This window comes from Candida pseudojiufengensis (assembly GCF_024610245.1).
Source record: "Candida pseudojiufengensis strain CBS 10847 chromosome Unknown scaffold18, whole genome shotgun sequence".
Classification (NCBI taxonomy): Eukaryota; Fungi; Ascomycota; class Pichiomycetes; order Serinales; family Debaryomycetaceae; genus Lodderomyces; species Lodderomyces pseudojiufengensis.
Window position 1 is genome coordinate 10,702 of NW_026261532.1, and position 71,239 is coordinate 81,940.

The following is a 71,239-nucleotide window of genomic DNA, read 5'->3' on the forward strand; positions in this document are numbered from 1 at the left end:
TTATGATAATGGTTGAATTGAATATTAATTTAAAAAAGAATAAAAGAAAAAAGTGAAGTAAAAAATTGTTGAAATTGATTAAATTTGTTTATATTTATATTAAACTTGTTTATATTAAATTTGTTGATATTAAATAATTTAATTTAATTTTTAAGACGCGTTTTAAAATTTAAAGTGTGGTTTATAACTCATTGTAATTATTATTAGTAATTTATAGTTTTATGATATGTTATACTTTCAAACATTGTAGTAGATATACTCTAAAGTTATGATGAAATTGCAACTCCAATTTTACAAATGTTAAATCTTTAATGATTTAATTTATAATCTTAGACTCTAATAAAAAAAATATTATGAGATATTTAAAATGTACTTAGAAAAAAGAAAAACTAATAACAATAAATAGATACATCAATCATAAATAACAACAACTCAACCAATTGTCCACGAGAGATTTATCAATAATATACTCCTTAGATTGGAATAAGATTTGAAACTGATCAAATGTAAGAACTTAAAAGTTTGAAGGAAAATGCATTGCAAAATGAAAAAAAAAAAAATATTATCAACAACTCATTGAAGGAAAATTCATGAATAATCTCGACAAACAAATTTAAATACTCACAAATAAATGTTATCAACAACANAATAAGATTTGAAACTGATCAAATGTAAGAACTTAAAAGTTTGAAGGAAAATGCAATGCAAAATGAAAAAAAAATAAATATTATCAACAACTCATTGAAGGAAAATTCATGAATATTCTCGACAAACAAATTTAAATACTCACAAATAAATGTTATCAACAACAGACTAGAGGAAAATTCAAGATTAAATTAGATCAATAGTTGCCTTTAAATTGATTCAAGTGATAAAAAAAGGAAAAATTGTTTCATCAGTTCGATTAATGGAAAATATAATTATCGAAACGTTGCTTTTATGAATTGAGCTTTACGTTCCTTTTCCATAAGTAAGTGAGTTAATAAATTGTCTGTGAGCTTAGTACCAGGAACTTTACTTGACCTTCCAGATATATTCTTCTCGTAATTCGTCAAAGTTTCAACACTTGTAGCCATTGCATATTTACATATGCTTTCTATGCATTTTAATCTTTTAATGCAAACCGATTCCAGATAGTACCAGGTTGCACCAAATCGAGTGAAGAACAACGAAAACACAGCTGCAATTAACGAATCTGATCTTTCAACGAATCTTCTAACCAATTTTGCAATTGAATTTACTTTCTTTTCATCTGATGGATCCATAATGTCATCAACAAGAGCCAAATCAGTAGTATATTTTTCATTATCAATCAACTTTAAGTCTTTTGCAACATAAACAATACATAAAAGTCTCCCAAATGAATGAGCTAATGAAGAAACACATGAAGGACTCTGTTCCCTAATAAATTGTGTGGTTTTCTCGACCCCATGGAGTGTAGTAGTGGTCAAAATACTTCGAAAATCATTTGATGTTACTGCTTCTTTGTATAGTATCAAATAAACCATTTTACCAATCTTAATTATTTCAGCATCGTCTGCATCTTTCAACATTTGAATGTCTTCATCATCATACTCTATATTACCATATTGTCTATTTAATATAGTATTGTTTCGAGTCAACTGTGGATCCTCAGAAGGTTCGGGAAATGTAAACATCTCTTCTCCCAAATCTGTAGACATAGTGATTGAGTCGTTTAGTTGTATAGCCTGATAAAAATATGTATGCGATAGACTTTGCGAAAAAACCAATATGAAATTTAAGTGTAAACACAACTCAAGATTTTTTTGATTGACAGAATTAGAACAAAAAATTTTACTTTAATGAAATAACTACAACATCACAATCACATTCTAACCAAATAGGATCAATCAAAAGTATATGGAATGATTTGAGTTCAGCAATCAACACAATCTCAGGTTCTCATTGAAGACAACAATTTTTGTCATTCTCACTTAATTTTACAACAGATCTTAGAAGTTTACATAGGATACAAAAATTCATATATTCCACTAAAATAATCTACTAGATTCCACCTATACATTTTCAAACAACAATTCCATCATCGATTTCTTCTTTAGTAATTTCTAATTCATGAATTTATTGAAATCAATTTAAAAGTGGATAATTCAATATGATACTACGAGATACAACATCTACAACAACTGAAGGTTTCAAGCAATAGCATGTCTTACAATATAACATTAACGAATCTTGAATAACAATTTTAAAAATTTAAAATTTAGCAAAAATCAATATCATTAATATGACTTTAATTACATAGTTTCCAATAAATTATACTACATTGAATCGAATCTACATTTTATTCGTGGATTCAAATTTTAAAATTTCACTCTTCAAATAAGAATCTTATAAATTCACAATGTAGACACTAAAAACACAACATAAACTCTTCAAACACTAATAAACACCTCTAAGACAATGTGAATACAACTAAATTGTTGCTATACAGGTGTCTCAAAGGTACTAAGATGGCACTGTACTTATTAAATTGAATACTAAGTAAAAACTTCTACTTGACCTGATTTTGATAAAAATGTGCCTCATTTTATTAATTTTGCATCATAATTACCCTAAATTTGGAAAATACATCTATACAAAAACTTGAATTTTTTCATCAAATGTTTACAAAATATATTCAAGAGTAGCCAAAAGGTCGAGTTGCAATTAAAGAGTATCCAAGAGGTTTTCAACTGGACATCAATATAAAATAGTCAACTCTGATAATATAAGCTCACAATCGAATCATTCACTAATAAAGTGTTAGACCATATTAATCTATTAACAAGCCAGTACTTTGCTAACTTCAATTCAACAATCTTCATATTACTATCCCAATGGTATCAAATCTAAACTCAACTGAATTGATATCCTACACAGATGATGATAAAGTAGATGATGATAAAGTGGATAATGACAAAGTAGATGACTACAATTACGATTCATTATTTTTGTGTAATTCTCATCTACCAAATTATCACCAATTTTACCAACCATAAACTAATTAAAGGACAATCAAAATTCAAAATTCATTATAAACCAACCACACTTTAAATTTCTGAGAAAATAAAAAGAATTTATTCTCAGAATTCTGAGCTTCTTGGTTTTAAATTAATATATTAATTAACAACAGTTTAGTGAACTTGTATATAGGATGAAAGTACTAATACTGATTGAATAATAATATGTAATGTAAAAAGGTAGTCGTTCGGAATTAACAAGGTTGTAATGATAACCTGTGACTATTATTATGAACTTAAGAATGAGTTAAATATAAAATATTCAAACACTATTCAAAGTATATTTATTAAGTAGATTGATTGATTAGTATACATAAACTATATAAATTATTTGTTCCCTTTGGATTATTATAAAATTTAGTGACCAAGCACTACTTGTCTCATTTCCAAATGTTATGACATAATAACAATTCAAAATCTAAAAGTTCTCGCTCAAATCCGAATCTCATTGGTAGCATACTCTCAAAAACGAAATTCAAAATTCAAATTCAAAATTGAAAGTTCTCGCTGAAATTAAGTCTTTTTTTCAATTGCTACCAGATACACCCATAGTTAACTCTTAACTATGTAGAACCAAACAGCAGCTCTGGAGTCACAACCAACTCTCTTTTGAACAAACTAGCTATATAGGAAGATGCTCCTTGGCTTGCTGAACACACTGGACTTTTCAAAATTCCAAATATCGCAAAATTGCGGCGTTCTGACAAAACCGCAAAAACGAAAATAATCTGAGATTTGCTACGGTCAAAACGAATTGTTACACAAAATTTAGTATGGGAATTTTGTATGGTAAAAACGAAATTTTTTTATAGTGTAAATGTGCATCGTCCACGCTACATCTCTACCTCAATATTATATTCGTCTCTCAAAATACATTTCTAAGTAAACTACATCTCAACCGCAATACTAAACTCTTACATTTCGAAGTAAACTAAATCTCCCAAAATCAACAACTCTTTCTTAATACATCACCTTAAAACCTCCAAATCAAATCCAAAATTTCAAGAAGCTTAAGTACTTTCAAAATCACAGTCAACACCTTCAGAAATAAATCAACAAAAAACACCTCATTAACTCAACTCCTTTCTCGCCCTAAAATTCTATCACCTTAAAAATTCACTAAGACAAAACAAGAAAGACGACGATTTCAAGTACCTTAAGAGTCAATACACAACACTTTCAAAATCAGCCTTTAACACCAACAGTAAACACTTACGTACCTAATCTAACACTTACGTACCTAAACGCTTACGTACCTAAACGCTTACGTACCTAGTCCAACACTAACAGTAAACACTTACGTACCTAATCTAATAGTAGGTCGACCTAAAACGGGGTCGCCTTAAAGAACTCGAAAAAACGAAAATTCTCGACCTCTTTTCTCGCCCCAAAAAACTACAACTTTCTTTAAGTCCATCATCATAAATCAAGTCCAGAACTAAAGCACTTAACCAACCTCCTAAGTCAACTATCAACATCAACAAGATTAACTATCGAGATCAACTATCAAAGTCAACAATCAAGTCAACCTATCAAAGTCAACTATCGAAATCAACTAAGAAAGTAAGCTATCAAACCAAGTCAACTACCAGAATAAACTATAAAAGTAAACTCTTAAACTCAACTATCAAAATCATCAAAAAGAGTAGTCTAACACAAATAAACTATCCATCGAGTTAACTACTAAAATCAACTAAGAAAGTAAACCACAAACAAAAGTCGACTAAGTAGGTAAACTATCAGACAAAGTCAACTATTATTTTCAACAAGACTAACTATTAAAGTCAACCAAGAAAATCTACTATCAATCAAATCTAACTAGTAGAGTCAACTAGTAAAGTTAACTAAAACTCCAACTATCAAAATAAATTAATAAAGTCAACTATCAAAACTAAGAAAGTAAACTATTAAAATCAACAACAGTCTACTAAAATCAACTAACAAACTAAACTATTAAACTCATTAAAATCAACTACAAAGTCAATAGTCTTACAAATCTCGACAAAAAACCTTTCTCCTTAGTAGTAAGATTACAATAACAAATCTTAAAGATAAATAACCTCTAAGAGAAGGTACACCAGTTATACTATTTTTATTTTCAACTTCATAGATTCGATAAAAAAATAATTTACGAAAATCTCGTATATATCGTATAAGTAACTATTATATAGTAATATACTAGCATATACTAATATATCAACATTACTATACTTTTTTCATCAAAACAAACAAATATATATATTAACCTCTTACTATTAGATCATATATACACTCTATAATAGATTCTATTTTTTTTTAATCAGTAAAACTATAATTTTTAACACTTTATTATTAATCTTTCTACTAATAATTTTAGTAGAATTACTTAGTATACTTTTTATTTTCATTTAAATATATCACCAAATACTATTAATTTAAGTAAAATATAAAAAACTACTAATAATCGTAATTCCACAACTTAAAGTTATTTAGATCACTATTATCAATCATAATAATCAATATAAGTAGTTACTTTAATAGTTCCAGTACCTCTTTCAACTGTATCTATTTTTTTTTTTTTCTTTCAATCAATTTATTAAGTTATTTACCTATACATATATAAACCTACAAAATAAACGCATATAATTCAGCTGGGTTTTGAGGAAACCATTTATGGTCCAAGAACAAAAATGGTGAAAACCTCAAAGTTTTAAGTAATGTTTAGTTTTTAGTTAATTATACAATCACCATTTAACTGGGTAATTGTAGTTAAAATTGTTTATCCATCTCTGTAAAAATTGAAAATTGATTATTTTTTCTGGTTCTTGTCGTCGTTTCTATTACTTTACTTAAACCTCCTTAACTACTTATTTAATAAATTCAAATTTAATATACAGTACTCTCGCTTTCAACAGAAAAAATAAAGTCTAAACTTAATATACAGGTCAACTATCAAAGTCAACTCAAGTCAATTAATTATTAAAGTAAGGTACCAAATTCAACTAACGAAATCAACTAGAGTCAACTAAGGACTACTACTAAAGTCATTCAACAAAGTCAACGTAACTATCAAAACCAACAAAAAAATTAAACTAAAGTCTACCATTAAATAGAACTACCAAGGTAAACCATCAAAATAAAATATCAGACTCAACTAATTAAGACAACTATCAAGGTCAACTAAGAAAGTAAACTATCAAAGTAAGCTCGACTAATAAAGTCAACTGGGAAATTAAACTATCAAGACTATTAAGAGCAAGTAACAAAGATAATTTACGTCAACTATCAAAATCGACTATCAAGATCCACTGTAAAGTAAAGTACCAAAGTATCAACAATTACCAGACTAAACTATCAAAGTCAACTAAAAAAGTTAACTTAGTCACACTTTTAAAGTCAACGAGATCTACTATCAAAGTCAACTATCAAGTTACTAATAAAATAAACTACCAAAGTCGACTAAGAAAGTATTCTATCAGAGTCAACTATCAAATTCAATAAGACCAACTATCAAAGTTAACAAAAAGTCAACTAACAAAGTAAAGTCAACAAAAGTTACTTATCAAAGTCGCCTGTCAAAGTCACGTACCAAAGTCTACTATCAAAACCAGCTATAGTCAACTATCAAGGTCAACGAGTAAAGTCAACTAAGAAGTCAACTATTAAGTTCAATAAACTTAACTTTCAAAGGAGGGCAATTATTAAAGTCAGCCATCAAGGTCACTTATCAAAATAAACTATCAAAAGTAAATTATCAAGGCAAACTATTAAAGTAAACTGTCACCTATCAAACAAAGTCAATCATCAACGTCAACTAAAGTCATTCAACAAAGTCAACGTTAAAGTTATCTATCAAAGCACATTATCCCAATCAACTAAGAAATTAAACTATTAAAGTCAACTTAAGACAACGATCAGACTTAACTAATAAAGTCTAGCAAGGTCAACTAGAGTTACCCACCAAAGAACTATCAACGTAAACCACCAAAGTAAAGTATCAAGTTCAACTATCAAATTCGAGTCTACTAAGAAAGTAAACTATCAAAGTCATCCCAAAGTCATACCGACAAAGTATACTAACAAATTAAACTCAGAAATTATATTATCAAATTCAACTATCAAGTCGACTAATAAAGTCTACTACCGAAGCCATCTTTCAAACAAGGTCGACTAGGAAGTCAACTATCAAAGTCAACAAAATTAAACCAACTAATTAGGCTACCAAAATCAGCACTTAAAGTCAACAATTAAAGTCAATCGACCAACTCAACTATCAAACGAAGTTTCACCTATTTAAATCAACTACCAAGTTCAACAAAAGTAAACTAAAGTAAACCATCGACGTAAACCAATAAAGTCAATTAGCAGAGTCAACTATCAGCAGAAGTCAACTATTAAGGTCAACCATCAAGGTAAACTATTAAAGAAAACTATTAAAATCAACTTTCGGATCAAACTAAATAGGTAATCTATCAACTAGGTAAGTAACTATTAACAACTAACAAGGTTAACGTAAGTTAACCAACAAAGTCAATTAATAGAGTAAAGTATCAAACAAGGTAACTTCTCAGAGTCAACTGACACAATCAACTACCAAAGTCAACTATCAAAGTCAATAGTCTTACTCATCGCAACAGAAAGTCAGTCCTTAACTAGAAGATTTACGTTTAAAAAACAGAATAAGTAGTCTCAGAGAAGGTATATCTACACGATTATCTCTAATTTAACCCCAATCAAGTAATTTCAAATTCGTTACACAAGTATCCCGTTCTCCTCAAACTTTTACATCAAATTTTACTTTCCTTATTAATTAATAAAATTAATATAATAAATTCGTTTAATTTTATTATAACAGCCTTTTACTAACTCAACTACACAACAAAATAAAATACTTTTCAGGTGATTTAACCTTTAACCTAGTTCTCACTCTCGTTCAAAAACATCTAATTCTAACCTACTTCACATTAAGAAGTACATTTTCATTCAAAATCAGCAATTATCGAGAATGAAAATGTAGCAATTATCGAAAGAACAACTTTCTTCAACTTTTATTTTTTCAAAAAATTTTTACCTAATTACTTGTCAATCAAATACTTTCAAGTCATTAACCTTCAAAATCAGGTAGTCTTTCTCGGCATTACACAATCAACTCTACTTTCCTAACTAGTAATTAATACTCAAGTGCTTTTTAATAATCATTAGAGTAGTTTTAGTAAACGTTTATTTCAACACTTTTTTCCTTATTCATCTTAACAACAAAAAACTGTTCAGGTGACTCAACTTTTACGAGCCTAATCTTCATTCTCCGACAGAAACTCTTAGTTCCAACCTACTTTTTACTAGTAAAAAGTTTTAAAGTAATCTCAAGAATCGGTATAATTCATTTTCAAAATTATCGAGAGAATTACTATCATCAACTTTTCTTCAACAATCTTTTCATCATTCAACTTAACAATTAAATACTTCTCAAGTTACCTAACCTTTAATTTAGTCCTCACCCTCTCTCAAGAACTTCTAATAATAATTTAATTTTCATTAATAAGTTCCCTTTCAATTATCCTATCAATTATAAAGAGAATAACTTTCATCAAGTTCTATATCTATAAACCTAATAACTCCACAATCAAATTGTTCCTCATCTTATACCTCAAAATCATGTATTCATTTCATTTTTAGACACACATTCAATTCATTTTTACTTACTAATAACATTATCTGAAACATTCTTAATAATATTTAAGGTAGCTAATAACTCTAATAAACTAAAATTTTTACCTTATTCAACTAAGCACTATAGTCTACAAGTAATTTTACCTTTATCAACGTATCCATTCTTTATCATAAACTACTAATTCTAACCTATATCGATAAACAATTATTCATTAAATTACTTTTAATAGATATCAAAAGGTAAGACTCATTATTTTTTATTTTCAATTAATTTTTAGACAAATTACTAACAAATTAAGTAAAATATCAAAAGAAAAAAAAAAGGTAATTAACGACTAAAAGTAACTCTAACATCCTCCAAGACACCTAGTAAACAAAAAACGAAAATATTACAGTACTCTCCTCTACTCAAATACCTTAGTCTCTTCCTTATTTAACAATGAATTTTAGGTCTCAGAGTCGAATAGTTTTTATTGTACAGGACTAAATCCAAACGACAGTAATACGTCTTTTTTCTTCTTTTACTAAACTTAACAACCCAACCACAATACAAACAACTCTATCTACTTAAAAATACTCTCCAGGACTTACGAACTTATAAGTTTATAGTTATTAACTAACTCGATATATAATTCAATAACTAAAGTATTAACAAAGTCAATTACTAAATTAATGATAAACAACTAATTTTTGTAACAGTCTCTATGAACAAAATTAAAAAACATACTATACATAATTAAGTTCCACTTTAAAACACCAGGTTCCATCACTATATTTCGTAGCTGTTTTCATAACTATTTTCAACTAATTTCATAATTATTTAAAATGCCATTTAATAACTATTTTCATGACTATTTTTATAATCATCTCCAATTCACATAACTCATTCTTTAACTTAATAAGTCCTGTTCCATGAAAAATTTCATTGCCAGCTGCTTTAATAATTAAATTTATAATTGACTACATAAGTAATTCCATCACAATTTACATAGGTAATACCTGAACTAAACAAAGACTGTTTCATAAAGAATTTCACAACTATTTACATCCTTACTTACATAAACATATACTTGACTAATTTCATAATAAAGTTTTATAATTAGATACAAAAAGTGTAGATCCATAACCAACTTTGAAAAAGTGTCTTTTCATAATCTAATGTAACATAGTGTAATTATAATTATGTATACTAGATTGTTAATGATGTTTCCATAACTAGATTGGGTGACCAAATTCAAAAACTATTTCCATAACCAAGCTTGAAAGTAATGAAGTGAGTCTGATTCAAGGGCTCAATCGGTGTGGAGTAGATCTGGGTTGGCCTTTTGACTATAATAGATTTTTTGGGTTTAATTACGAGCGTCAGCTAATAGAATAAAAGTCGCGCAAAATTATTCATGAGCGTCTGCTAGAATCAAAAGTCTTTTATGAAAACAACGTCGTGAGAAAAATTATATCAAAAGACTTGGTATTTAATCAAGAGGAAAAGACTTTGACTTCCAAATCAAGTTAAGTAGAAACATAAGTGAGTCTTTTTACCAAAGATTGATGAATTTGAAAACCATCTATCACAATTTCTATCCCTTTTAAAATCTCCCATATTAGCTTCTAGTCCGATAATTGTTGATATTTAGTGAGTATATGAAAATTATTGAGATTTGAAAATATTAAAGTATTCATACAAACAAAAATTAAAGGTATAGATCCCAAATTGAAAGAGTTATTTCCCACGAATGATCACTCTGAATTTTTTGTTGGTAGATAGATTTTATTATTTTACATCGTTTCGTAATCCTACTAAGTCACTTACACAAAAACGTTGTTTTGGAACATGATGAGATTTGGTGAACAAATTTTTCAGTATCCATTCCTAAAGTTTTTCAAAAGTTTTTCACAAGGACAAAATAAATTCATGAAGTTCAAAAAGATAAAATTCTAGCCACAAGGTTGCACCAACAATTTAAATATTTTCAAAAAATGGAGAAACCAATACATTTTTCAATTGAAGTTTTGTAATTGATATTTCAACAAATTAATCATCACATGGATCCAATTATACTCCAAGTTTGATGACATTAGACAAAAAAGTTATACAAATATATTCGCATTTACCACAACAATAACCTATGGAGAATTGGTCGTCATGTTACAAATGGGCCAAGAGTGATGAGTCCATAAAGACATTCTGAATGACTTTAACGAAAATTTACCGTCATTTCAACATACAATTTTTATCGTAATATCATAAGGAGAGAAATGATCAAAAATAAACGTATTTAACATCTCACTAATGAGAAAGTTCACTCTGTACCTTAAACTGAACTCAGTGCATATAGGAATAGAAAAAGGGTGCTAGCTAAGGAAGTATTCAAATATTTAAAAAATATACGGTCTTGAACCTTGTTACAATGCTCATTTAAATCAAACATAAAAAAGAACAAAGCATTTTTTAAATTTTAAGTATGTCTTTCTTATGTAAATTTCATTTATTTAACAATTTCAAATGTAAAGACTGAATTTCATTTTTCGAAATAATCTGTAAAACTAACCAAGAAAAACTAGGAATTGACACAATCAGTGCATGAGGAAGTACTTGTGGACATATAAAAGACGGTCTAAAGAACGATACTGTAAGAATTAAACCAAACTACGAATCTAATAAACGTATATCTTATTAAAATATTCTAGACTATTATATATTTATTTACAGATAAATTTTGAATAATTTACTTCCTAAAATTAATGTTTAAGTCACCTGTGTTATCTGAACTCTAGTGTTCTAATTAGTTCCACACATTTTGAGTGGTACTACCAATCGTTATCAAGAGATTTAACGATCCTTGATTTCAATTTAAGGTTTATAATGTTTATAGTTCTTTCCAATCAATTACTTATTATATTTACATATATCTATATATTACTATTATTATCATTAAGATAAAGTACTATATATACACAATATCATAGAAGGGTGAAAAAGACCGGTATTGGAAATTAATATTCGTTATTTAAATAATAAACTATTAGTCACACCTTTCAAATTAAAATTACCCTTTTTAAACAATAAATTAGCTGATAGTTATATAAATTTGCCTTTACAAGCAGTTTTAAATAACCAACAACAACATTTTAATTTACTTTTTTAACAATGACGCTCCTATACTATGTGAAATATTGGTTGTAAGGTGAATTGGTTTGTACTGGTAGGTAAGTTGAAAAATTCATTAGGTAAACTGATTTTGGGAGGTTATTTAGTAATCAACGAAAAGTCATTTCTTGATTTGGAGAGGTTAAATAATTATGGTTTGTCTGTATTTTGATTGATGCATAATCTTGACTTTATATAATTGCGGCTGCAAAATCTTGCAAAATCTTGCTTTGAAACATAACAAAATTACATAAAACAAGAAAAAAAATAAATTATAGGAAATCAGAAATAATACATCACTATTTGTCAAATTACAAAAATTGAAACACATTCAGAACATTACAAGCAATGAATTCTATTTTTGATTTTCAGTTATCAAACGAGGATACAAATGAATTTGTTCAATATGTTAATCGATTCGGTGGAGAATCAAGGATTAGCTTTTCTGGTAACAAATGGGAGATAAAATCTTTACCCCAAAGCCAAGAAGGCAAACAAGTTTCAGAGATATTAAACATTTTTAATTCAATGCAATGTCCACAAGTTTTTGTCAATAATGATAAAGTGATCACGGTCAATAAGCACATGGTAGATGGCATGATTAATTTCTTACCAAACAATATTCATGGCAACGGAAAAATAGAAAACATTATTTTTTTGTATAAATTGTTTTATATTAGCTGGTTTTTTAAATTCCCCACTATTTTTTATACATATCCAGGTGTATCACTAATGTCAAGTCCAGCCATTAAAACATATAAGATAAAAAAACTCAATAGATTTGTTTTCAAACGTCAAATTATTAGAAACAAAACTATCTTCGAATGGACAAAAAAGTTCACATTGGACAAAAATCATATCAATGATAAAAAATTAGTTGTATTAGATGATGAAGATACATTCAATACTAAAAAAGGGTTAAATACATACATCGTAAACAAATTGCATTATTTGGCACATATAATGCAATTCAAGGTGAACCAAGAACCTGAAACATTTTTGTCAGGAAACTTAGTAAAACCTGATATATATATTTCTGGTAACTACAAATGTACAATACAAGTGAAAAGAAAATTAATAAAATTCGCAATGGAGAGCAAAAATCATGGAAGTTCCAGCCAAAGCCATTACTTGACATTCCAAAGCTTCACAGAAGCGTTGGCTAGTGGGTTATCTAAGTCAATAGCAATAGATGCTGAAAGGATTTGCCTTTTTGAGTTCTCAATTGTGAAAGATAAGTTTGAAGACAAATTTGTGCAAGTTGACTACCAAATATTTGACTATTCGAATAAATTCAACTTATTCTCGTTATTGGCATTGCTTTTGGAAGAGCATTTTAAAAGGGATGCCTGTAAAGTTAGTGAAGAAGACAAGGCAGATATGCTTTTCGCGTTGAGACAAAGATAATTTTTAGCTATCAAAGTCAGATTTGGATTTCTCTGAAATGTTTAATAAAACTCTCTGTATTTTAATTGAATGTACCTTTGTTCTTTAAATTCGTTATTTTGTGAGTTCAATTTTTCAACTTTAGACACTCGTATTAATTATTTCGATAAGTGATAGCTAAGACCTTAGATCTACTTACTTATCATGAAGTGTTTAGACGAGTAAACTTTGATATATATTATGATTGGTAGGTGGAACTATACTAAAACTTCTTCATGTTTCAAATAAACGTTATTTAAGTGCCTGTATAGATGTCTGTATAGGATTTGAATTTGAAGTAAAGTGTCATTTTGGTCGATGTGCAATGTAATTTCAAAATTCTCCCACATCACAATTGAGTCTATATGAACTAAATGAAATCACAAAAGTTGGAATTTTATTGCAACTAGTAAAAATAGACATGGGAGCTATTTTGTAAACCAGTATGACAAGGCTCTAGTATTTATTTTTGTCTCCAAGTGATCATTTCATGAAGCTACAAGTTACTTCATTTGAAATGTGAAAACATATGACACCAACAGTAATCTACCTCCTAAAGGGTCGTATTAATGAACTAAAAGATGCGTCAAATTCTTATACCTGTGATTTAGTAGAGTAAAAGACTCTTTTTGAGTTTTATTTTTGAACCTGAATAAATTTCTTGAATTGTCGAACTGTGTTCCGATAATGTTGGCAGCATCGTTAGCAACAAACCTACCACTTAACAATAAATGCACCAGGCTTCAGATTATTCAATAGTTGCTGCTTTTTGTATTTCAACTCTTACAACATTAATTTTGTAGGTTGTTTTGATGTTTAAATCGAAGCTAAAAAAAGCGCAAATGGATGAAAAACGCTCCAACAATTTCATTTATGCATCAAATAGTTTAATAACCAAGATTTGCTTCGACATCAAGGTCAAATAGCCAACCAGAAAGGTAAATATTCAAATCGTCCATATCATGTCCAATGATACCACTAAGAATGATCCAATTACTAACAAATCAAATGACAAAGATAGCAAGGATGAAAGACAAAGAAAAAGATTAGAACAATTAAATGCTTGGAGACAGAAAAAGCAACAAGATGAGACAAAAACTGAAGAAGATACAAATGATGATGACGAAAATCAAAGAAAGAGAAGAGAAAGATTGTTAGCTTGGAGGAAGAAGAAACAAGAACAACAAAACTCGGGAAATATTACATCCTCATCACCAACGAATTCAGATAAAAGTCCAATAATTAATACGTCAATAACAAAAATCATCAAACCAAAGTCGCATAGAAAGATTCCACGAGCGAGACCAGAATTTGAAGATGATGATCAACCAAGATTAAAGAAAAAACCTAATTTTGAAGCACCAAAATTTCAAAATATTAAAAAGCTCAAAGAATCATCGCAAGATCTAGATGAATTAGATTCTTTTATTGATTTGTTGGAAAATGAAAATGGAGGAGTATCAAATTTGATTGACAAAGAAGAAGGTGATATTTTTTCAGAGACGGAAGATGCAATTGAAGAAGATAAAGATATACAAAGTATTATTGATTCAAAATTAGCTAAACTTGGAAATATCAAAACTTTGAAAGAAATTGATCATTCTAAAATAAATTATAATAAATTTGAAAAGAATTTTTATCAAGTACCTTTTGAGATTTCTAATAAGTCGGATGAAGAATTAGCATTACTGAGATTAGATTTGGATAACATTAGAGTTAAAGGTTCTAATATTCCAGCTCCTTTCACCAATTGGTCTCAACTTATTTTGCCAGCAACAATGACGAGTGTCATAAACGATTTAAACTTTACAAAACCGTCATCTATCCAATCTCAAGCAATCCCAATTGTTCTTTCAGGTCGGGATTTGATTGCAATTGCTAAAACAGGATCTGGAAAAACATTATCATATGTTATACCGATGATGAGACATATATTTGATGTCAGTGAAGGCCCCACAGCACTTATTTTGTGTCCAACTAGAGAGCTAGCGTTGCAAATTGAAAAAGAAGTGTCAAATTTTTCCAAAAAAATGAACAAAAAAGTAGTTTGTTGTTATGGTGGTTCTAAAATCGAAACTCAAATTAGTGAATTAAAAAAAGGTGTTGATATTATCGTTGCTACTCCAGGAAGAATGATAGATTTATTAGCAGCAAATGGTGGTAGAGTAGTTTCATTAAAAAGTACAACATTTGTGGTTTTGGATGAAGCTGATAGAATGTTTGATCTTGGCTTTGAACCGCAAATTAATAAAATTTTATCTCAAATACGACCTGATAAACAAATTGTATTATTTTCAGCTACATTTCCTAAAAAATTGGAACATTTAGCTAAAGAAATATTGAAGGATCCTATTGAAGTAATAGTTGGAGGAATTGGTGTTGTGGCTAGTGAAATTGAGCAGAAAATTGTGTTATTCGAAGAGGACAATGATAATCGAAACGAGAAATTATATGAGATTTTATCCACTGTCGATGATAAAGCCAATGATAAAGTTCTCATCTTTGTTGAAAAACAATCAGAAGTAGATAAATTAGTTTCGAATTTATTGATGAAAAAATTTCCTTGCGTTTCAATTCATGGTGGTAAAGATCAATTGGATAGAAAATACGCTATCAAAGAATTTTCCTCTCCTACTAGTGGCGTCAACATTTTAATAGCAACATCGATAGCTGCTAGAGGATTGGATGTTAAAAATTTATCCTTAGTAATTAATTACGATCCACCAAGTCATTTAGAAGATTATGTTCATCGGGTTGGTAGAACAGGGAGAGCTGGTGCTAAAGGTGAAGCAATTACATTTGTATTCAAACTGCAGGAGAAAGAAATAAACATCTTGGTTAAAGCATTAAAGTCCAGCTCGAAAGAAATACCTTCGGAATTATTAGATATATCAGAAAATTTTTTTAAGAGGGTTAAAGATGGAGGAATTAAAACTGGTTTTGGATTTGGTGGAAAAGGATTGGATAATTTGCAACAAGTAAGGGACCAAAAAATAAAAATGGAAAAGAGAATGTATGAACATGTGGAAGATGAGAAAGTTAATTCAACAAGTAAACAGCAATCTCCAACACCAATAAGTATGAGTTTACCAACATTTGAAATAATCGAAGGAAATTCTCCAGAAACATCAGGTCCAGATAAGTGTAAATTTCATAGCAGAATCACTATCAATGATTTACCACAATCTGTTAGATGGGGCATAGTTCAAAGAGAAAGTTTAACAAAAATTATTGAAGAAAGTAGAACTTCAATTACCACTAGAGGTAAATTCTACCCTTCAGGTCAACAACAAAAACCTAATGATGAACCAAAATTATATTTATTAGTAGAAGGTTTGACTAAACAATCTGTTGAGGATGCCAATACTATTATCAAGGAAAAGATGATACAAGGTATTGAATCGCTTCGAAATAATGATAATGGTAACACTGGTAAATATTCTGTTATATAGGTTTTGGAATTTGATGCAGCTTTAAAATTTTTTTTTTCCCCACATATTTTACTCTCTAATTGATAAACATTTGATTCCACGGTACAAAACTTTCATCAACTTTTCTTTCATCACAATTCACAACAGACCAGCCAACAATGCCATTCGATGCTAAAAGTTATGAAAAGTATGAATTTTACTCAGTAACTGAAATAGAAGAAGGATTTATTCATGTACAATACAACAATCCAAAAACTTTAAACGCATTTACTGATAGAAATTGGTTAGATTATGGAGAAATATTTACTAGATTAGATCAAGAAGATAATGTAACTTTAATATTGGTTTCATCAGGAGTTCCAAAATCATTTTCTTCAGGTTTAAATTTGAAGGCAGCAACCGCAATGATGAGTAAAAATGCTGATAAACCAGAAAAAGAGCAAGTTGCGGAATTACATAAACATATTCGTGATTTTCAATATAACATATCAGCACCAGCAAGAATCAGTACTCCAACCATTGGTATACTTAATGGTATTAATTATGGTTTAGCATTAGACATGTCAAGTTGTTATAGTATTAGAATTGCAGTTGAAGGTGCTCGTTTCTCAATTGCTGAAGTTAATATAGGTATTGCTGCTGATATTGGTTCGTTACAAAGATTACCAAGATTGATTAACAATAAATCAAAATTGATGGAACATGCATTATTAGGTGATGTTTGGGGACCACAAGAAGCTTTAGATTTAGGATTTGTTAGCACTGTTGTAAAATCCATTGATGAAGGTATAGAATTAGCTAAAGATATTGGTGAAAGAATTGTTTCTACACCTGCTTGGGCAATTAAAGGTACTAAAAAGCATATCCAAGATATATTAAACGGTACAACACATGAACAAGGTTTAAAGGATATTGCCGAATATAACTCAGTTAATATTACTCGTTCAAAAATGAAATTATAAATTAGACTTTTGTATATTTCTAAACACGAGTTTTTAACGCTCTAATTTAAAATCACTTCTATATGCTATTGAAATCCTTTCCATTCTTCTTCCTCGTCCTCCTCAACTTCGTCATCATTTTTATCATAAGCTTCATCATTAGAATCTTCATCATCACTCTCCACAACCGCCCAATCTACCAATCTTTCATCATCCAAAACATCTTCTTTACATTTTTCTCTCAACGTCTTTAATTTTGCATCTTTATTCAAATTTGCAAAAGGTTGTATCAATTTTAATACTGGTATCTCGTCAACTATTTCAACCTTTTGACTTATTAAATTTTGATATTTTTCTAGATAATCTGATGCACTTTTATCTAATTCTTCCTCTTCCAACTCTTCAAACATTATTAATTCCAATTCATCCAAATATATGTCACATAAATGATAAGGTAATGCCAACGGCACATTAGACTCTCCACTTAAAATAGTTTCTTCCATCATACTCACCCATTGTTCTACCAAATTTGACTCCCACTCTTGTTGTTTTAAGTATTTAAAATTGTGCCTCAATATTCGCCTTATGAGTAAATAATACTTATCAATTCTCCATTGATCTATACTTGGCCACTCTTTTATTATTATTAAATTAAATGCTTTAGCAAATAGTATAAATGATTCATTTGATTTTACACTGTTGGAATATAATTGGCCTAAATTCTCAGCCAATCTCTCTTGAGCTTTTGCTCTATCACAAAACCACATCGAATAGTATAATCCTTTCCATAGTTTTTCCATGTCTAGTAATGTCAATGAGTTTGATTTAGATGATGTTTTTGAATGTAAGTATCTTTTGAGAGATTCCAACGCAGAATCTCTCGTCGCTTTATCGTTAGACGCCAACTTTTTAACAAAGTTTGAGGTCAGTGACATGTTGGCTCTCTCGCAATGTAGTTATTTATGATAGTGATTAGTTTGTATGGAATTTTTCAATATTTAGATGTCTCAATAGAGATGAGAGACTCACCATTTTGTGTTCGCATACAAATTGATCAGTCGCGACAGAGAAACGAGACATGTATTACGTTAGATCAACATTAGGTCTATTCGTTGTATGATAATACCGAATCTTGTCCATTTCATCAGTAAATGTATGAGTTTTATGTTTAATAAAAACTTCCTATTTATCTAATATACACAATTGTGGTAGAATTCAATCTATTGAAAAAATCAACTTTCATCCAACATGCTAACAAAAACAACCCCATATTAACCTTCAATGCAATCATTCCTACTTGATCACTCTTAATTCCACCTTATACAATCAAATATCTAATTGGAATATGAACTAATTTTACAGCATAACCAACAACTCCCATCATTACAAAACCTACACCAACTGCTTTAATAATTTTGAAATATTCTTTTTGATCTGGTTTTTGACATTTCTTGACGAAAGCTGATCCGTCTTTAAAAAATTCCACTGGTACTTCTGTAATCTTTTCAATACCTTCTGATGCCATTGTGAATTGTTGTGATTAATTGAGCTTTAACAAGTCGTTGTACTATCTATCTATTTGGTCGATTATCTATTTCATTTTTTTTTTTTCTTTCAATTTACGTGGTCTACTTACGAATTTTGGACGTATTAACACGCAATTTTCTAATATCTAGTTCATTCATTCATTAAATCTATTTAAAAGGTTACATTAATTCTAAAAGTGATTCATTATCATCATCATTAGCTAAATCATTCATGAATTTTTCTCTCTTTCCTTCTAAAATTTTTCTATACTTGTTAAGTCTTTCTTTTCTAACCCAAGTTTTTAAATTATGTTTCATTGATTTGTCAATACTATATTTTTCAATTAGTGGGAATATTTGTCCTATATAAGTATTCTCTCCTTTCAAGTCTATAAGATATTTCATAGCTTCCAAATATAATACTTCTATAGCTAATTCTTTATCATTAGTTGGTACAAACCCCATTCCTGATCTTTTTGTAAATGAATCCCCATCCACATGATGTCTCTCATATTCAAATAATAATCTATTCAAATAATCAAATATCCTCAGTTCATCATTTTGTTCTTTTAATATATCCAAATATACTTTATATATAAAACTTGAATAACTTATTGGGGGATCTTTTTGAATTATTTTCCAGATTTGATCAAATGTATTATATCTTTCATTTCTTAATTTTTCAATAAATTGTAAATAACCTTCATAATCAAAATTAACATCATTTTTAGCATCTTCTAATTTTATATCATTACCTCTTGAATAATTACTTTTATTTAAAAAAAATCTTAAAGCTTTTTCTTCTTCAAACATTGTTGAAATATCTGCCCATTTAAAAACTTGTTCCCAAAATACTTTTTTACCACTATCAGATTCGATTATTTCATCATAAACTGTTTGAAAATTATTAATATATTTAATACCCAGAAAAAAATCACCATTAAATGCCAATGATGCAAATAATGCGGTCAAAAATTTAAGATCAGGATACAAATGATGATTCGTATTTAATTTGTTCTCTTCAGCAACCAAATTTCCTTCACTATTAATACCCCAAATACTTTCAACATATTTTTTTAATACGTCTATTTGTCCTTTATATGCTAAATGATGAATAACAATAGAATGCATTTCTAAATCAAAATCTTCAATTTGATCTTGTAAATATTTTATTGATAATTCCATTGAAGGTTCAAATCTACCTCTTAAAATATATTTATAATAATTTGATAAATCTGAACCTTTTAAAGTCCATATTCTATTATCTCCATATCCATCAATTTTAAATGCTAATTTCCACATTTCTGGTGTCATTAAATCTTGCCAATTTTCATTATACATTCTAAATAATCTAAACCACCTTGATGCTAGATCTAGTTTTAAATTACTTAATTCTAATTCCATTAAATTTGTGAAATCTTTGGTAGTTAACCTATATCCTGTCAAACATTGACTATTGTATATATCATTTCTCTTTTCTTTTCCATATAGACTTTCCCTTTTATTTGAATATATGATATTTTTATAAATATTTCTTACTTGTTTTGTCAATTGACTATTCATATGAAATCCAGATTTATTTAATTTATCAGAAAGTCTTAATGATCTAGCGGATTTGTTGATTGGTACACTAGTGTATTGAGTAATTACTTCATTTTTATTTTCATGTATTATAAGATTCAAATATTCTGAAATCAAGTCCCGACCTAATGTTTCTATCATTCCATTTAAATCATTAGCAGACCAAGTTTCAAGTAATTGACTTAATTTATTGATATTTTTTTGTTCTGCTAATATTATTAGTTGATGCTTGATTTGTTTTTCTTTTGTATCTCGTATATTCGAAGCAAACACTGAGCTTAATCTATAAGAATCAATAAGGTTTTTGGAAGGTAGATTCGATAGTATTTCATTTATAGTTGATGAATTTGACTGTATAATCGAATTTGATTTTGAGTTTACATTGGTAGTTGTAGTTGTGGCTGTAGTAGGTTCATTTAATGGTATGCTATAAGTTGTATATGATCTTTGACAATTCTGTATCAACCGCCTCTTCGCGACTCCATTCTTTATTATGTTTTGCATCAATGCATGAGTAAGATAACTGGAAAGTTTTGAAACAATATTTGGTCTGAAAAATTTTAAATTTTTTTTTTTTTTGGAAGGTCTGATAAAGCGCGCGATTTGTAATTTTATCTTTTTCATCTTACTGACATTAACTAACTTATTACATTCAAGAACCAAAGATGACATGTCTGAATCTACCGAAAAGGAATTGAATCCATATATTCCAAAATTTATTATATCCAAACCATGGTACAGTGAAGACAAACTAAAAAAAGATGGTGACGAAGAAAAATCCGAGGACTATTTATCTCATCAAAGAAAAACTTTAGAAGTAATTGATCATAGTATACCTAAAGTTGGAGATGGTATAAATGATGAATTTGAAGGAAATGTACGTACCAATAAAGAAAGTGACGAAAACTACGACTCAAAAAGAGATAGATGGTATGGTTACTCAAATGAACAATGGCTTGAACTGATTAAAAATTGGAATGAAAAAAATAATAAAACTTCAAAACTTTCAAAACATATTGATAATGATGATTCAGATGATTCAGAATATGAATTAGAATTAAAAGAATTAGGTTTAGAAAAATCAGATATTTTAAAAAATGTAAAAGAAGATCCAATGGAAAAAATGTTAAGAGATAGACAAGATATACCAGCATATATTCATAATATTAATTCAAGAACCTCCAATAAGATAAGAATTGAATATGATCCAAAATCAAGATTAGCAAAAGATCCAACAAAGGGAATTTTAAATGATAAAAATCAATTTATTAAAAAAATTGAAGGAGAATCAAAAAATTTAAAAATTTTACAAAATTTTGCATGGGAATTAGATCAAAAAGATTTAGAAATTAAAAAATTAAAACAAATTGAAGAATTAAAAGAACGTGAATATTCATATGGTGATGAAGAAATTAAAGAAGACAAAATTGGAAGTGATTTAAATTTAAGTCTTGAAGCAAGTCCAACTTTAATGATGTTAAAAGCTAATCAAGAAAAACAAAAAGCAAAAGAAAAATTAATTGCTAAAAGAAAAGCTATATTGGATAAGTACACTGATTCAAAAGAAAATGATATTAAGAGACAGAAAAAAGAAGATTGATTGGTTCATTTCGATTCATAATCAATTTGATTCTTCTCTATTTAATGTTTCAAAACCCAAAGTTTCCAATTTTTCAATCTAACAAATTGATTATCATCTACTAATTCCAAATTCTCAATTTCATTAATAACTTCAATAATTAAATTATTATATTTACCATTTGATGATAAAATTAATAATCTTTTAAATTTTAATAAATTTGAAATTTCAATTTTACCATCTTTTAAATCAATTAATGATCTAAGATAAGTATCTTTACATAAATTTTCAGTTGAAAAATAATATTCTATTTGTTTTTTTATTGTTGATTTTTTTATTGCTAATTTTTGTTGTTTTGTTGTAATTTGTTTTTGTTTTTGTTGTTGTTCAGATACTTGATTCATATTTTGTTTATTAATTATGTTTTGAGGAATAGGAGTTAATGGAATTTGCTGGAAATTAGGTAAATTACAATAAATCATATGTTGTTGAAATATAGGTGGAGATTGTGGTGAGAAAGGTGATATATTAGTTGATGATGGAATTAAAAAAGGTGATGGTAAAGGACTAGTTGCAAATGGAATTGGTTGTGGTAATGATGTTGATGAATCTTTTTTGAAATTATAATCATTAATAAATGGAGTAAAAGGTTGAGGAGTTGTAATTGGAGGAGTATTAAACCAAATATGATGCAGTTTATTATTTTGATGATGATTCATATGATGAAATAATTTTTTATTTATTAAATGATTAAATTCAGTTGCAGTATCATTTTTCATCATTTCATTTGATTTGGGGAAAATTGGTTTTTTAATTTTTAAATTTTTACCAACACTTATAAGCATATCCTTTTTATTTTTATTTTCATTCGGTTGAGATTTTGATTGTGAATGGTTTTGACTACTTGTAGTTGGAGGAGTTGTAACTAAAGTTATTGAACCATTTGAATCATTCTGATCTTGTATATAACTTGATGAATTTGATGTTGTTAAAATTGGTATTGAATTTTGTTGATAATCATTATAATTATTTGAAATCTCATTATTTGCAGCATAATTTTGATTAGCATCTCTACTATTGTGTTCTCTATTTAATTCTTTTTGATCTTCAATTAATGTATTCAATTCCCATGCATTAATCTGTGGAGGAGGTGCTGGAGTTAATCTTTTCAATCCTGACATTGTTTATTTGTTTATGGTTGCAACTTTAGAATTTACAATGAATTTTGGTTGTAAATAAAAATTTAGAAATTTACACAATTTAAATTTTTGGTTGTAAAAAAAATGTTACACACAAAGTAAAGTAAAACATATCGAAAAATTAATATTAATTGTACAATGATACAACCAAATCAATAGAACTATAGCTTATGATTAACGGTTCATGGTTATCTCAATCAATCTACCGTCATATACAATCAGAAATCCAAAGTCCAAATGTTCATTATACCCCATAAATATAAGGAATTTTTTGCAGCAAATTTAATAGTAGTGTGACTTTAAGGAATATATCAAAAGATTCATTTCTCACCTTCTCAGATTTACAAATCAGATGGTTGGTAAAAGCTGAACAGGAGTAATAGCTAATTGAAACAGTACAAGTATTTACAAACTAGATATGTGAAGTACTTGATTCAAAAAAAAAAAATGATAGAGGGTATTAAAAATACAGCCTATTTTGACTTGAAACAATCTACTAAAATTTTTTAAACATCTTGTGATTCTAAAATTTGGGACATGAAACACAATCAGTTTTGAAATTATAAAATTAGAAGATTTGATAAGTGAAATTTTAATACTTCATCGATCATATATTTTAGACATTAACATTGGGTCATAATCGTAGCATGTTGAATGCAACACTTGTATAAAGACCACACGAGTTTGAAAGTAAGAAAGACACGAATTGAAATAAAAAAGGGGGGCAACCCACATGGTACCTAAATACATAATAAATTGATTTTCACTTTATCTCATAATTTTTAGTCACACGATTGTTAAAATAATAATATATCAATTATTTAAGAAATATTACATTAATAACATATTAAGCTTGAGATTAAAGTTAACATTACAAAGCCAATCCACGTTTTCTTACACACATGAGATCTATTAATATTATTGAAATATCATAACTATATAAATCACTACTTTCTATAGCTCATTAATATAATAGTAGTGTGCTTAAAAAGAGACAATTTTATTTTTTTGACTACGTGGGGCTACTTTATTCAAATCCTTTGCTCACAGATGGAACGATCGAGGCTGGATTTGATCAAACTGTAAGGTATTTTGTATTGTTTTGAGTTTGAAATCGAATAATGCTATCCTGACTTCGAATTAGTACTTAGTAGTTAACTGTGCTGTCCTGTTTGACTTTCTTTAAAAAATGGAATTCTTTCTTGAACTTAATTTTGTGTGACAACGTGGCGTACTTCCATGATTTTAAGTTTTCTATTATATATTAGTTTTGTGTAATAATAATAATTATATCATAAAATATATTTAAAGATCAAAAGATTATTAAAAAAAAGGAAAAATGAACTTCATTAGGAACAACGACCATTGAAGTATCAATTTTTGACAGCAAACGATATCATCAACTTTGGTAATATCAAAGTATCACCGTTCTAGTCTTGACAATCAAGTTACTACAGTACAATAAATTTTTTTTTGTGAGAAACGTTTTTGAAACACAACATTGAAATTTTGCAACTTATAAATTAATCAATCATCAACATCAACAAAATAAAGATCATGAGTTTTCCATCACCTCCAGTTCTTAAAACTACTATAATACAATTGAATAAAGAATTAGATCCAGAAGATAATAATAATAATTATGAAATTTTAACAAATAATTATAATAATAATGATAATAATGGAAATAACCTAAGAAATGTGAATGATTTAACACCAACTTCACCTAATTTAGAAGGTCAATTACCTAATAAGAAAAAAAGAAGAAGATCTACTGCGAATATAGATTCAGAAGAATTAGCTAAAAGAAAAAATGAAACAAAACAATTACATTCAATAATTGAAAAAAGAAGAAGGATTAAAATTAATAGAGAATTTGAAGCTTTAAAATATATAATACCAGCTTGTAGGAATTGTAATAATAATACTACCAACACCTCAGGTTCAACAAGTCCATCATCAAAAAAGAATGGATCATCATCAAATAGTAATAGTAGTAATAATGGAAGTAAAATAGATGGAATGTATAAATTAACAATCTTAAAAAGTTCAGTTGAATATATATTATATTTACATCATATTATACAAAAGCAACATGAATTAATAACAAAAAACCCTGCACTACTGTCAGAAGCTCAAGAATTTGATATTGATTTTGCTAAAGTTCCACTTGATGTAAATCAATATAGAAATATAGATGTTGATTTTAATTTTAAAGATTTAATAAATGAAACAATTGGGTCTGAACAACATCAAACTCAACCTCAATCTCAACTACCACAAGCAAAACCAAAATTAAGACAAAACAAACGTCATCAATCACATCAAATTATAGAAGAAGAAGATGAAGAAAATGATGAAGAATTCGATAGTGAGAAACAAAATAGTGAAGAAGATGAATTATCAAATAATCTTAGTAGTAGATCATCAAGTATAGCACCATCAACCAAAATATCTTCTTCAGATCAGCAACAACAACAATTAAACTTTCCTTCAATTCAAAAACCATCATTACCTACTCCAGAATTTACACCAGATATGGCACCTATATTATCAATGCTTAATAAATATTCAACAACTACAGCTCAAGAAATGAGAAATAGAAAATTATCAAATCCTATATCACCTCAAACTTTTGTTTTAAAATCAGCAAATCCTTCACCTTTTACTCAACCTTTAAAATCAACTTTAACATCACCATCAATGAGAGGTTATATTAACCTGAATTCAACAAGCAGCAATAATAATAATAAATTTTCATTACCTGATCCAGCCATTACTCCATCAAATGATATACCACGAGACAATAATAGTACTAAAATATTTCGAAATAAATTATTTATATCATCTTCAATAGATAAAAGAAATGATATTGAAAATAATAATGAAGATGAAAATGAAGATGGTGAAGGGGATTCAAAATTATCAGATCAATATGCTTCAAAGACATTATTAGCTTTAAGAAAATCAAGTATAGATAGTTTATTAAATTGAGAAAATTGTATAGGTTAAGTGTAGTAATTAATTTATTTTGTATTTCTTCATTAATTTATCATTATATTAAATTATTATCATTTAAATATTCCATATATTCATCAATTTTACTTGGCCAAGAAGCCATTTCATCATAATTTTTAAAATTTAAAGGATCATTAAATAAAATTTCAATTAAAAAATTATAAAACATTGACCAAGTATCAAAAGTTATAATTTTTCTTTTATTACTATCATAATTTTTTAAAAATTCAAACCATTGATTTATTCTTTCTTGAATTTTTGACTTGTTTAAATCTAATTGTTCAACTGAATAAGATTCTATAAGTAATGGTAATAATAATTTCCAATATTCTATAGCTAATTCAATATTTAAAACTTTTTGATTTTCTGATTCAATTAAAAATTTAAAAGTAAAATCATATAATTTTTTAAAATTCAAAATTTCTTCTTCCCCTTCATTATCTTCTATACTTGTATAGTTTCCTCTATTATATAATATATCTTCATAAAATTCATTCAAGAAAGTTTTCATTTGAGATATACTATTAATTTTATAGTGCTGCCATATATTTAAAAATTCATCTCTTTTAAATACACCAGTCTTGGGAGATTTTAATAAAAATGCTAAAAATAAAGATTTTGGATCATCTGGATCAATTTTTAAATCTTCTAAATAATTTAATGTACCATCAATATCTATTTGTTCTGGATTTGAAGGATCTTTATATTTTTCATATATCTTGATTAATTTTGGATCAATCAGTTTTGATTTTTTACCGTTGGTTTTTGAATTATTATTTCCATGTTTATCATAATATGCATCTACTGCATTCGCTAAATTATAATTCGATGCTTCTAAATATCTTGAAGCTGTGGATGTTGATGTTGATGTTAAATCACAAAATTGATTCTTTAATTGTGTTTTGTTCACCTTTGAGAGTTAGTATTTGGAACTTATCATTTCTTGATTTCATAAAGACACATACCATTCCACTTTTCTATACTGTTGAAGGTCCAGTTTTAAGTCGGGACCTCGTGATATTGATGTGTGTTGTAAAAGATTTAGTGAACTTGAAACAAAAAGGTTCTTGTTATCTGTAATTAATTTTTGTGCGTGTTTATTATTAACTTCACAATTGTTGCAAAATTGTAAAGGATTAGATGTACAAGTTGTAATTCTTTACCGCGTCGTTTATAATCATATATTGCTATGACTCTAAACATTTCGATTCATATACTATGCTCTAAATAAATATCGATCGCATCTCATCCTATTTGCCTATTCAATCCTTCTTAGCTACGTGATTTTTCTTACTTGAAGTTGCAAGAAGCAAATTCTTCATCACATGAACAAAGGACGAATAAAATTTATTTAGCTCCAATTGTTCTATTTGATCTCAGTATCATTTAACAAGTCTTAAAGCATAATTTGTATTGTTGACTTGGAAGCTTTAATCAATTGTGTCAAAAAAATCTCTTTCGCGAAACACCAAAAAAATTAACATTTCTGGAAAGGTAAATATAAAATTAATTTACAACCATTATCAATAGATCTATCATTTTAAAATTCATCAGACAAACATAGATTATGTGGATATGAATGATGAATTTCAAAACGTATCAATCAATTCAATCAAGAATATAATTGATTTCCCAACATTAGATGATTTATCAACATCACCATCAGAAATAGATAATGATATTCAAATACTATTAGATTGGATTCAACCAATAATACCTGAAAATATCATAAAAAATTCTCAAACTATAACTAAAGTACCTCATCACCATCATAGATTACTACGATCTAGAAAAAATCAACATCACGATGAAACTATAGAATCAAGATTTTTATTACCAAAATATTCTGAACCATCAAATAGAATTAAATTAGCTATAAAAAGTTGTTTTAAAAATGAAATTGATCAATTTAAATTTATTGATATTTATATTAATTCTTTTAGTAAAAAAATAAGAGAAATACCAGAATCTACTTTATCAGGATTATCATTCACTGAATATATGGATTTAATAAAACTAATTTTACATCATTGTGAATATCATATTGATCATTTTAATTTCACAAATCAAGTTAAAAATGTATTTTATAATAAATTTTATTCAAATTTTACTTCATTCTTATTTGAAAATACTAATTTCAATAACCAATTAACAAAATTTTTTGAAGATTCATTTTTACATAAACGTACTTTTTCAGATCCTCATTCATCAACAATTCAAACTATAACATTAAATATAATTGATGTTATTTCAACATTAGTTAAAATCAATTTATCAAATAAATTAAATGAAATTATTATTCAATTATCAATTATAAAAATTAAAAATTATACTTTACAAATTTCTTCAGGAGTTTGGGATAAACCATTATTAAATTTAATTGATTCATTTATTCAAAATGAAATATATCCTAATTTTTCAATATTTGTTACTTATACTACATCTTCAAATTTAACAGATTCAATGAATAATATTTATTATTATGAATTAATGAAAATAGCTCATAATGAATTAATATCTCAAAGAATTAAAGAAATTTATTCTTTAGTTATAACTTACCCCAATAGTGAAATAGCATTGAATGAATTATATAATTGTTTACTGAGAAACAGAATAGAAACTCATCAAGATGATCGAATAGATATGTCATCAATATCAATCTTATCAATGGTTGATGAATATTCATCTCATTCTCAAGCAATGAATAGAAGTAAATTAGTTGAAAGTTTTATTAAAAATTGTAAAGAAAATTTACTTCATGCTGGAGCAAATACAATTGATGTAATCCTTGCATATACTAAAACAATTAAATCATTTTTATTAATTGATCCAAGAGGTGTTCTATTAGATAAAGTAGTAAGACCAATACGTGAATATTTAAAATTGAGAGATGATATTATAGTAAAATTAGTTCATGGTTTATTAGATACTTCAGAATCAAATCCATTAAAAGAATTACCAAAAGAATTAAGTAATCCAAATAAACAACCAAATTCAACAAATCATATAAAAGATGTAATGGAAGATTCAATGGATTTAAATTGGACTCCAGATCCAATTGATGCATTACCTGATTTTAAAAAGGATAAAATTAATGATATTATAGAATCAATATTATCAATATTTGAATCAAAAGAAATATTTATTGAAGAATTTACAAAATTATTTGGTGATCAAATAATAAAATCCAAAAATTTTAATGTTGAAGAAATTGAAACAAAATTAAATTTATTAAAATTAAGATTTGGTAAAAATAATTTTAATATTTTGGATATAATGTTAAAAGATATTCATACAAGTTCAAATTTACATAATGAATTTCGTGATAAATCTAATCAAATTGTTGTTCTATCACATTTATATTGGAATACAATTTTAGATAATATAAATGAAGATTTAAATTTTAATTTACCTCCAAATATTGAAAAGATCTTCAAGAAGTATCAAACAAAATATTCAAAATTAAAACAAGGTAGAACTTTAAAATTAATTCCAAGTTTAGGTAAAGTTAAAATTGAATTAAAATTTAAAAAAGATAAAAAAATATTTGAAGTAAGTCCTGATAAAGCTTCAATAATTTATTTATTTAATGATACAAATAAAGAATTATCAGTTGATTATATAGCTGAAACTTTGAAAATGCCAAATTATTTAGTTACTGATGGGTTATCGTTTTGGGAAAAAGAAGGTGTACTATTTGCTCTAACAAAAACATTATATATGGTCAATGAAGAAGAAGAAGAAGAAAATTACGCTGTATAAAGTAAAGAAAAAAGCTTCATAATCATATATAATACAAGTCATGAATATACATTAACGAACTTACTCAAACTTCTCTCGTCATTATTTCTTATCTGATTTTTGATTCCATCGTCTAGCAGCTTTTATTTCATCAGACATATACCCAGGTACTTTTATACCCCAATTATTTTCAAGATTTAATTGAACATCTTTTATATCAATTTTATCTAATTTTCGATGTTTTGCTAAATTACATGAAAATTCCATTACATTTTTAACAAATTCATCAGCTAAATCTAAAAAAATTTCTTCAACATCATTATCAACAGCTGTTTTGGAATCTCCTTGATCAATTGATATATTTGTAATTAATTCATTTAATTTACGTTTTGTTAATACTCTATTATCATTATCTGGTATATTTGTTGGTGTTTTTGTAGAATCTTGAAAATAATTTAATGAATTTACTAGGTTTGTAGTTGAATTCAGATTTATTGGATTATTAAGTAATGGTCGTTTAATTGTTGGGTTTGCAATATTTAAAACAGGTGGTTGAGATTGAGTAGGAGTTGATAATTTTACCGAACTTGCAACTCTTGAGACAGTAGGTGTTTTAACATTGGATGTTGTAGTTGCAGTTGGAGTGAATATGGTTGATGTAGAATTAGGAACCCGTGGTTTTGTTGTTGGAATGACTGCTGGTACCGGAGAAGCAGATTTTTTATTTATATTTGATGAATTTGTAAAGTTGGGAGTACTTACTGAAGGTGTATCCGTTTTTGCAGGAGTACTTACCGTGTTTGTCTGGGGTTTTATAGCTGGATTAGATGTACTGTTATTAGCATTTGTTTGATTTGAAGATGCAGGTGGTTGATTCGATACTGATGGTTGAGAAACGTTTGCAGCAACAGGTTTTGGAGTTGTAACATTTACAGGAGTTGAATTAGCAGACAACCTTCCAGATTCAACAAGTACAGATCTCATATACATTGCACCTCTATGATATTGTTGTAAAGAACTTCTACTTTCAGCTATTTGTTTATCAATTGTTTGTTTTCTAATTGGATCTGTTTCTTTTTCTCTTGCACTAGTTAAAGATTGAACTTTATCTACTAATTCTTTTAATACAGTTTTCACTCTTTGATATTTTTCTATAGTTACTTTTTGATCGTTTGGGTTTGAGTTTGGTTTTTGAGGAATTGGTGACTGAATTTGAGGAGTTTGAATAGGCTGCGTTTGGTTAGGTTGAGTTTGTGATTGTGGTTGTAATGGTGTCTGTTGTGTTGCTTGAGATGGATTTTGCGTGGAAGGTTGTATATACGAAGGTTGAGTCTGTGTATTTGATGATTGAACTTGTTGTTGTGGAATTATAGATGGTGCTTGAGAAAGACTTGATGAGGAAGGCGGTACAGGGGTTTGTGACTGCGAGTTCAAATTGGAATTAGGTAATTGATTTATTTGATTATTGACTATTGAAGATGCTGAATTTGGTTGATTTCCATTACTTGGAGTTGGATTATTTTCTGATTGAGATACACTGTTAGACCTTGAAGGTTGTTGTTGTTGTTGCTGCTGCTGCTGTTGTTGTTCATTTTGTTTCTTTTCTTGAAATGCAACCAAAACTCTTTTAATCTTTTCAACAACTGCAAGGTGTTCTCTTTGTTTGATAGGATCTGATTCTGTTTTACTTGCTTCTAATTCTTCTTTTAATTTTTTCATCAATGCTTTTATTCTTTGTGGATTGAGTTCTACTTCAGGAGTCGGCGTATTAGCCTTAACTTCTTGTGATTGGCTCGAGCCCTCCATTTGTTACTTAGTAGATGGTATGATGATCTAAGAACTTGATTCTTGGTTTATGTTCTCTTGCATTATTTAATATTTCTATGTTTCGTTTTTTTAAATTCCACGGTAGTGCAATTATCAACTTTCTTACGATTTGCTTTTGAATTCTGGAGTAATTGTAACTAGTATCAGTACCAACTAATTTATCACTCTTCCATGATTCTATACATGGACCGATTTTGACAAAGAGATATGGTTAAAGGCAATAGATATGGACGAAATATTAACTAAAGATTATACATTTACAACTCAAATTCAAAGTAGAGTATAAAGCCATTCCAACTACTTCGTTCCTAAATGAAAAAAAAGATCAAAATTTTGATACAGTAACGAAAGCAAGACTATGAGTTCGTGGTGATTTATAAAACTTGAAATTAAAGATGGTGATTCTAAGGTAAAAAAGATAGCAGAAGTATTCAAGTAAAAACAATGACACATATGCAGAAGAAACGAATAGTATCAAAAGATCTGGTCTTCAAGGGACTGCTAAGTCGAAGAAAATTCTGATATAATTTTAAACAACCAAAGAAAAAGACCAGAGGGTTTGGTCTTCAAAGTCGAAGAAAATTTTCCAGGTCTTGGTTGTTTGGAATTGTATTAAGAATTTTCTTTGATTCTTAATGAGTTCTTTGAAGATTTTTTGATACAATTTCGTTTCATTTTTATAGGTGTGATTGTTGGAATTTTTGAAGAAAATGATTCTGAAGATTATTCGAGATGAGGAAAACTGGCAGAAAAAGCAGATTGGGAAGAATGTTTTATAGCTTTCTCTTTCAAGAGAAAGCTTCAGACCAAATTAAAATGAGGTTCTCAACTATTTGGGTAAACAAATATTATTTTTGCAACTTTGAGTGTATTGTCATAAATTCGTTCTATAACTCTATAAAGATAAAATTTTTACAATAATATCAATAACATGATCATCATTCAGATTCAGCAACAGCTGTTGTTTAGATTGAGATAATTTATCATCAATAACATTATCTAATAATTTTCTTAATTGTTTAATTAATACACCATTTTTACACCAAGTTCTAATAGGTAACCATTGATCTAAAATTATCCCCTTTGAAGGTATACCATTACTTGAACTTAAATCATAATCAAATTTACCACCAAATAATAATGTAGATAATATATTTAACGGAGTTATATCTCTAATATATAATTTTGAAGAAAAATGTGATGATCTAAATGAAATAAATGGGAATTTTAATGGATTTGATTGATTTGAACTATTAGTAGTTATCAGTTTTGCTTTTTCAAAATCTAAATTACCAAATTCATCAACTAAAGTTGTTTCATCAATTTCAAAATTTTTATTACTTGTATCAAAAAATATTGATGAAGGATGAATAAATACTCTTGAAGCTGGTAAATTATTATTATCACTTTCATCATTTTTATGATCATTTTTAATCCAATATTTAATTAATTTAGCATCTGGATCAATTTCTAATGAACCCTGTGAAGATTTTATAAATTTTTTATTAGGTAATTGAACTCTTGCAATATTTGGATAAAATGAACCAGCAATTATTGCTTTAATTAAATTATAATTTGGTTTTCCACTTACATTTTGTTCTTTAAAAAATCCAAATTCTAGTAATAATTGCTTATATTGAGATTTTGTTGTTTTAATATCTTTTAAAGCATTATAAGATAAATAATTATCATTTATAAATTTTTTATTCAGATTTTTATTATTACAATATTCATAATATAAATTAGTCATTGCAATCAAATCACCTTGATTATCAGAATATTTATTCATTATATTTTTAATTTTATCTCTATTTTCCAAATTATATTGGAAAATATTACCTATTGAATTTATCGCAGCTAAAGTTGAACAATAATCTAAACATCCAAATATACAACCTAAAATCAATAATTTTCCAGTATTTGTATCAGTTGGTAAAAATGAAAGATATTTACCTAAGTTAGTTAAAGATTCATCATTTAAAGCACCGATATTTATCAAATGTTGTTTTGCAATTTCTAATGAAGTAGAATCAGGTGAATCTAATCCACTTTTAATAAATGATTCAACATTATTTATACCCATTGATTTAACTATTAAATATAAATTTTCTAATCTAATTCTTTTAATTTCAGGTATTGGTTCTAAAAGCATTGAATTTTCAATTTCGGTGGTGTATAAATGATAACATATACCTTTAGTAACACGACCAGATCTACCTCTTCTTTGTTTTATTTCAGCTTTTGAACACCATTCTTCAATTAATTTAGTTGAATTTAATTGATTATCAAAATACATTGATTTTGATCTACCTGAATCAATAACAACTACACAATCTGGAATCGTTATAGAAGTTTCTGCAATATTTGTAGATACTACTATTTTTCTTAACCCTGACGGGGGTGATTTGAATACTTTTTTTTGATCTTGTGATGATAATGATGAATGTAATGGTAGTATCCAGGAATTTGATAATTCATGACTTATTTCTCGTATAGCTTTATTTATTTCAGGTACACCAGGTAGAAAGATTAAAATTGATCCATTATTATTCTCAATTTGTAATTGTTTATCAATATACACAACCAACTTAGCTATTAAATCATAATTTATATTTCCTTTATTGAAAAAAGTAGAATCTGATCTTGGTTTAATTAATTCCCCACCAATTTCCATTTTATAATTTAAACTATCTAAAATTTCATCTAAATAAATATCTTTTATTGGAAAAGTTCTACCTTCAATATGTTCATGATTCAATGTTTGATTAAAAAATTTATTAAATTTATCTAATTTTATAGTAGCTGACATTAATATAATTTTTAAATTTTTAAATTTTTTTAATAAATTTTTTAACATTATCAACAAGAAATCTCCATCAACTGATCTTTCATGAACTTCATCAATAAATAAACATTTTAAATTTTTAAAAAAATTTGAATCTTCGTCGGTGTTAGATAAATTTTGAAACATTCTTAATAATATACCAGTAGTTAAAAAAGTAATTCTTGTATTTGAAGTTGTTTTTGATTCTCCACGAATCATATAACCAATTTCATCACCAATAGTATCATTTCTTTCTTCAGAAACTCTACTAGCTAATCCAATAGCTGATATTCTTCTTGGTTGAGTACATAATATAGTTGATGAAAAATCTCCCTTTGCATTTAAATCATCTAATATAAATTGTACAATTTGAGTTGATTTACCTGATCCGGTTTCACCAGTAATTAAAGTAATTTGATTATTATTAATTAATTTTATTAATTGATCTTTTTTATTCCATGCTGGTAATTTCCGTCTTTCTTCAATCAGTTTTTGTAGTAATTGTTTTCTGTTGATGTATGAAGATTTGATAAATCCTATATCTTGTTTGATATTTCTTTTATTATTTCTCAACTTCTTATTAGCAGTAGTCTCAATGCTAACATCTTTATTTGACTTTTCGTTTTTATCATAAATCATTAAAGGTCCAGGATTTTGTATGATTTTAATAATATTAATTTCTAACCATTCAATAATTGAAAAAATCATACATTCACCAAAATATAATTGATTAATTAAATTTCCAATTATTGAAATTTTAATATAATTTGCTAAATTATAATTTTCAGATAAAATTAATTGAATTCCTGGAATTTCATTTGGATAATTTGAACTTTTAAATATTTTTACACTTATTGCTTTTGATTCATTAATACCTTCTGGGTTCAATGGTATTGTAACTACATTTTTTTCATTATCGTTATACTTTATATCATGAGTCAGTTGTAATGCTTCTATTTCTTGATCCCATAATACTTGACCATCTTCTACAGTTTCTTCCAAATGTGGTTTTGTAGATAGTAGTTGAGTTAATTTTATACTTGTTTCAAATTCATTTTCATTATTTTCTTTAAAAATTTTTAAAATGTCATCATTATCAAATCCTGAATTTTTTAATCTCTTCAAAGCTAGCTCGGTCTTTAAATTTTGTGATATTGTGAAAATTACATCTGAATCTTTATTTGATTTTGAAAATAATGGAGGTAAATCATCTTCAGGTATATGAAAGATTAACCATTCTAATGAATCTATGAAAGTTGATGATGTATAATTTAATGATTCTAAAACATGACTCTCTCTAAAGCCCAAAAAAATTAGTTTGTTAACTATTTCTTGATCTATATTTTTTGATTCATTAATTTTTTCATTATTCCATTCCAATAATTCTTTAACTGAATTTTCAATATCTAACCTAATATCTGATGGTATATCAAACATACAAGCATTTTCCCATACTTTTGGAGAAAAAGCACTTCGTATAGGTTTAGTGGTGGTAGACCTGCTATCTACATGATTATTATTTTGACCTAAACTAATTACAGGTTTTTGGACTTTTAAATTTTGATTTTTTTGATTTTCTTTTTCTTTTTCTAATTTCGCTTGTATATCTTGTTGTTCTAATAACACAACGAAAGGATTAATATTATAAATTTTATCATGTTTTAATTTATTTTCCTTCAAAGTTTTTAATCTTTCAATTTCTAATTCATTCCAATAATCTCTAAATATTAAAGGTAATAACATTTTCATATTTTTTATATAATTAATTCTATGTAGAACGTATGTAGCAGTCATATGTCTTGCTTCATTAGTTGTTTGTTTGGGTTGATATTGAGGTTGAAATTTAATTGATAATGTTTCCTTGGTTTTAGGATTTTCCCAAGATAAGGTAAATATTCCAATAAAACCTTGAGACCTTTTTATCATATCATATTGAACTTTATTCCATTTTTGTTTTTGAACATGTTCATTCAATAATGTAACTGGTAATTTCCCAGTCCAACCAAAATTTTCACCAATGACTAAACCTCGTGATGGTTTTTTTATATCATCATTTGGAGTAGGTGATGATGAATTTTTATCATTTTTCTTCTTGGAATTGGAGGAAGTTGAGTTTAAAGTTGTTGTGGAAATTGATGCTTGTTCTGTTTTTGACTTAGACTTCTTCGCCATGAATTGGTGTTCTATTTTGTTGCCTCAATTTTTAAATTTTGTATAGTATAATCTGATTTACAACCATCTTTTGATATCTTTTTAGTTGCATTTTGTGTTAAAAATTGATTGTAAGACTGAAAAATAATTTTGAAACATTTTATAAAGTGAAGTCTAAAAAGTAAAGTTGCTACCATGTTCAACAGAGTTTTTTGTCAACAGCAATAAGAAAATTATTACCAGTAGTCTATATTATTAGCTCCTTTTTTTTTTTTAATCATATATTACAAGAATGTTTGTTAAATTCGCCAAATATAAGTGATTGGTACGATGGATTGGTCACTAACGTATGTCTCACAACCAGCTTATGATTGTATGACATGTGTTCTCGACCAATCCTTTGGAGCAATCACTAATATTAGTTTTAAACTGATATATAAAAGAATCAACGAATTCTAATTCGTTCATTTAGTTTTTATTATCATTATACAACAATGGTGTGGTCGCTAAATTTACTCCTGGTCTTACTTCTATTGGTCCCAACATTCCTATAGGTCACAAAATTATTTGTTGGAACCAACCGATCATAGTAAAGTATCGTTAACTTTAGATACTTATTAAAGGCAGATTTCAATTATTATAACATTACAGTTTCAGTATAAACAACTAAAATCAACTTGAAATATTTCAGGGATCATAAATAATTTTCCGTATCAGCATATATTCATCAAAAAAAAAAACCGATCTTTTTCACCACGTGGACTGGTTAAACATTAGATACTAAAATTACAATAATAACTATGAACTTCAAGTACGCACGTTTCAAGAGATTTTCAATTTTTTAATGAGTGTTACATGTAAATTAATTCACAACTTCAATTTATAATCACTTTAAGCTTGAGAATTAGACTTAATTCAATATATTACAAGATCTTATTAAATCCAAAATTTTTATTAATACATTATTTCATATACATCAATCATTACAAGATTATTGAGTTATATTATAGAACTTAAAAATACTGTCCCTTCAAGTAGGAAATTAGAGGACGAGGTGCCATATATATTAACTAGTAAAGGTGGAAGATATTACATATTGAAGGACTTAAGATTTTTGTTTCAAAAATAGAAGGTTTACAAGAGAGATGTTTAAATTGTATTTTAAGAGAACTTAAAAAAAACTATCCCTTCAAATTTAAGTTCTTTTATAATATAATTTTCAACATATCTTTTGTAAACTTTCTATTTAACGTTGTATGTCATATCTTTCACCTTAAGGAATTGTGGGATAGCTATTTTTTTCCTAAGCTATTATGCTGACACAGATTAGTGAAATATTGAAGAGTACTATATAATTGATAGTTTCGAGTCGATTTATAGAATACTGATCAATTCTTATTCCTTCATTCAATATGGTGAAATGTTTTAACTATCACCATTCCACAATAAATAGATGATTTGGTGAACTATATGCTCTTAAAGTTAAGTTCACTATAAACTGTCATAGCTAATACTCGTATTGTTCGAAATTTCAAATTGACATACAAATGAGATATATTACGGCATTTGATTGTCGATTTGTTGATTTCAAAATTGTGGGAACTTAGTAATTTAATGTAGTTAATCGTAAGATAGGTAAAAATTAAGTTATACGAAATATTCGCGTCTTGACAAATTTATTAGGACTCAGTCGGTCAGTCAGTCAACTCAGTCATTCAGTTTAATGCGAAGTAAAATTAAAAATAGGCTGTAGAGTATTTTTACTACGGTCAGAACATCCAATATACCAAAAGATTATCAAATAGGTTATTTGACAATAAGAAAATTTAAACAATAAAACGGAAGAAAGAAGAAAGATCGTTTTTATAGAATGATTTTATAAAAGAATGAAAATCACAAAGTTCAAGATACTTGAACGGTTAAAGTTATTCTCAGGTCTTTTACCCTTTCAAATTTCAATATTCTATGGAATGAGATACAAAATCAATAATAATATTTGTTTTGGGAGGCAAAGTAAAAAAAAAAAAAAACATTAAATTAAGAAATTTCGGTAATAATAATATATCATAATATATCACAATATCTTCATAGAAGTTCGGTTAATCTCTTTCTCAAATAACCAACGATAGTTCTATTTAATTAGTTCGTAATAAGGTAGAACTTTTGAAATTTCAAGTGGTAATGAGTAATGAAACTTTAAATCTTCTATTTCTTCTGTTTTATTGTAAGGTTCGTAAATTGAAATAAAAATTGATTCTATTTGTAATTTGACCTAATTAGGAAGTCTAATGATCTATTATACTTTATTGTTACAAATGTAAAAGGGAGAGTTTCATAAGTTAAGATGATTCTTATATTGTTACAAATAGAGAGATTAAAAACAACCATGTGTTCAAACTAAGTCTGCTAGCAAGGTGGATGAAAAGAGATTGACCGATTTCGAATGAATATCTCATGAATTTAGAGGTGTGATTCGGAATAGAATGTGAAAATAATACACGTAACTTTACCTCGAAAGAGAGAGAGAGAAAAATTTATTTATTTATAGATCATACAGAGAAATAAATAAACTAAATTTATTACAACAGATAATAATATAAATTCATATTAATTTTTACTCTAATTTTTTTTTACAACCAAATAATTTACTACATATATATATCACTTTTCTTTCATCAAACAATACTAGATAGTTTAGAAGTATCATCCTATTCATTCAAGGTATATTCAATACATAAACAATTCAAAGTAGGAGAAACAAATAAACACTTAGAACAAGGTTACGAATTTTGAACAACAAAGCATTTTTACACTCGCTATTACATTATCATTTATATATTTATTTTACAACAGACTTTTTACACCATTTCATTATTAACTCAACTTAGAACCAATCAATCCAATAATAATAAAATTACAATAACAAAACATGTGTGGTATATTTGGATACGTCAACTTCTTAGTTGATAAATCAAGAGGTGAAATTATTGATAATTTAATTGAAGGTTTACAAAGATTAGAATATAGAGGTTATGATTCAGCAGGTTTAGCAGTTGATGGAAAATTAATAAAAGATGGTGATGAAGAAATTATGAATAATATAATTATAAAAACTCCTGGAAAAGTTAAAGTTTTAAAACAAAAAATTATTGATGATGAAATTAATAGAACTGATATATTTGATAATCATGCAGGTATAGCTCATACAAGATGGGCAACTCATGGTCAACCAAAAGAAGAAAATTGTCATCCTCATAGATCAGATTCAACAAAGGGAGAATTTATTGTTGTTCATAATGGTATTATAACAAATTTTGCTGCTTTAAGAAAATATTTATTAACAAAAGGTCATATATTTGAAAGTGAAACTGATACTGAATGTATTGCAAAATTATTTAAACATTTTTATGATTTAAATTTAAAAGCTGGTGTTTCTCCAGATTTAAATGAATTAACAAAACAAGTATTACATGAATTAGAAGGTTCTTATGGTTTATTAGTTAAATCTTATCATTATCCTGGAGAAGTTTGTGGTACAAGAAAAGGTTCACCATTATTAGTTGGTGTTAAAACTGATAAAAAATTAAAAGTTGATTTTGTTGATGTTGAATTTGAAACAAATGCTGCTCAACAACAACAACAACAAGCAAATGGTCATTCATCGCTTTTACAAAATAATCATAGTACTTCATTAGATTTAGGTTTTATACCTGTTGCTCCAGGTGAACAAAATTTAAGAACTTCACAATCAAGAGCATTTTTATCAGAAGATGATTTACCAATGCCAGTTGAATTTTTTTTAAGTTCAGATCCTGCTTCTGTAATTCAACATACTAAAAAAGTTTTATTTTTAGAAGATGATGATATTGCTCATATTTATGATGGTGAATTACATATTCATAGAGCTTCAACAAAAAGTGCAGGAGAATCAACTGTTAGACCTATACAAACTTTAGAAATGGAATTAAATGAAATTATGAAAGGTCCTTATAAACATTTTATGCAAAAAGAAATTTTTGAACAACCAGATTCTACTTTTAATACTATGAGAGGTAGAATTGATTTTGAAAATTGTATTGTTACTTTGGGTGGTTTAAAAGCATTTTTACCAACTATAAGAAGATGTAGAAGAATTATAATGATTGCTTGTGGTACATCATATCATTCATGTTTAGCAACAAGATCAATATTTGAAGAATTAACTGAAATTCCTGTTAGTGTTGAATTAGCAAGTGATTTTTTAGATAGAAAATCTCCTGTATTTAGAGATGATACTTGTGTATTTGTTTCACAATCTGGAGAAACTGCTGATTCTATATTAGCTTTACAATATTGTTTAGAAAGAGGTGCATTAACTGTTGGTATAGTTAATTCAGTTGGTTCATCAATGTCAAGACAAACTCATTGTGGTGTTCATATTAATGCAGGACCAGAAATTGGAGTAGCATCAACAAAAGCTTATACATCACAATATATTGCATTAGTTATGTTTGCTTTATCATTATCAAATGATTCCATATCAAAAAAGAAAAGACATGAAGAAATTATAAAAGGTTTACAAAAAATTCCAGAACAAATTAAAAAAGTTTTAAATTTAGAAACTAAAATTAAAAAATTATGTAATGATGATTTAAATGATCAAAAATCTTTATTATTATTAGGTAGAGGTTATCAATTTGCAACAGCTTTGGAGGGAGCATTAAAAATTAAAGAAATTTCTTATATGCATTCAGAAGGTGTTTTAGCAGGAGAATTAAAACATGGTGTTTTAGCATTAGTTGATGATAAATTACCAATTATAGCATTTGCAACAAGAGATTCATTATTTCCAAAAACAATGTCAGCAATTGAACAAGTTACTGCAAGAGATGGTAGACCAATTGTTATATGTAATGAAGGTGATGCAATTATATCAAATGATAAAGTTCATACTACTTTGGAAGTTCCTCAAACAGTTGATTGTTTACAAGGTTTATTAAATGTTATTCCAGTACAATTAATAAGTTATTGGTTAGCTGTAAATAGAGGTATTGATGTTGATTTTCCAAGAAATTTAGCAAAATCAGTAACTGTTGAATAATCACCCTTAGAATCATGGATAATTAATAATAATAATAAATATGTATTTAAATTTAGTTGAGTTTTTTCATAAATAGTTTTTAATTTAAATTATATCGGTTTAATACCATCATGTAGAGTTTCTAACATTTAAAATAATTTAATAATAAGTAAGTAATTTTCAAATCTGTAAATAAATTATATACATAAAAGAACTAAACCAAAATACACACACACAGCCTTAGATCATTCATTTTCTTGTAAAAAATTGACTTGATCCCAAAAAAGCACCAGTAGAATCCAAGAATAATTCACCAAAATTTAAATATTTTCCAGCATAATTTCTAACATCTTTATTTTCAATTAAATCTAAATTTGGTGTTATACCACTTGATCTTTTTATTCCTGCTAATACTCCTGATATTAATACTAAATCTATTCCAATATGAGCTAATCTACCTATCATTATTTGTTGTTGTTGTTGATAATTGAGATTTTTTTGAAAAACTTTTATTAAATGTTTGTTTTCTCTGAACGACTAAAGTAATTGAGTTATTACCTAATGAGCCTTATTGAATAGTGAGTTGGTTGTAAAATGTAAACAATAGTGGCAAAACTTGTAAACAAAAATGAAACTTAAAATTGTATTGTTTATAAAATTCAATTCATTATCTTTTTTTTTTCTTCTCCATATAAAAAAATCACGATCATAAACTTTTCAATCTCCTAAATTCGTCTTATCAACAACTTCAAGGGACGCTACAATACAAATCAAATCAGTTATTATTCATATCTTCCTATATGCGTGAAATAACTCCATTAGGATTATTTTATGGTCAGATAAATTTCGAAGGTCTGGTTCAAATTTTGGATTGTTTATGACAAATATTTTGCCTTTTATCATTGGAAGTTTTTAAGCAGAAGTTTTTAAAAATTGTTGAATTATTAGGTGAGGATGAAACGAATTAAAAAGAATCAAAAGAAATCCCCCCACATTTAAGACTTTCAACCAGAGATAATTCAATTTTTAGATTTAATGTTAATAACTCATGAAATTCTGTCAATAAAAACCACAACAATAGAAGGAAAAATATTTGTCATAAACATTTCTTCTAATGAGACTTTTAATTTCGAAATCTGGAAAATCAACACTTTTGTTTGAGAAGGGACGTTATTTTACTTCCCTTTGCCATCTGACCATAATGTAACTCAAATGGGGTTACGCATATGCAGGGGCAGAAATAAATAAAGATGAATACAAATAAAGAGTTCTAAGAATCAAGGAGGATCAACTTGACAATTATATTTTCAATCATGTGATTGCCACAATTGATTTAAATAATCCTGCCTACAAAAATAAAATTGGGTATCATTATGATTTATTCCACTAATTCAAAGCCTGCTAACACTACAACTAGAAAACAAGTGGAGTTATAAAAAGAAGAGATTGTATAAAATATGATTTAATTTTTAGTAGTGATATATCATGGATTTTTGAAAGGGTTGTTCAATTAATGATGGAATGATATATTCTGCCGCAAAACGAATCAGTGAATCCTCATTTTGTATGAGAACTCATGATGAGGTCAAAGAGATTATTTATTAGAGTTACAAGTGAAAGTTGTCATTTTTAATAAGATGGATTGAAGTATAACGTCGATTATGTGTTTGCCTCTTCATGTATACGATCCTTCATGTATCGATCGATTGAAGGATCAGACACATATTCGACGTTTTACTTCTATCCCTCTATATTAGGGTCGAGATGGTACTTAATACGATGAGGTGGTTTTGACGAAGATGGAGGCGCTTACATTAATTTACAAAATCTTCTTTCATTGAAAGAATAATTTATTTTAAAATATATTAGGATAAAGTTATACCTCCGTATTCATATACTCTACACTAGAAGCCATGAATATTAATTAACTATTTAAACTTAGGAAATATTTTCGTCATTGACAATTTCGTTTGGGATTCTATACAGAACTGGAAATCATGATAAAGTTACCAAGTTCTTTGAAATTGTTACTATACAAAAGTATGATTGTGAATTTGTATTTGTTTTGAAGTTAACGGTTTGAAGTTTTATGATGGGTAAGCTGCAAAATTTCTCGTCGTCTTGAGTTGAGTTGACTGATTTTGTAAAATTTATAATACCATGGAAGACCAAATAAATCAGCCAATTCAACGCAAAACAACGGGAAATTTTTCAGCGAATCCGTTTAATTTATGATAAAACTTTACGAACCACTAATCTTTTTACAACAAATATTATGAAACTTTTCAAAGTAACCCTTATCTTACAAAAGTATCATGATACTTTACAAAAAACAACGGTACTCGTACTACGAATATCATTAACTTCTTTTACGATAATCACACTTCTTTCAGGCACATTCATGAGCTTACTTTTACAAACATTACGAACTTTATATAATAATCTAAATTTTCATTACATTACTATTTGAACTAAATTATTTATTTCTTTATTATACTAAAATAAGCAGCAACAAAAGCAGCAACAATAACACCAGCTAAAGCAGTTAAACCACCACCAGATAAAAAATTATTTAAAAAAAATTGAGATTTATTCGAGTTTTTTTGATTTAATAATTTTTGTTGATTTAATTCATGTTCAATTAAAATTCTTGCTCTATCTTCTGGATCTAAATTTTTTAATTCTGATATATCAAATGGTTTTTCTGTGGTGTTATTGTTATTCTGACTTAAAAGTTGAGCTTTTTTAGCTTCTTCTTCTGCTTTTTGTTCTTCTATTTCTTTTTGTTTTATATCAATTTTATTTTGATTTACAATATTTGGAAATTGTTTTATAAATCTTGGATTTTCTTTTATATTCCATTTTTTACTTGAATTTGCTAATTTTTTTTTAACATTTTCTGAAGTATTTATTGATCCTGTTGTTGATTCATTTCCTGTCATAAAACTTAATAATCCAGTTAAAATTGTTGCAACACTCCAAGCTGGATTCCAAGTATCTGGATGATAATCAGACATTGATAAACATAATCTTGTATTACATGCAAATCTACCATTCGGAGTTATCATTGTAATTGAAGGAGGTTTAAAAGGATATTCTGAAGGAAATCTTAATATTCCATGATATTGACCATTTTCAAATGGTGTATTCGTTGGTCCTGTTATTATATAATGCCATTCTAATATATTTTCATCATTTGGTTTTGCTGTAATAAATGGTGGTGGAGTTGCTTGTATTGCTTTGTATTCTTTGGTTAATCGTCTCTGTGATTGTCTTGAAGCCATTTTGTTTAATGTGTTGTTGTAATATGAATCCTATTTAATTCCGATGAAAAATAGGGGTGTGTATAAAGCAAATGGAAATGTTGGGGAATTTTGATATTTCGGTGCAAATGAAGTTCAACTATGGGATATTGTAGTTAAACAGTGGTTGTGTATTCTTTATAATGTGATAATCGATACTATCTCTAAGTCTGAAGTTGACGTTTAAAGCTTTGTTTGTAATGTTATTCTTATACTTAGTTGTAAAGTAAAAAAGAAAGATATTGTGAGGAATTTTTGATTGTTTCGTATTCCATACAAATGATTACGTAATTAATTAATAAAAACCTTAATAAATTAAGTGTATAAGGAATTTGATCTTATGACTTGAATCATTATGAATTCACACGATAATTAAGAGTTTTTCAGAGTAACTTAAGAAAACCAAAAAATTTTGATGTCATAAATATGTTCATAAACTCTTCATTATATAGTCTAATTAAAATAACCTTTCTCTCAAGGTTTAAGGTTTTTGACCAATTGCATAAATAACACTAGTTTCAATCAAATAATTAATTTCATCATTAAAATCCTTTTGTTTTAATTTACCTGTTTTTAAATTATTAACAGTTTGTTCATCTGAATGATTTTCAATAAAACTTGCAGGTTGCCAAATAAAAGTTTTAAATTCTCTTGAACTTGTTACATTTATTAAACCTGATAAATTTTTTAAAACATGATTTAAACTTGATTTTTTTAATCCTCCCATATGTTGTACAGCTTCACTAACTTTCATATTTTTGCTATTTGTATTTGATAAATCTATTTTTTCAACATCTTCATTATAAAAATCTATTATAAATAACCATCCACCTTTTTTTAAAAATGAAGCTAACTTTTGAGTTACAATTTCATAATTATGTATATGATGATATGATATAGTACAAATTATAACATCAAATTGATTTTCAAATTTTGAAACTTTCTTTTCTAATTTAGGATTTAATATATCATATTCATAAGATTTCATTTCTAAATTTTCATCACTATATTTTTTAGCTCTTTCATTAAAATATTTTAAAAAAACAGGACCAATATCAATTCCAACTATTTCTGATTTTTGTCCTGGTTGCTTTAAATAAGGTATAAATAATTCAGTTACCATACCAGTACCACAAGCAAAATCTAATAATTTCATTCCTGGTTTAAACAATCCATTTGGAAAGTCCTTTTCATAAGTTAATGGATTAGGTAATGTATTTTCTTTAGTTAATCCATTACAATATTGCAGTGGATCACCAATTAATTTTGAACTTTCTTCATCTGATTTTCTTGATTTATTTGGATCAAATTCTAATACATTTTTAGCAAATAAATAACTTAATAAAATTTGAGATTCTCTTTTTTCATATTTTGAAGCAAATTCTTCATCAAATGTTGATATATTTGCAGCTACTGCATCTTCATGAGTATTTGTTGGCATTTGTGAGGTAGTTTATTGAGAAGAAAGGAAGACTGATTGGAATATCAAAAATTAGTGATGGTTTTGTGGGGTATCAATTGTGTTGACATGGTAATAATTTTTGTAAAAATGTGGTTCGATTCGATTGTTTTTTCGGGGACGGTTTTAAGGGGAGATCAAAATTATTATATTTGAGTTTGACCGAAGTAACTCTCGACTAACTTTCTGAAGAGCTGATTTAACAATTCATTAGATATACATGTACATCGCAACTTCATAATTTGGAGAACTTTTTAAAATGACAAAATAATAGATTGTACGGGCAAGGCGAAATATTAAACATTGTGAAACTTTAAAGGTGAGTCGGACATTTATCATCGAGCGCAAAAATTAGAGCCGATCTGTCATAGTACGAACAATCAGAAGTTAACATCTCACAAATTCTTATCTTCAAGTGGAGTAGTTGAGCAGAATGAAGGGTAGAAAGGTGTTGCTATGGTTATGTAGCGAAAGGAACTCTATGGAATAACTTACTTCATTTGGCTCCTGTCAACTGATCAAAATCAATGACAATAAACCTCAATGGAATCAGTAATAAAAAAAAGGAGTAAAGGTAGTCAAGTAAAAACTAGAAAAATATGGAAAAATTGTTGTATATTTATACAATTTCGTTGCTACTTAAATTTGATCAATAAAATTACCAATTTCAAACAAATTTACCATAGAATACCCAAAATTATGCCTGCTTAAAGTAACATATCAAAGGAATTTACGACCAAAAATGGTATCAACAATCAATGCATCAAAACTTATCAACTACTCGAAATCGTGAAATGGTTCCTTATCTATCAAATCTAGATTGTATTTGTGTAATAGTTTGAAGGTGTTTTACATACAAAATTGTCTTATCTATCGATTCTAAAACCAATTGTTTTGTGTCATAGACTATTTGAAATTATATTGTTATTCCTTTTCGCAACTAAATACAGAGATAAAGTTAAAGAATATAAATATTACCCTACATCCTTCACAAAGATTTCACACGAGCTTTGACTAAATCAATATATTCGTTTGTCATTTGCATTTTACTCAATCAATTTCAAAACTCAATTAAAAAATGGCTACTGCATCAGTTCATCAACAAATTTTAGATGGTAATATTCATAAAAAAATTCCATTATCAACTTATGAATCAAATTTAGAACCAACATTACAAAATTTAGAATCTTTATTACCAAAGACGTCTTCTGAAAAGTTACCAAAATTTGATCCAATGATTCATTTACAATATTATTCTAACGAGCTTGCATCTCATAAATATAATAATACAAGAAGAATAACAATGAAAGAATTAGGTTTAGAAAATCCAAATTTACAAATTTCACCAATTGGTGTAAGTGATCCTTTCCCATTATTTACTGAAGAAGCTGTGACAATAATGAAAAAAGAATTATTAACAAAAGATATATTTATGGAAAATGCAAGATATTGTTTTAATTCAACATCAGGTTTAGATTGTTGTTTAAGAGGTTATGTTAAAACTATTGATGGGAAGGTGAATTGTCCATTTATTTATGAAGCATGGACTAATCCAAAAACAATGGAATTAATATCAAAAATGGCAGGTGTGGATTTAGAAATTATAATGAATTATGAAATTGGTCATGTTAATATTTCAATAAAATCAAATGATCAAGCAAATGAAGAAATTATAAAATATGAAAGATTAATGATCGATGATAAAAAAAGAAAAAATAGTGGTGATGATATTCCTGCTGTTGTTGGTTGGCATTATGATTCTTATCCTTTTGTTTGTGTATTAATGTTAAGTGATACAACAAAAATGATTGGTGGTGAAACTTCTTTAAGAATGGGTACAACCAAAGGAGAAAATCAAGTTGCTATTATTCCATCACCTCAATTAGGTTCAGCATCTGTATTACAAGGTAGATTAATTGAACATATTGCACCAACTCCATTAGGTTTATCAGAAAGAATGACAATGGTTACAAGTTTTAGAGCTAAAAATCCAAGTTTAAAAGATTCATCAATTTTAAATACAGTTAAACCAGAAATTAATTTTGGTTCAAGATATAATGAATTTTATTCTCAATGGATAAATTATAGATGTGAATTGATAAAACAAAAAATGGATTTAATTAATAATAAAGTTAAAACTGGTGATTCTTTTAATAAAGATGATATTACTAATGATTTAAAAGATGTTGAAGATTATGTTAAAAAGACATATGAAGAAATGATGATTAGTAAAGAAGAAATGGCAAAAATGTTTCAAAAGAAGTAAGTAAAGAGTTTGTTTTAGTTTGTAGATGTATGTATATCTGGTATATACTTCGTCATTAGCAATACTGTTTAATATTAAAAAATTCTGATTAAAATGTATTAATATTATTACAATTAACATTACTATATATGTATTAAATGTAAAAACTTTCCCCTCTCTAATGACAACATAATTTTGAAAAGAATCCTTTTTCTTCATCACCATCTAATTGATCTTGTTGTTGATGTTGTTGTTGTTGTTGAGGATATTGATTCATATTATAACCTTCATATTTATTTCCTCCATTTTGATCTCCATTTTGTAATAACTCTCCTCCTTGTTGATTTGGTAATTGTGAATTTGAACCTTCTTGTTTAATTGGTGGTAATGGTCTGTTTACTAAATGTTGTAATTTTTGTTGATGTAATTGAGCTGCTGATAATTGTTGTTGTGATTGCAGTTGTTGTTGATATTGATTTTGTGCCAATTGTTGATTTTGTTGTTGATGTGATGATTGTGGTTGTTGAGATTGTGTTTGTTGAGTTTGTTGTTGTTGTTGATGAGTTTGTTGATTTTGTCTACTTCTTCTTTGATCTCTATGTCTTCTTTCACGATCATTTGGAGGAGTTGGATGTCCATATCCATGTAAATTTGGTTTTTTATTTATTGATGAATCCCAACCTTTACCTCCATTTAAATGCATCCAATCATAATCTCCATCACACGATTGACCTAAATCATCTAATACAGATATTAATAACATTCTATATTCTTCATAAGGTGGTTCAGCATCAAATGGTAATGATCTTACAGAATCTAAATATTCAGCAAATTGATTTGGTAAACCATCACATAATGTTACAGCAGGTGTAGTTCTTTTTTTATCACCAATTTTTTCATATTTTTGTTTATTTGTTGGAGCTTTTAAACCTTGCCAAGGTAATTGACCTCTTAAAAAATAAAAAAATACATGACCTAAAGCTTCTAAATCATCTCTTCTTGATTGTTCTCTACCTAAATGAGTATTTATTGACATATATCTTGCTGTACCACTTAAAGATTTTTTTTCTCTATATGGAATATGTTGTTTTGTTCTTGGATCTCTATATTGTTTTGCCATTCCAAAATCAATTAAATGAACATTATTTTCATCACTTAAACCTTGACGTCCTATTAAAAAATTATCAGGTTTTATATCTCTATAAATTAAATCATGACGATGTACTTCTTCAACAAGACTTAACATTTCAACAGCAACTTGTACAACTGTTTTAACACTAAATCTACGTCCACACCAATCAAATAAATCTTCTAATGATGGACCTAATAAATCTATAACTAAAATATTATGTAAACCTTCTTGACCAAAATAATAAGCATTTGGTATACCAGGACAACCTTGTAAATGTTTATAAGTTCTATATTCATCTCTTAATTGAGGAGCTTCAGTTTTTCTTGGTTCAAATTTTATTGCTACAGGTACACCATTTATTATATTTGTACCTTCAAATATTACACCAAATGAACCTTCTCCAATTTTTTTACCAATTTTATAATGTAAACCAACAACTGAAGAATTTGAATTATTATTATTTGTTGCTGTTGAATTAGATGATGAACTTACTAAATTTGTTGAACCATTTACTTGATGATGATGTTGACCCATCATTGTATTTTTAGATATTATTGGATTATGTGATGCTTGAGCAGCTGCTAATGCTGCTGGATTAGTTCCTGATGCTACTCTATTAGACATGTAAATGTTGGTAGGAAGATGATATGAATTGAGTTTGGTGTAATTTTGTTCAGCCTCCTCTCTTGAATTGTTTGTTGCTTAGTTCTTATTTAGATTTTTCCGATCTTGATAAAACCGATTGAAAGACTGATCAAGTAGTAGACACCTAAAAGTGTGATAGTAGTGTTGAACTTTCGAATATTTGTGGTTAATAATATTTGTATGGTTTAGTTGGATGTTGAATTGATTGATATTTATGATTTCTTTTTTTCTGTTGCCTTATTAAGAAAAAAATTTGATAATAACAAAAATTTACTTGAGATAAAATTAATATGGTGATAAATATAGTAATCCTATGTTTAATGATAATCTAGTAGATTTCTCAAAAGTAAATGAATGTTAATTTTAAATATATCTAATCATTAAATGAAATGAAATCAAACTAAACAAGTATTGATTAAATTATGAATAAAAAAAACGTAAAAATAATGAAATTTTGATGAATTGAAGTTAATAGTATTTGTGATAGGTTGAAGTAAACGAGTAGGATGAGTTGATAAATTTTTACCTTTGTATCACTCCACTGTTGATAGATGGTTGGAGGAAGATGATTGATTGATCAAGTGGTTTTTGGTTATTTAAGTGTAATCAAAATGGAAAATAAAAAAATCAACAAATTTAAATTTTCTCATTTTCTATTTTTTTCTCTTACTAAATTCAATTTTTCACAAGTTATAATATTCGTAGTAAGAATAATAAGAGAGATGTATCTACTACTCAAGGAGATATGAGGAAGATAAGTCTACGTATTAAGGATAGTTTGATATGTACTACTCGAGCTTAGTTGAAATTTGCAGGTAAGAGTGTAGCATTCGTGTCAAGATTGAATGATTTACTTTAACAAAATGTAGTAATCTCAACCATATTTTCAATATTAAACTATGGTGTGATTTGCGTCACAAAATGTATTGTAGCAAGTTAGTACAATTCAAACTTAATTACATTTGAAAAAAGATTGATATCTTTCCCTCTTTTGTTTACGTATCTGTTCCTCTTTTGTTCAAATGCTATAAACGTAAAAAATGAGTACAATTACATACTAAGCTTAGAAGATTGAATGTCTTTAAGGTCTTCTCACACGTTTTTTGTTATGCATAACATTTACTTAAGCGTTTTAATTTCGTAAATAATCGATCGGATTTATAAAATTTATAATATAATATTGAGGTGAAGAATGCATTTTGATGTAATTAAAAGTATTCATTCATTCTACTTCACGATTGAAACATTAAAAGTGAAGATCTAAAATCATATCTCAACAAGGCTTATACTTAGTCCTAGATTTGAAAGATAGATAATTGCTAGTATTGTCGATCTTTAAAGATATAAATGACTCTGAGCACTTAGCTTTAATATTGGTCAAATTTGGTAGCATGATTTTCCAATTTTGCAACTTGTCCTAAGTCTCAATACAGAGCTGAAAGCATTGAGCTGTTGAAAGAGAGCTGAGATAGTATGGCGAGAATTCGACTTTAACGTATCATTGAAATAATCATAGATTGTACATCGTTAGGTCTTCGTTAATCAATATAGATTGAGATTTAATGGTCTTGGAAAGTTGTCGAGCAATTAGTTATGACCCATGATCTAGTTGAATTTTTACTTATGTCTTTATTATTATGGATATGCAAACCTTCCCTTAGAAAATCATCATTTTTTTTGTATAAATATCTTCTTCTTAATATATTTACAATTGTCTCTAGTCTTACTTTTCTTAAAATGGAGTTGAATCTCTACTTATTCTATTATTAGGTCTTGAACTAGATCCAGTAGATATAGAATTATCAACAATAATTTGTCTTTCTTGTTGAATTTTATTAATCTTGTCATTAAAAAAACCGGTTAAAAATTTATTTTGATTTAATAATTGATTTAATTTATATTGATATTGGTCTAATGCATTTTGTTGAATTTTATTAGGTAAGATAGTTAAACCTTGTGATTGTAATTTTTTATTTAATTTATTTAGTAGTTCCTTTTTGGAATTTAATTTTAATTGATTTGTTACTGCTTCTGATGATGTATTTTGATAATTTATTCTTGAATCTTCTGTATCTTTTGATAATTTATTATATTCATTTGATAATTCTTCTATTTCTTTTTTTAAGTTGGTGATTTGTTCTGTTTGTTGATTTAACATTTCATCATTTATCTTGTCCAAATTTTCTTCAATTTCTTTTAATTGATCATCTATTTTAATTTTTTTTTCATTTTGTTTTTCTAAATCTGATTCAATTTTATTTAATCTATTATCTATTAAATTAGCTTCATTATTTAATTTTCTTAATTTATAATAACTTTCACAAATTAATTTTTCATCATCATCAAAATGTAATTGTTTTGAAGTTTCAAGTTTCCTTTTTTTATGAAGCTGATTTTTAATTGAATTATTAATTTTTTCATTTGATGAAATTAAATTTAAATTACATAATTCAATAAATTGTTGATTATAATTTTCTAAATTTAATGGAATTGAATTTTCAAATTTATCATGAATAAAATTATTATAAATTTGATTTAATTTCTTGAGTAATTTTTCATCTGAATAATTTTTTATTAGTGAATCATTATATTTATGCATTAATTGATCTAAGTTTAAAGGAGAATTTATACAATCGTTTATAAAATATTTCATATTTGTTCCATAATTCTCTAAATAAAAATCTTTATATTTATTCTCTAGTTGAAATGAGTTAACAACTAAAGTATACAAAATCTTAAGTTTCCATGAAAAAGATGAATTATTAGTTATTGAATCATTATATCCATTATATTCAGGTTCTGGATTTTTTAAAATTAAATGTTGTAATGAAAATATGGGAATTGGTATATAAATTGGAATTTGATTATTATTTGATCTTAACATTTGAATACTTGGATTTGTATAATCTAATTTTGAATCAAATGAAAATATAAATTTATAATTAAAATTTGATGATATATTCATATAATTATTGTACAATTGTTGAGTTTGAATAAGGTTTAGAAACACTCCCTTTTGATCAGTATTACTGTTCTCTTCTTCTTTATATAATTTTATAGTACTTGAATTTTTATATGAAAGATTTTTACCTAAAATCATACCTTCAATTAATTCTAATTCTTTATTGTTTTTACTAACAATTAAAATTGGATAATTAGTTGTTAGGTTCTGATCAATTAATGAATCTAAAATTTTATTAAACAACTCAAGTTTACCAGACATTGAAATTTTCATCTCATTAGTTTCTGATAATAATAATTTTTTTGGTATAAAATGATCAACTAATAATGATGGATGATTACTTATTAAATTCAACTTGTTAAAGCACAAGTTTACTAATTCGTAATTTAAATTTATATCATTTGAATTATTTGAATGTTCTATAGATGATGGTTCTAATGTATTTTGTAAACTAGAAACTTCTAATAAACTATCAATACTTGTTTTTTTCTTTTTCAATTTTAATTGATTAATTAATGTTTCACTAAATAAATGTAAAAGTGTCTCAGTTAATGTTATTTGTATTCTTGTTAGTTTTGTCGGGATATGATATACTCCTGAATCGTTCATGTAATTTGTAGTTGTGGATTTACCTTGTCCTGGTTCTTCAATTAAAGTATTAACGGATTTATTTGTGTTGATAATTGAATTATTATCTTTTAAATTATTAACGGATAATGAAATATTTGAATCCTGTAATGGTTCATCCATTTTACCATATATTGTTGAAGGTGGATCCACCGACAACATATCCATCAAATTCATCTTTACCGACTTCCTTTTTGGTTGTGAAACAATATATCAATGTAATTAACTAGGGTTTAGTTTTCTTTCTAGATTTATTGATTGAAAAAAAAATAAACAATAAAAAATATTTAAAAAGTTACACAAAATTATAAGCTAATAATCGTAATAAATTAATCAATCTTACATTAGACACTAACCTAATAATAGATTGACATTATAAAGGTACGTCTATCGCGGTATCGACTTATTGCTTATAAGGTATTGTATTAAGAATAGAAAACACAAGATCTGTAAGCTTTTGCTCTAAAACCTAATTAGTTTTGGCTACTTTCCGACTCTATCAAATATTAAGTTTCAAGAAACTAAAGAAATTTAAAAACTTAATCTAGCCTAAGCTTAGCCGTTTCAGAATACTAAAAAAAATGGTAGCACTTTGCATACAATCAGAAATATTTAATCCGAATATCTTTCAATTAGATTCTACAAACCTCTAGCATTATTTTTAATATGCATCTAAAATTCGAAACTAATTAAGTATATTAAGTATATTAATCATTAACTATTATTGTTATTATCATTATTTTTGATTATCCTTTATTTCATTTTTTTTAAATTTACATTAACTCCAATACCACCAAGACTTTCCCATACAATAGAATCTAATTTTTTTGGTAATTTTCTACCATATAAACATTGATCAACTAACCACATCCCCACCAAGAATTCATTTTTATTTAATGAACCATCTCTTCTAAAATCAACTAAGTTCCAAACTTGTTCTAATATATCATCTGGTAATCTTGATCTATTCCATATTCTTTTTACAACACAACCTGATATTAATTGATTTATTTCTGCATGATTTAAATGATGTAATTTATCATTCATTTCTTCTTCTTTTGTTTGAGTAGTTTTTGATTTTGAATTGTTTTCTGATTGGTTGGTTGGTTTTTCTTGTTGATCTTTGCTAACGGTGTTTGTCGATATTAATGCAGCTTTCATTGAATCTTCTTGATGTACAAAAGATACTTTATTAGGATCTTCCAAAGCATTATAATCAACTCCATTTAATTTTGTAACTAAAAAATTCATATAATTACCTTTATTACTAACCCAAACACCTTCATATCTTTTTTTCTCTGAATCAGTTAAATAATTTAATTCATTATGATTTTTCCAAGGTTTATATTCATCAAATTTTGATTTTTTTTCTTTTCTTTTATTTGTTTTTCTCATTGTTTTTTTAAATTGAACTGGTGGTGGATATGTTTGAGAATGTAATAATTTTTGATTTTGATTATGTTTTTCTAATTCTTCGTCACTTATATTTTCGTTTGGCGTATAAGCTATTCCTTCTCTATTCTTTTTTCTAAATAAATGTTTATCATTATGTATATGATGATGATGGTGATGTTTTTTCAAATCTGGAAATTGAGGAAACTTGGAACCTTCAAATTTTGGCTGCTCCTGATCTTGTTCAATTTCATCATTATCAGTTAATGATATAATATCATCAGCTAAAGGTAGGAATTCACCACTTGAAAAAGTATCACCTGATTTAGCATTAAGCATCATTTTATTTCTTAATTCTTCATTTTCACCTCCACTCAAATAATCCATATCTGAATCACTTGGATATTCAGTATCTGACAGAGGTGGAGGTGGTTTTCTTCTTGTCTTTGACAGTAATGATTGTTTATCATTATCATGTAATTTAACAGGTATTATTATATCTTGTCCCAGTGGAGTAATTCTAGTAGTTGAAGTTGCATTCAAATCATCATCATGATCAGTAATATCTATATTTATATCATGATTAACTATTGGTTCTTGACTTTCCAATGAAAAATTTCTAATTGGTTCATTTTTTCTATCTATACTTTTTCGATCTAATTGTGATTCAAATGACGAGTAAGAACCATTTAAACTTCTATTAATTTTAATATCAATAGGACTATCAAAATCTAATGCTGGTGATAATGTTAAATTTTCCATATTATTTGATGCTGATTTCATAGTATTATCAATTTTATCTCTCATATCATTTATAAACGTTTGTCCCTTTTGATCTAATGTTCTAGGCTGCTTTTGAGCTTTAGATTTATTATTTAATGTGGTTTTTAAATTTTTTAACATTTCTTGAGGTGAATAATCTAAAGATAGTCGTTTTGAATTTGCATCATTTACTATAGCTTTTGAATCAATTGAATTTTTTACACTATTTATCATATCTTTTGGTGTATGAGGCAGATGTCTTGGTTGTTTGAAAATGTCACTTCTTGAGTTATTATGAGGAGATAATGCAAAATAATCTTGTTGTGATTGTGGTTGTTGTTGTTGTTGTTGTTGTTGTTGTTGATTTTGGTCCACATCTGAAGATGAATTTGAATTCCTTACTGGATAATCCCAGGCCAGTGGAGATAGTGCTGATGCAGGTGATGATGATATATCTGATGCATAATTTCCATATTTCTTATGTGCAATTGAATTTGGTGTTCCAACTCTTGAATTATGATATGAATTTGTTGTTCGTAGTTTATTTTGTTTAGGTAATTGATTATTAGTTGTGTTTAAGTTTGAATCATCCTTTTTCTTTCCAGCATTAAATGCCGCAAGTGCTGCAGCATTTGCAGCTGTATTGCTAGCTGCCATATATAGTTGATAAGTATCTTAGTCAAGCTTATTTTGTTATAATATCTACAACTTAATAATAGTATTAATCCTCTATAATTCATTTTAGGTAACTACCAAATGGGATTTTGATAGCTGGCATAATTGCCCCACGTAACTCAATACAAAGACTAATCGACAAAATATTGTTTAACTTATGACAACATCAAGAAGGTTCTCAAGATCATAAATTAACAAAGACTTGATTAAATTTACTATAACCATTTGGACTAGTAAGTAAAAGTAATTCAAGAAGTATTTTCGAGGAAGAACTCACTTACTTAGGGTTGAACTTACAAAAACACTAATTGGAAAACTTTCATAAATAAAATCATGCTATGAGTATTTCAACACACGGTTCACCATGATAAATTCATACCGAGAGAAAGAAGAAATCATTTCAGACCATCGTTTAATTTATAAAATTGAGCCTAATTTTTTTCATTCAATATCCTAGCGAATATAAGTGGAGGAAAGAAAATGTATAACGTCCAACATCTGGAGTTACAATCTCAATTTTACGACAAAGGATCAGAAAAGATACTTCAAAGTTAATCACAAGAACTAAATTAAATTATCCAAAAGGGTGTTGAAACCATTCATCGAGTTACTCTAGGACATTTCACTCATTTTGAAACAACTACTCCTACCGAAATACACAAATGTGAAGCTTGCTTAAAGGAAATTTAATGCTTTCAACATTATAGCATAGATTGCCCTTTATGCCAGCTTCACAGTTGTGTAAGTCGGTAGGAATAGTTGTTGAAATGAAATGTTCTAGAAGAAATTACCAAATCTAAAGTCTTTCTACCTTATAGCATAAAATGTCCTATCACAAAATATATATTATGGGTGATGCTCAAAATTACTTCCTTAAGTAGAGATTTTTAAGAGTGGATAGGAAACCCAAAAATTCAAACAAAACACTAACTTCAAGTCAATCAATATATGAACCTAATTCTTTACTATCGTAAAAGACGATGATTTTCGATGGGAGATGATACTACATTCTTCCTCGAATTCTTAAAAAAGTTTTCGAGAACAATTTTAAAAGAAGCGTTTAACAGATATCTAGACAAACAAATAATGGCTGAGACAAATTCTCACTCACAAATCTACAAAATTATTCCCCAAAAAAACTTATAATTTATTTCTTACCTTTTGAAGAATTTACATAACGACCTTTTCCGACTCTAACACCAGAAGGTCTAATAGTATTAACAGTTCCAAATGGACTAACATAATTATCAGCACTACCACCACCAATCCAATTTTGAAGTAATTTTTCATTTTGTCTTCTTTCCCAATCATCATTTTTTAAAGCTTGTTGATATTCTTTTTGATCTTCTCTTAAAATTAAAGGATTTTGTTGAGATTTATGTCTATTTTGAATATTATGTTGATATCCTCCTTTACCTTGTAATTTTTGTTGATTTTTACTTAATGGTGATGGTAATGAATATTTTTCACCTCTTTTAATCCATTGAAAATTTTGTTTTAAATGAGGTATTGTTTTTCCAGTTTTATTATCTACTGATACTGCACATCTAATTAATGTATCACCACCACATTTTGGACAAAAATGTTTTGGTTTACCATCTTTATTTATTGGAGTCAATCTGAAACAAGCATGGCATCTATACATATAATTTCTAACCCTTTTTATTTGTTTACCTGACATTGTATTTAATAGTTTAATTCCTAATTGCATTGCCACATTTTGACATGCAAAATCTCCTGTCGCTAGTGCTACTTTGATTGTTGGTCCTGAATTTGTTGTATCCTGTATAGTTTCATGTTGATCTTTTATTATTTCCTCTTGTAAGTTTTCTGGTGTTATCCATTCTCCATCATCATCAGACTCATTGAATTCCTCATTAACCTCTGATTGTTCTGGCGTGGTAATTGCAGAAGATTCCGCATCTTTTTCTCCATCTACTTCAGGTTTCTCTTCCCTCACTTCAACTTGTGTGATTTCATCCAGTTGATCCTGAACTTCATTCACTTCATCTTGTTCTTGATTCTTTTCAGCTTCTTCTTGTAATTTTTTCAATTCTGCTTCTCTTTTCTCTCTTTGTCTTTTACCTCCTCTTTTACGTCCTTTTCTCACAACAGAAAAACCATCATCATTTTTATTGACTGGAGATTGATCCTTATTTAAGTCGTTGTCTTCATTTCCTAATTTTTCACCTGGAAAACTTCGCAATATTCCACCATTTATAATTTCAAATTCATAAGCTAATGCAATTATATGTATATCATTTACGGATAAAACACTATAATCTCCTGTTAATTTTGCAAATGTGATAACTTTATCAATGTATTCTTGTTTTGGTTGTTTTATTTCTAAAGCCGATCCCCATATAGTTAATTGTTGTCTTACCGTTTCGTCTTTTAATTCTGAAAAAACTCCTGGTGTTGTAAAATATTTATTGGCATATTGTTGCAAGGTTGCAGCTGGTTGAGTAATTAAAGGACCAGCATCCAAAATGACGGTTTCAATATGTTTATGTGACATGTCTTTTGAACCTTAAGTTCTGATAGTTACTGGAATTTTAAAAAACCAAACAAGATGAGATCAATACACAAAATATGTTGCTACCAGATTTGAAGTTTCAAGTTTGGTGAATTGATATCTAGCGAAGAAAAATCGTCCATGATAGCTCCATTTTTCAAGGTGAACACGAGTTAGCTCAATATAGTGATTTTAATAAACCTTAGAAATTAATATAGTTGGAAGCTATAGTTTTGGGGTTTTGCGAATGGGTACCGAATAATTGTTTTGTAGTCATGATTATACTGGAAAAATCACCATTTGAATCAGGAAACGACACACTTGACATTTATCATGCTTTTTAGAATTGTTTGGATAAGACCTGACGACACATATAATTTCAAAATTCCGTATTTAATTTTTATCGCCTAAAAGCCTGATCTCCCGTTATAAATATAGATGGAGAAGTGTGATTTCAAGAATAGAAACAAAAAAAAATATGGAGCTAAGGTAAGAATGAATGTAAAATCATTGGCAATCAATGTGATCGAATGACGAAACCCGTGGACCTAAGGATTTTATGTTGTTAATTTTGAACTAAAAGAATTTGTAAAAGTATGATTTGCAACCGTAGCACAAAATTATCCGTCCCGATTTTTAGTTTTCAAATCATTCTCGTTTTTGAATCAGTATATCCATTTTCCGTTATTCATGTTTATATAAATGTGAATAGCTCCTGCCATTGTCATGTGGCTGAACTATTCTGACTAATTCCTACAGATTCAATTCAAACTCCAAACACAATGTCACAGGAAGATACCATCAAATTATACTGGTTACCTTATTCAAGAGCTCAAAGAATAGTTTGGTTATTAGAAGAATTAAATCTAAATTATGAATTAATTAAACATAAAAGAGTTCAAAAAGTAAGAGCTCCAAAAAAATTTGAAAATTATCATCCTTTAGGTAAAACACCGATTCTTGAAATTATAAAACCAGATGGTGAAAAAATAACATTAGCTGAATCGGGTTGGATAACTCAATATTTAATTGAAAATTATGATAAAGATGGAAAATTAAAACCAAATAATGTTAATGACAATAATAAAATTAATTATTTCATTCATTATTCTGAAGGAACAATCCAACCTATGCTTGTTGGATTATTAGTAAATCATATTGCTGAATCAAGTGTACCATTCCCGGTAAATTATTTAGTTAAAAAAATAACCTCAGCTATAAATAATGGGTATTATGGTTCAGAACTAACCAAGAATTTAAAATATTTGAACGATATTATAGTTGAACAAAAGAAGAAAGGATCAGATTTTATTGTTGGAGATAAATTATCGGGTGCTGATATTATGTTATCTTTCCCATTTCAAGCTACTTTTACCAGAGATGATATGAAAAACGAATCATCTTTCAAAAAAGATTTTCCTGATGTATTTGATTATTATTTAAATTTAACTAAGCTTGAAGGTTGGAAAAAAGCAGCTGCAAGAGTCAAAGATTATGAAAATGTTATAATCGATGGAAAGTTGTAAACTAGTGCATAATAGACATCGATTTAAAATAATTCACATATTTGAATTCGAACAGGATAGATAGGTAATAGTTTGATCAAAAATGAAATAATCTTGCACCAATTCTCAAATTGATACTAGTACGAAGAAAGCGAGTTAATTTAATGAAAGAGATTTACAATTTACAGTGATGAGCATTTTTATTTCTATATTATATATACTCTTTTAATATGATATTAATTACAAATAACTTTTTTGTCTGTAAGAAGACTTTGGATATTTGATCCTTTTCTCAACTAACAAGTATTAGTAAATCTTAACCAACTTTCAATATTATCAATTAAAAATTCCAATTGATCTTTTTCAATTGATTCACAAAGTTTTTGGATACAACTTTGAAAATCTTTATCATCATTATCATTATCTTTATTTAATGAGGTTGATTTTAAACTTAATGTATAAATTAATTGAATAAAATGACTAGTTGGATCAGCTAATAATTTATTACTTGGTGAAAATACTAATTCAAACCCATTTAATTCAATTTTACGTAAAAATTTTGAATTTTCTAAATTTATATTTTGTTTAATTATAATTTTATCAAGTGATGGATCAGTGGTTTTTAAAGTATTTGTTAATCCAATTATAAAATTTTTCAAGATTTTTGTAACATTCAAGTTAATATCTTTATCATTTTTACTAGAATTTGATTCATTATATTGTTTTATTGAACATCTAATAACTCTTCCATGAGTTAAAGCAACTAATAACATATAATTTTTTGAAATTGATTCATCTACATAAAAATCAGAAAGGCTATATCCAACAAATACACATTGTTTTTTGTTTGAAATTGCTGATTTATAATTTGATAACATTTCATCATCATCTGAAGTTGAGTTTGAGTCGTTTATTACTGGCATGATTGAGTTGTTTTTCTGAATTGTGGAAATGAAAAAATTATGGTACGAGTAATTTTAATGATATGTATTATTGAAATTGAAATGTTTGGACGAAAGCTTGTGGTATATATGAGTAAAACTAAATGAGTATGAATCTTGTTTCCTATTGAAGGGGCTGAGAAAGAGCTGATAAAATCGGGGAGACTTCATCTTTTAAATAAGTGTAAATAATGTTAAATTCGGTCCAGAACAAAGATTAAATTTGTTTCAAATTTACTGATCTTTACATTACAACTATTAAAAATAAATAAATAAATTTAAATAGACGAGTTTATCTGAAACACAGCCGTACCGCAATACATAAACACTTTTTCAATCCGACCAGTTCGCTGTTGAATAAGTACTTAAAATTCATTATTATACGAAATTAAGCAGTTTAAAAACGATTGTAGAAATCATAAATAGTTGTTGCGATGATCCACTAATAGTTCAAGTTCATCTAAATTTTTAATCTGTTTCCATTTTTTGAAAATATTGGCATAAAATACGATAACAAAATTATATGACCTCCATAAAACTATTTATTTGATGACCTCCGAAACATCGAAATATTTTATTACAGAATAATATACTATTGCGTACCGACAATATAAAAATAATAGAAATAAAAAGAAATGATTTGTTTTGACGATAGATTTCAAACTTGAAACAAGATTCATTTCGTGGCATGATTCTACATTTATTTGGGCCACCTTGTTTATTACTTTAACCTTTAGAGGATTTATCTTCAATTGACATAAATGTAAATCACCTGGAAGTTATAAAATTGGTCATGAGATTTTCAAATTTATAAAAGTTCACACTGATGTTTCTGTTCTAGTCGTATAGTTCGGTTATTTGTAGATTGTAAAGTAATACAAACATTACAACAACACCAATATTAACTTTCCTAAAAATTAGAACTACTTTTAGAAATATCCAAGTCTAAGTAAATTTCGTACTCTTTAGCTCGATCAATCTTATTGTAAATTTCTATACATTCGATTTTGGTAACGAGATTAAATTCATAATCACTTACATCCAAATTGCTAAGTGAGTAGACATATTGATGACAACATGTCTACTCATCTAGCAAGTGGGAATAAAGTATTAAGTTTTGGGATGTTTCTTAACAAGTACAACACAATACATTCTTCTATTGTGCTTTTCTTTCATTTTTGAAAAGATACTGTTCGTTCGGACAAAAATTTTTCAAAAAAACGTCTAGTTTGTGATCAAGAGTATTTCATCCTTAAATTCAACTATTCCAAAATTTCCATTTAAATCGGTAAACAACGGCTTTGTTTTGTAAACATAAACATTCTTGTCTTAAAAACCGATGAAAATTGTAACCAATTAAAAGTATCAACTATAAATGATATTTTGATCCGACTAGACCAAAATAATTATAATCGGATTAAGTAGAATAATTAAAACCGATTAAAATCAACTACTGATTTAAAAGTCTTGTGATATTTAAAATTTTTTTTTAAGGTTTAAGGATTAATATATTTTGTGTCATACTTTAAAAATTAAAAGGCGATTCTTGCCTTTAAAGTAGAATGACTTTTATATTGAAGTTAAGATTCACGGGTTTAAATTTAACAGATCGTCAATATAACAAATACAAATAAATTAAAATTATGAGCTTTTATCTTTTATTTTTGTTTCACCCCCCTCCTTTGAATTCAGAATTTTGTTAAAATTCCATCTCTAAACATAAATCATCAAGAAAATTAAGACAATCAAAGAAAAATTGTTAACCAAGTGATTTAAAGGGATCCAATGTTCTTTTTCGTATAAATTATTTTCTAGAAAATTTTAAATTCATATTCCTTGTTTTTGAAACAAACTACAACTCATCAATCCAAATTCTTAAAAAAAAAGCTTATTTTATAACAATAACTTGTTGACGAATAGCAAGTAAATCAATTATTAGTTTTATTGCGCTCTATTGTATTACTTTATTTAATACTCACACGATATTATAAAGATTGTTTTCTTTTGTTGATTTATACTTTTGTTTTAAGTTATAATCGTTGTTCTTAATTAATTAATTAAATTTTGAATGTAAATTTAATAAAATGGAATTTAAATTCCTTTTCCTATAAAAATATTATTTTTTAACTCCTTTAGATTACACAAAATCTAATATTAGAAAGAATTACACAAAAATGTCAACATAAATTTACGAAACTAAAAATAAAAAATAAAAATAAAAATAATATTTCAAAATATTATTTGGTCTCACATTTCTTTCTTTCACATTGTGATTTACTTAAACATATTATAAAATGTACTCAATCACTCTTCCAATTATAATTTTTGTTTTGATTCAACAATCTAAATTTTAAGTGACCTTCATGAAGACTAAAGATTTTTTTCTTGTAATTAATCCCAAGAGTTAAAAGTTTTATTGTTCATGAATCTAAGAGTGGAGTAAAAATATAATTATTTAAATTGGTCTATTTCACTTTAAAAGTGATTAAATTTTTAGTAGACTTTTTATAATTTAGTATTACTCAAATTCTGAAATGATTGAGTCAAAAAGATTATGTTTTTAGTCCAGCAGACTTAAATTTAGTTATCAAAGTAATGAAATTTTCCTTAAGTATCATTTTCAAAGAGTTCTTCTTTTCAATAATATTTTGTTGAAAAACTTTTGAAGCCACTCAATCGAGGTAATCGATATATATAAAATCATTACAAAACTAAATCAATTGATTTTTTGCCAAACCAAGATTTGTGTTACTTCTTTGATTTTAGAAATTGACTTTTGGATAAATGCAGGGATAAATTCAAACAAAAATATATTTACAATATTGTGTAAATATTAAGGAATACAAAGTACGAAAATTTTAAAACCTTTATTTGGTCTTAGACAATTCAACTTTAAACTAAAAAACAAAATTTTTAAATATAATTTGTTTATCATTGTAAAATTTTGATCTAATTCATTTACCAAGATTCTAAATATATACTCATTTAAAGATTCAAGCTTTTTCTTTTTAAGTATTAACAAGTATCATAATGATTTGGTTTAAGTAATACTAAAGACTATCCTAAGCCAAATTAGAATTAATAATCACACGAGTCTTAAAAAAGTTTATTAACCATAACCCTCACAATTTTCTTTATTATATAATTAGTTCAAATTTCAAACAATAGGTTGATGGATTATTATTTTTTCTCAATATATTGTGTAGATTTTTCAATATTGCGTTTTATGCCTAATTGTTACTCAAAATCTACATCTTCAGTTACGAAAATTGAATATTGTGTTAAGGAGGTTTGGTGTAAAATAATACATCTCGTTTAAAGGGAAAATAATTTTTTCTTTATGGTTTTATATTAACAACAAGAGGCTTAAACTTATATTTTTAAACATTGTACATTATACTTTGTACATCAACAATTTAGATTCTAAAGATGTGACTAAAATTTTTTTAGTTTAGTTTAAGTTAGTTGTTCTAGAAACTAAAGTAAAGATTTACAATATAAAATTAATTGGACACTGGAAGGAATCAGAGGAAAAATAAAGGGAGAAGAGAGGTTAGTAGAAATTGAGTAAAGTTACACTTCATATCAATTATTGAATCAATCAATTTTGATAAAAATTTTTAAAAGGGTCTGATCTTGATTCCAGTTACCAAAATTTATCTGATTTCTTGATTAACTTTTTTCTTCCCTCATGATGAGCAGGACCAAATAGAAAAAAAAAGTCTAAAATAAAGTTTAAAACATGTATCAAATAAAGTAAATAAAACGTTTTTTATTGATATAAATCTATACATGAAATAGACTCAACTAATTACGAAAATTGAAAATCAAGATCATTTGTCGTTTTGGCAATTGCGATTAATTATATTTGTTACTGAAATGTAGTAGATTGATTCGATACCCTTGTATCTACGTTGAATCTAAATAATACACGAAATGTAAATGATAATAATAATTGTTGATTCTCTAAATAAGAGTATATAAATTCTATATAACTTGTTTTATTTGTTCGACGAATCTCACCATTGTCGTAAAGTCAATGTCATAAAAATTGACTGACTTGTATGATAATACACATTTGAAAGTAACTTTAAAAGTAACTTTAAAATATAGAAAAGGGGGGAAAAGCGTTGTTATAATACATACAGTTAGTCCGGTATGTATTAAACTAAGCGCTTTTACCACATTGCATTTGTTTTGAAAGTCAGTGATCTAAAACGAATTTGGACTCACCAGCGTGAATTTATACTATAACCATTACATTTGATTATATATATGTTGTAAGATAATATTAAATTGAAATTATTAAAAACAGTATACCAAGCCAAATTTCACTTGTATTTTTCAAATCTAAACGTACTATGCTATTTACTTATACTTTTTTCAACTTTATCTACTCTTTAAACTAAAAATTTAAACTTGAATATAGTTACTTCTTCTTCTTTTTCATTGAATTCTTTTGGTTACATTTGGTAAAATATTTGGTTAATTAATGTAAGAGAAATTTAAACTTTTATATATATTAGTAGTACTGTATATAAGTATATATTAATTTAATAACACAATTACACAAAATACAAATTAAGTAATTGATATTGTGATGATTAAATTAAATTAAGGTGAGAGAGATAGTACAAAATATATTGATAAGAGATAATAGGACATCAACAGATATTACTGATTCACTTCTACATAAGTCTAATACTGCAAAGATATATGAGTAGTACTGACAATAGATTACTCACAAATGGCAATATAAGAGAAATAACGGGGATATATTGGATATATATATTTAGTTTATGACTTTTCTTAGTGAAAACATCGAAATGAAAAGTTTTTAAACTACATAGTGAATATAAAACAACCACACTTTATAAAGAATGTTAGACTGCTCTTATAATACTCTTTAACTGTTAATTCCAATTTGTTTAGACTCAGTTAATTTAAACAAACAATTTTACTCATAACCATTTTAATACCTTTAGTCCTTGATTAATTTAATTAAGTTAATTGTTATTATAATAAATTAGTTTTGTGTAACTAATTTGATATTTCCATTAATTAAATAAATTTATATAAGTAGAATTATCATTTCTCATAATTTTTTAAATTTTTACAACCAATTTATACAACTTCTTTTACTTTTACAACCACCAATAACACATCACTATCATCATTATAACCACCATATTCGTATCTCAATAGACTAGAGAATACTTAATATATCTATAACTATTACTACTTTACACATTTAGACATTATCATATCCAGCATATATACCTTAATATTTCAATTTTCAATTCAAATTCAGTTTACTATTTTACAAACCCATATTTTTTACAACCAACTTTTATATTAATATTTGCATGTTTTTCATCATTCTTTCATTACTTTAATAGACCAATCAACTTACAAATATCTAAATAATTCATTCATTATCATACATTGCTTTTAACAAACTTTAAACAACTAATTTACAACCAAAATCGAGAAAACAGAAAGATCAAAAAAGCAACAAATCAACAAATAAATGAAATTTGGTAATAATTTACAATATTTATCAATACCAGAATGGAAAAGTTATAATATTGATTATAATGATTTAAAATATAAAATTAAACAAATAACAAATTCAAATTCAAAAGATTTAACAAATTTAAATAAAAGTTTTATTGAAAATATTGATTATATTAATTTATTTATTCAAACAAAATATGGTGAATTAAATAGAAAATTTAAATATTTAGAAAGAATATTTGAAAATTTAAGATTAAAAAATAATGAAATTGAAATTGAGGAGGAGGGACATAATGAGGGAAATAACACAAATAATCTACCTATGTCTGAATCTTATGAAAATTTTATAGATATTAAATCATTACTAATAGAAGTTGATGAATTATTCTACCAATCTATTGAATTATCAATAATTTTAAAAAATTTATCAAAATTCATACTAATACAAAAAATTGCCATTAAAAAGATCTTCAAAAAGTTTTTAAAATATTACAAGCATAAACAATTAGCAACAAAATTTATAATGAATATTAAAAATTATTTATTAGAAAATCAAAATTCTTTTATCAACTTTGATTTAACAAATTTAACTTTAAAACTAACAAATTTTATAAATCTAATAGAATATGAGAGGAAAATTCTACAAACTTTTAATCAAGATTATCTTAATTCCCAGACCACTGGAAACAATAATTCAACAAATAATAATCAATTACATAGAAAAAATTCATTATTCTCAATTGCATCTACATTAAATTCTTCCGATTATCAAAATTCAATATTACCATCAAAATATTGTGGAAATAGTAATCAACAACAAATTCCATCAACAAATGGTTCATATTTTGATTTAATAATTCAATTAAAAAAAAATTTTCAATGTCATTGTTTAATACCAAATGATTTAAGTAATGATGTTATATTAAATTTTAATATTTATTTAAATTTAAAATGTATAGAAGATGATTTAATTTCAATTATTTATTTAAATCATGATTTATTAAATGAACCAGCAATGATAATAACAAGTTCTAAAAATTCAAAATCAATAATTATAGCTCCAACAGGTGGATTAAGAAAAAATTCTTATTGTATTTTGGATAATGAAATTGTTGAAATTTTTTTATTACATTTAAAAGATAGAAGCAATGAATCATATAAAAATAAATTATCAGAATCATTTCAAAATTCAAGTCAATTAACTAAAAAAACTATAAATTTTATAATATCTAATAATTATTTACCGACTTCAAGATTAATTTGTAAAAGATCAAGATTTAAAATTGAAAAATTTGATAATGAAGATGATGAAAACCACCAAGAATTTGAAATTAATAGTACAACAAATACAAATCAAGATGAAAATGATTACTATATTGCTTTAAATAGTGATATTTATACAACAAATAAGCCCGTTTTCATAAATACAATAAATTTCCCGCAAACATTTGAAAAATTTGATATTTTCCCACATAATCATTTAGGAATTTATTCAAATGATATAAATCTTTTTGAATTTGAATCATCATTAACAACAAAAATTGATAAAAATGGTATTATTTCAAATGAATTTCATTTAATTTATTTAAAAAAATTTCCAAAAATTTTAACAATTATATTAAATAATAATTTTATAAATTTATATAAAAAATTTAATTTTTATCAATATCAATTAAGTTGTTATTATAATATTATACCAAATAATGAATTTATAAATAATCATTATTCAAATTTATTAAATTTAAATTTATTAAAAAATTTTGAAAATGTTTCAGTTAATAATCAACAATTAAATGAAGAAGAAAATATAATAAAAAGAAAATCAAACAATATAATAAAACATAAGTTATCAATTCAATCAATTCAAAATCAAAAATCACAATTAAAGCCTTCTAAAAATAGTTTTGGATCAAGTATATTTGAACAAGTTGAAAATGTTCAATCATCATGTGGAAGTTTATCACCACAAGATATAAATTTTACAGATGATGAAGAAGATATAATAGAAATTTCAAAATTAAAATCCGGTTCCAAACAAGAATTTAATCAAATTAATAAAATTTTTGAATCAATTTATAATTTAAAACAAAAATTTTTTAATATGAATCCAATAAATGAAGAAAAAAATCAATATCAAATTTATGAAAATCCATTTTATAATAATTTTAATAATAATGAAGAAATAGATCCATATACTAAGCTACTTAGTATAATGCACAACCAAAATTATCAAAACAATTCAACTTATGATTCAATAAATGAAGAACCTATTGGATATTTACAAAGAAATGAATTTAAATTACAATATGAAATAAATTATGATAAAACATTATCATATATTTATTTTTCATTAAATATTATATCATTATTTTTAATGGGTATACAATTAGGAATAATTTATTCAATTTATAATAACTTAGATGGCAACAACAACTACGATAATTCATTTTTGATAAGATATAATTTAAATCTTTTTATAATTTTAATTTTTGGAATGTTAATAAGTTTATTATTTAATTTAATTTCTATAAATTTATTATATTATAGATTTCAAAAAGGTAAAAAATTTCATTATTTGGTTATATGGTTGGGGTTTGGTATTAATTTAATTGGTTGTTTTTGGAATTTTTATTTATTATTAAGTCATTTTTAAAATGATTCAATATACTTGGTTCATTGTTTAAATTTAACAGTTACGATTAATGAAATAAAAACAATTTAAGATTGAATTTGTAGATTCGGTTATTGTTGTATATGTTTATTTTGATCTCTATTTCTAGAATTCGATTTTTTGCAACCTAACTTGCTAAAAATAATTCCTAAAACAACAAACAAACATGAGAATGTAAAACTCAAACTTAAAATTTAACTCTTGTATAACTATCATTAATAATTAGAGTTAATGAACCAAAAGATAGATGGTAATTTTGAACATTGTTGGAAAATAATTTTAAAAAAAAAGTTATTGGTATATCAAAAATCTCCCGGGGGCGAGTCGAACGCCCGATCCCAAGATTACAAGTATTTGGGAAAACATATTACAGTCTTGTGCTTTAAACCAACTAAGCTACCAGGAGTAATTTCTGAAAAATTTTTTTTCACAGCTTCTTTGACTTAATACTTCTTGACTCAAATTTTGTTCAAGTTTAAACGGCTTTTGCCTCACTTTTTTTTGATTGCTACTTTAGTTCGAATCTCTTGTTGACTAAACATCATATTTAAAATTTTTTTCAATTTATAGTTGATGACTATCATAGTAGTAATTTTACAACTCTCCAATGAAAGTGAAAATTAGTTTAGAGTGGATTATTAAAGAGTTGAGTTCAAAAATCAATGAATTATTACCAATTATTAAATATTTCATTATCATCAAAATATAAAAAATATCACCTCCTTGTTGTATCATAAAGTCTAACAATT

General features: G+C 26.7%; 27 protein-coding genes across 27 annotated transcripts in view; 10 read left to right on the plus strand and 17 right to left on the minus strand. All coding sequences in view use genetic code 12, as the record gives it.

Annotated features, from left to right (window-relative positions):
• Positions 1–920: 920 nt before the first annotated feature.
• KGF55_003894 (uncharacterized protein) lies at positions 921–1,682 on the minus strand (the record flags this gene model as incomplete). Its single annotated transcript, XM_051758737.1, has 1 exon — positions 921–1,682. One exon carries the CDS (start codon positions 1,680–1,682, stop codon positions 921–923), a length of 762 nt encoding a protein of 253 aa, XP_051613315.1.
• A 10,504-nt stretch (positions 1,683–12,186) lies between these two features.
• On the plus strand, positions 12,187–13,245 carry KGF55_003895 (uncharacterized protein; the record flags this gene model as incomplete). Its single annotated transcript, XM_051758738.1, has 1 exon — positions 12,187–13,245. One exon carries the CDS (start codon positions 12,187–12,189, stop codon positions 13,243–13,245), a length of 1,059 nt encoding a protein of 352 aa, XP_051613316.1.
• A 980-nt stretch (positions 13,246–14,225) lies between these two features.
• Positions 14,226–16,715, plus strand: PRP5 (DEAD-box RNA helicase; the record flags this gene model as incomplete). The annotated part of the gene is made up of 1 exon (XM_051758739.1): positions 14,226–16,715. One exon carries the CDS (start codon positions 14,226–14,228, stop codon positions 16,713–16,715), a length of 2,490 nt encoding a protein of 829 aa, XP_051613317.1.
• A 137-nt stretch (positions 16,716–16,852) lies between these two features.
• KGF55_003897 (uncharacterized protein) lies at positions 16,853–17,656 on the plus strand (the record flags this gene model as incomplete). Its single annotated transcript, XM_051758742.1, has 1 exon — positions 16,853–17,656. One exon carries the CDS (start codon positions 16,853–16,855, stop codon positions 17,654–17,656), a length of 804 nt encoding a protein of 267 aa, XP_051613318.1.
• Positions 17,657–17,721: 65 nt separating this feature from the next.
• Positions 17,722–18,570, minus strand: KGF55_003898 (uncharacterized protein; the record flags this gene model as incomplete). The annotated part of the gene is made up of 1 exon (XM_051758743.1): positions 17,722–18,570. One exon carries the CDS (start codon positions 18,568–18,570, stop codon positions 17,722–17,724), a length of 849 nt encoding a protein of 282 aa, XP_051613319.1.
• Positions 18,571–18,953: 383 nt separating this feature from the next.
• KGF55_003899 (translocon subunit) lies at positions 18,954–19,160 on the minus strand (the record flags this gene model as incomplete). The annotated part of the gene is made up of 1 exon (XM_051758744.1): positions 18,954–19,160. The coding sequence occupies one exon, from the start codon at positions 19,158–19,160 to the stop codon at positions 18,954–18,956; it is 207 nt and encodes a 68-aa protein (XP_051613320.1).
• A 181-nt stretch (positions 19,161–19,341) lies between these two features.
• Positions 19,342–21,246, minus strand: KGF55_003900 (uncharacterized protein; the record flags this gene model as incomplete). Its single annotated transcript, XM_051758745.1, has 1 exon — positions 19,342–21,246. The coding sequence occupies one exon, from the start codon at positions 21,244–21,246 to the stop codon at positions 19,342–19,344; it is 1,905 nt and encodes a 634-aa protein (XP_051613321.1).
• Positions 21,247–21,412: 166 nt separating this feature from the next.
• On the plus strand, positions 21,413–22,342 carry SLU7 (mRNA splicing protein; the record flags this gene model as incomplete). Its single annotated transcript, XM_051758746.1, has 1 exon — positions 21,413–22,342. The coding sequence occupies one exon, from the start codon at positions 21,413–21,415 to the stop codon at positions 22,340–22,342; it is 930 nt and encodes a 309-aa protein (XP_051613322.1).
• Positions 22,343–22,383: 41 nt separating this feature from the next.
• Positions 22,384–23,502, minus strand: SLF1 (Slf1p; the record flags this gene model as incomplete). Its single annotated transcript, XM_051758747.1, has 1 exon — positions 22,384–23,502. One exon carries the CDS (start codon positions 23,500–23,502, stop codon positions 22,384–22,386), a length of 1,119 nt encoding a protein of 372 aa, XP_051613323.1.
• A 1,575-nt stretch (positions 23,503–25,077) lies between these two features.
• Positions 25,078–26,514, plus strand: TRY6 (Try6p; the record flags this gene model as incomplete). Its single annotated transcript, XM_051758748.1, has 1 exon — positions 25,078–26,514. The coding sequence occupies one exon, from the start codon at positions 25,078–25,080 to the stop codon at positions 26,512–26,514; it is 1,437 nt and encodes a 478-aa protein (XP_051613324.1).
• Positions 26,515–26,575: 61 nt separating this feature from the next.
• On the minus strand, positions 26,576–27,506 carry KGF55_003904 (NEDD8 ligase; the record flags this gene model as incomplete). Its single annotated transcript, XM_051758749.1, has 2 exons — positions 26,576–27,448; positions 27,504–27,506. 2 exons carry the CDS (start codon positions 27,504–27,506, stop codon positions 26,576–26,578), a joined length of 876 nt encoding a protein of 291 aa, XP_051613325.1.
• Positions 27,507–28,113: 607 nt separating this feature from the next.
• KGF55_003905 (anaphase promoting complex subunit 2) lies at positions 28,114–30,300 on the plus strand (the record flags this gene model as incomplete). Its single annotated transcript, XM_051758750.1, has 1 exon — positions 28,114–30,300. The coding sequence occupies one exon, from the start codon at positions 28,114–28,116 to the stop codon at positions 30,298–30,300; it is 2,187 nt and encodes a 728-aa protein (XP_051613326.1).
• Positions 30,301–30,381: 81 nt separating this feature from the next.
• On the minus strand, positions 30,382–32,085 carry KGF55_003906 (uncharacterized protein; the record flags this gene model as incomplete). The annotated part of the gene is made up of 1 exon (XM_051758751.1): positions 30,382–32,085. One exon carries the CDS (start codon positions 32,083–32,085, stop codon positions 30,382–30,384), a length of 1,704 nt encoding a protein of 567 aa, XP_051613327.1.
• Positions 32,086–33,001: 916 nt separating this feature from the next.
• KGF55_003907 (putative helicase) lies at positions 33,002–37,102 on the minus strand (the record flags this gene model as incomplete). Its single annotated transcript, XM_051758753.1, has 1 exon — positions 33,002–37,102. The coding sequence occupies one exon, from the start codon at positions 37,100–37,102 to the stop codon at positions 33,002–33,004; it is 4,101 nt and encodes a 1,366-aa protein (XP_051613328.1).
• A 2,908-nt stretch (positions 37,103–40,010) lies between these two features.
• On the plus strand, positions 40,011–42,161 carry GFA1 (glutamine--fructose-6-phosphate transaminase (isomerizing); the record flags this gene model as incomplete). Its single annotated transcript, XM_051758754.1, has 1 exon — positions 40,011–42,161. The coding sequence occupies one exon, from the start codon at positions 40,011–40,013 to the stop codon at positions 42,159–42,161; it is 2,151 nt and encodes a 716-aa protein (XP_051613329.1).
• A 228-nt stretch (positions 42,162–42,389) lies between these two features.
• Positions 42,390–42,605, minus strand: KGF55_003909 (uncharacterized protein; the record flags this gene model as incomplete). The annotated part of the gene is made up of 1 exon (XM_051758755.1): positions 42,390–42,605. One exon carries the CDS (start codon positions 42,603–42,605, stop codon positions 42,390–42,392), a length of 216 nt encoding a protein of 71 aa, XP_051613330.1.
• A 2,015-nt stretch (positions 42,606–44,620) lies between these two features.
• KGF55_003910 (E2 ubiquitin-conjugating protein) lies at positions 44,621–45,424 on the minus strand (the record flags this gene model as incomplete). Its single annotated transcript, XM_051758756.1, has 1 exon — positions 44,621–45,424. The coding sequence occupies one exon, from the start codon at positions 45,422–45,424 to the stop codon at positions 44,621–44,623; it is 804 nt and encodes a 267-aa protein (XP_051613331.1).
• A 499-nt stretch (positions 45,425–45,923) lies between these two features.
• Positions 45,924–46,883, minus strand: KGF55_003911 (class I SAM-dependent methyltransferase; the record flags this gene model as incomplete). Its single annotated transcript, XM_051758757.1, has 1 exon — positions 45,924–46,883. The coding sequence occupies one exon, from the start codon at positions 46,881–46,883 to the stop codon at positions 45,924–45,926; it is 960 nt and encodes a 319-aa protein (XP_051613332.1).
• Positions 46,884–47,979: 1,096 nt separating this feature from the next.
• On the plus strand, positions 47,980–49,167 carry KGF55_003912 (uncharacterized protein; the record flags this gene model as incomplete). Its single annotated transcript, XM_051758758.1, has 1 exon — positions 47,980–49,167. The coding sequence occupies one exon, from the start codon at positions 47,980–47,982 to the stop codon at positions 49,165–49,167; it is 1,188 nt and encodes a 395-aa protein (XP_051613333.1).
• A 157-nt stretch (positions 49,168–49,324) lies between these two features.
• On the minus strand, positions 49,325–50,902 carry YCK2 (serine/threonine protein kinase; the record flags this gene model as incomplete). The annotated part of the gene is made up of 1 exon (XM_051758759.1): positions 49,325–50,902. The coding sequence occupies one exon, from the start codon at positions 50,900–50,902 to the stop codon at positions 49,325–49,327; it is 1,578 nt and encodes a 525-aa protein (XP_051613334.1).
• Positions 50,903–52,655: 1,753 nt separating this feature from the next.
• KGF55_003914 (uncharacterized protein) lies at positions 52,656–54,689 on the minus strand (the record flags this gene model as incomplete). Its single annotated transcript, XM_051758760.1, has 1 exon — positions 52,656–54,689. The coding sequence occupies one exon, from the start codon at positions 54,687–54,689 to the stop codon at positions 52,656–52,658; it is 2,034 nt and encodes a 677-aa protein (XP_051613335.1).
• A 576-nt stretch (positions 54,690–55,265) lies between these two features.
• Positions 55,266–57,323, minus strand: IRS4 (Irs4p; the record flags this gene model as incomplete). Its single annotated transcript, XM_051758761.1, has 1 exon — positions 55,266–57,323. The coding sequence occupies one exon, from the start codon at positions 57,321–57,323 to the stop codon at positions 55,266–55,268; it is 2,058 nt and encodes a 685-aa protein (XP_051613336.1).
• Positions 57,324–58,488: 1,165 nt separating this feature from the next.
• Positions 58,489–59,859, minus strand: HBR3 (rRNA-binding endoribonuclease; the record flags this gene model as incomplete). The annotated part of the gene is made up of 1 exon (XM_051758762.1): positions 58,489–59,859. One exon carries the CDS (start codon positions 59,857–59,859, stop codon positions 58,489–58,491), a length of 1,371 nt encoding a protein of 456 aa, XP_051613337.1.
• Positions 59,860–60,638: 779 nt separating this feature from the next.
• On the plus strand, positions 60,639–61,382 carry KGF55_003917 (glutathione S-transferase; the record flags this gene model as incomplete). The annotated part of the gene is made up of 1 exon (XM_051758764.1): positions 60,639–61,382. The coding sequence occupies one exon, from the start codon at positions 60,639–60,641 to the stop codon at positions 61,380–61,382; it is 744 nt and encodes a 247-aa protein (XP_051613338.1).
• A 275-nt stretch (positions 61,383–61,657) lies between these two features.
• On the minus strand, positions 61,658–62,284 carry KGF55_003918 (uncharacterized protein; the record flags this gene model as incomplete). Its single annotated transcript, XM_051758765.1, has 1 exon — positions 61,658–62,284. The coding sequence occupies one exon, from the start codon at positions 62,282–62,284 to the stop codon at positions 61,658–61,660; it is 627 nt and encodes a 208-aa protein (XP_051613339.1).
• Positions 62,285–67,832: 5,548 nt separating this feature from the next.
• KGF55_003919 (uncharacterized protein) lies at positions 67,833–70,472 on the plus strand (the record flags this gene model as incomplete). Its single annotated transcript, XM_051758766.1, has 1 exon — positions 67,833–70,472. One exon carries the CDS (start codon positions 67,833–67,835, stop codon positions 70,470–70,472), a length of 2,640 nt encoding a protein of 879 aa, XP_051613340.1.
• Positions 70,473–71,205: 733 nt separating this feature from the next.
• Positions 71,206–71,239, minus strand: part of KGF55_003920 (aminophospholipid-translocating P4-type ATPase) — a gene marked incomplete at both ends in the record, with an annotated part of 3,702 nt that continues 3,668 nt past the window's right edge. Inside the window, one exon of the mRNA XM_051758767.1 lies at positions 71,206–71,239. This exon is cut by the window's right edge and continues 3,668 nt beyond it. Coding sequence (XP_051613341.1) covers positions 71,206–71,239 — 34 coding nt within the window.